The 60,948-nt window shown below is 41.2% G+C and overlaps 2 protein-coding genes across 4 annotated transcripts; one reads left to right on the plus strand and one right to left on the minus strand.

The window, feature by feature from the left end:
• Window positions 1-42,610: 42,610 nt before the first annotated feature.
• LOC139381518 (cytosolic 5'-nucleotidase 1A) lies at window positions 42,611-45,246 on the minus strand. Of its 2 annotated transcripts, XM_071125142.1 has the most exons (7): window positions 44,910-45,226; window positions 44,671-44,793; window positions 44,265-44,394; window positions 44,050-44,172; window positions 43,707-43,876; window positions 43,156-43,455; window positions 42,611-42,887 (listed from the first exon to the last, which is right to left on the minus strand). In XM_071125142.1, exons 1-6 carry the CDS (start codon window positions 44,943-44,945, stop codon window positions 43,183-43,185), a joined length of 855 nt encoding a protein of 284 aa, XP_070981243.1. In that variant the 5' UTR covers window positions 44,946-45,226; the 3' UTR covers window positions 42,611-42,887; window positions 43,156-43,182. The 2 variants fall into 2 exon arrangements, with proteins under 2 accessions (XP_070981243.1, XP_070981236.1); XM_071125135.1 differs by lacking the exon at window positions 42,611-42,887 and having other exon boundaries at window positions 42,978-43,455; window positions 44,910-45,246.
• A 1,615-nt stretch (window positions 45,247-46,861) lies between these two features.
• On the plus strand, window positions 46,862-56,946 carry LOC139381531 (synaptotagmin VIII). Of its 2 annotated transcripts, XM_071125154.1 has the most exons (8): window positions 46,865-46,946; window positions 49,092-49,261; window positions 50,989-51,075; window positions 51,576-51,743; window positions 51,875-52,042; window positions 52,209-52,326; window positions 52,627-52,760; window positions 55,676-56,946. In XM_071125154.1, coding segments are annotated over exons 1-8 (1,086 nt in total). In that variant the 5' UTR covers window positions 46,865-46,945; the 3' UTR covers window positions 55,916-56,946. The 2 variants fall into 2 exon arrangements, with proteins under 2 accessions (XP_070981263.1, XP_070981255.1); XM_071125162.1 differs by lacking the exon at window positions 50,989-51,075 and having other exon boundaries at window positions 46,862-46,946.
• Window positions 56,947-60,948: the final 4,002 nt, after the last annotated feature.

Consider the following 60,948-nt stretch of genomic DNA (forward strand, 5'->3'; position numbering starts at 1 on the left):
TTCCTTTCTGGCAACTAAGTTAGGAAGGACGCCTGTGTCTTTGTAGTGACTGGGTGTATTGATACACCATCCAATGTGTAATTAATAACTTCACCATGCTCAAAGGGATAATCAATGCTTTTTTAACATTTTTATTAGCAATCTACCAATAGGTGCTCTTCTTTACAAGTCATTGGAAAACCTCCCTGGTCTTTGTAGTTGAATCTGAGTTTAAAGTTCACCGGCTGGACTAAGGGACTTTACAGATGTGTGGGGTACAAAGATGAGGATGTCATTCAAAAATCATGTTAAACACTATTATTGCACACAGAGTGAGTCCATGCAACTTACAGTATCTGACTTGTTTGGCACATTTTTACTCCTGAACATATTTAGGCTTGCCATAACAAAGGGGTTGAATACTTATTGACTTGACATTTTAGGCTTTTCATTTTGTATTAATTTGTAAACATCATGGGGTAATGTGTGTAGGCCAGTGACACAACATCTCAATGTAATCTATTTAAATCCAGGCTGTAACAGAAGAAAGTGTGGAAAAAGTCAGGGGGTGTGTATACTTCCTGAACACACTTTATGACCAGTGTAGAGTTTTCCCCGTTTTTCTTACAAGACTCATGATTTTTCCATTTTTAACACACTTTTAGCATTAACATTCTTTTTGGATGTATAGAGCGAGGTATCGCCCATTTTATTTTCAACACTTTGTTTCATAAGAGCTGTAAGATCTCTCAAAATAAAAAAATGTGGCTATTCTCTCTAACATGATACACAGACAGTTTCCCATTACTTTTATGAAGGGTTCTTATTGAGCTAAACTGGGGTTATTGAGCCAAAAAGACTCACAATCCACCAAGGCTTCCTTGATATTTATACCCTAACCCTCCAGGATGGAGAGCGCCTCCCTCAGTTCATATAGAAAAGCCTTTGTTACATCACCAAATCTTAAAGTGTGGCTGCGGTCTAAGGGGTTGGTGCTTAGTCCCCTCTTGTACTCCCTGTTCACCCACAACTGCGTGGCCAAGCACGACTCCAATACGATCATTAAGTTAGCTGACGACACAAAAGTGGTAGGCCTGATCACCGACAACGACGAGACAGCCTATAGGGAGGAGGTCAGAGACCTGTCAGTGTGGTGCCAGGACAACAACCTCTCCCTCAATGTGAGCAAGACAAAGCTGACCGTGGACTACAGGAAAAGGCGGGCCGAATAGGCCCCCATTAACATTTACAGACGGGGCTGAAGTAGAGCGGGTCGAGAGTTTCAAGTGCTTTGGTGTCCACATCACCAACGAACTATCATGGTCCAAACACACCAAGAGTTGTAAAGCGGGCATGACAACAGCTTTTCCCCATCAGGAGACTGAAAAGATTTGGCATGGGTCCCCAGATCCTCAAAAAGTTCTACAGCTGCACCATTGGCAACTGCTCAGCATCTGACCATAAGGAGCTACAGAGGGTAGTGCATACGGGCCAGTACATCACTGAAGCCAAGCTTCCTGACATCCAGGACCTATATACCAGGCGCTGTCATAGGAAGGACCAAAAAAATTGTCAGACTCCAGCCACCCAAGTCATAGACTCTTCTCTCTGCTACCGCACGGCAAGCAGCACCAAGTCTAGGACCAAAAGGCTCCTTAACAGTTTCTACCCCAAAGCCATAAGACTGCTGAACAATTAATCGAACGGCCACCCAGATTATTTACATTGACCCACCCTCCCATAATCACTTTACAAATTACCTTGACTAACCTGTAGCACCGCACTCAGTACTTGTAGCCCTGAATATAGCCTCGTTATTGTAATGTAATTTTCTAGTTATTTATTTTATTTCATTTTTTTTCTCACTTTAGTTAATTTAGCAAATATTTTCTTAACTCTATTTCTTGAACTGCATTGTTGGTTATGGGCTTGTAAGTAAGCATTTCACAACACCTGTTGTATTCAGCGCATTTGACAAATTAAATGTGATATGATTTGCGTCACAGTGCTAGAGGCATCACTACAGACCCGAGTTCGATCCTGGGCTGTATCACAACCGGCCGTATCACGAGTCCCGTAGGGCGGCGCACAATCGTCGTCCGGGTTAGGAGAGGGTTTGGCCAGGGGGCTTTACTTGGCTCATTGCGCTCTAACAACTCCTTTTGGCGGGCCAGGCGCCTGCAGGCTGACCCTAGGTCGTCAATTGAACGATGTTTCCTCCGTCACATTGGTGCGGCTGGCTTCCGGGTTAAGCAGGCGGGTGTTAAGAAGCGCGGTTTGGCGGGTCATGTTTCAGGGGATGGCACAAAGTGCACCTGTGTATTTATCTTTAATCAGCTTCTTGATATGCCACACCTGTCAGGATTATCTTGACAAAGGAGGAATGCTCACAAATGTTTGTTTGTGCCAAAAACTGAGAAATAAGCTTTTATCTTTTATTTCAGCTCATGAAACATGGAACCAACACTTTACATGTTAAGTTTATATTTTTGTTCAGTGTAAGTCTCCCACATAACCAAAGCTATTTTACTAAAGTTGGGGTCTAGAACATATGTTTATTACTTCTACCAAAGCCACATAGGCTGTTTTCAACCAGAAATTTTCAACCAGAAAATGTAAATTAAATAAATCATAGAAAATGTTAATGAAATAATAAATAATTCAATACTGATCAAAAATGTAAATGCAATAATACATAATTCAATAATGGTTTAAAAAAAACATGAAATAATACATAATTAAATAGTGTAAAACCATTCAAATATTTAATCATTCGTTTTAATAATTCGCCACCAATCAAAATGTCACTTTTTTCATAGGGCGGCAGACAACTTAATACATTTTCCTGGGTGGTGTTTTTCTTTCTCAAAACTAATGTGGGTGTTTTTGTGGATAGCATCAAGACCTCTGCTGCCACACTTTTAGTTGTGGTTATGTAACAGAGGCTTTTCTACATGAACTGATGAGGCAAGCTTCATCCTGGAAGGTTAGGGATTAAAAACAAGACAGCCTTGATGTTTGGTGTGGTGTCTTTTTGGCTCAATAAATCCTTTTTGGTTTAATAAGATCCCTTCATACAGTAGAAGTAATTGGGAACTGTCTGCATCAGTGGCGACCCGTCATTCAGGGCAGGTGGGGCAGAGCCGACTGGGAAAATACATTTTGAATGATCATCCAACTTGAAATTGCAAATCTGGCCTCTTTCTAGAGCTATGACCTGAAGATCAATGACATCATCAAGATTCAACAATGAGGCATGAACTGCTGATATGAGGTTGGTAGACAGCATCAGGGGAATCCATCCCAACCATCCGCCCTCCGATCAGATGTTGGAGTGATTCATCATATCTGTCTCTCCAGAGAAGGTCCTCATGTCTACCTGCTCAATGAGGTAATCTGTAGACAGATTGCTGGAGTTAGGAAGAGAGAGAGAGAGAGAGAGACAGTGATTAGAAAACATTGCAGCTTTGGGCGTGACGCCAGAGAACGGCTCACCTTGGCTTCCCTGTCCTAATTTTATATTTACATTGTAGCAATTTAAAAGAAGCTCTTATCCAGAGCAACCTGTTATGCTGTTTCATGCTGGCCCACCGTGGGGACATGTGATACATCCCATTATTGAATGAATGCTCTCTATATCTATCCTCTCTATATATTGCGTTCTATATAATGGAACACATTTTCTTCCGTGGGAATTGAACCCACAGCCCTGGCTTGGATGCACCACCAACTGAGCCACACTCTACCTCCTGCAGCCCTCGGATGGATTATGAGTGTTCCATTACAAGCACTATCAGAGGTATACAGGAAGAAAGTGGGCTTGAGTTTCTCTGCCGAACAAAATCTGTAAACATCATTAAACACCAACATTTCTCCAAGAGAATCTCGTCCCTCTCACCTTGATGGTAAAAGGTGAAAAAGATTGAGGTAAGCAGGTATGATAAATAAGTGCCAAAAGGACTAAGGTTCTGGGCATTGATACACAGAGAAATGCGAGTGTCTTCGGAGCGTTGTGGGACTCTGCATGGCAGGCCAGCACAGATGGCTCATTCCACAGGTTCAGATGCTCCATTTGGCCTGTGCTGCCATGCCTTCTATTACTGAGATTGGTTCTGCATGCTGAGGTCACGTCAATGCAACCTGCTCCCAGATCTGTTTGTACTCTTGCCAACTATAAGACAGCAGAAACCGACTCGCGCCCAGGCTAACATCAGTTCAGCCATCACCGCCTTCCAATGCAACGTAGTGTCTGCATATGGGTGCCAGGAGGATTTGGGAAGCGCCATATGGAGCTGGGCACCGGCTGCTGTGATGGGTCAACTTGTCACATGGATGGCACTGGCACCCTGCTAACTGTCAGTATAGTTAGTGCTATTCAGTGCCATCCTACTGCATGTAGTGTCAAGGACAGACAGTGCAGTAAAAAGGATTTGGTTAAATGGGTAGACAGAGCCCATTGGGCACAGACATCAGTTCAACGTCTATTCTACATTGGTTCAACACAATTTAGTTGAAGTGACATGAAAACAACGTTGATTCAATCAGTGTGGGCTCAGTGGGAGGTTAGAGGTGGGACCGTCAAATACAATTGGTTATCCATCCTCTATGGGTTCTGCCCCCACCTCCTCTTCCAGGTTTAGAAGAAGCATCTCATCATGAAAACAAAGTAATGTCATAGTTTACAGCTGATGTTTATCACGGTTGCTTTATATTAAGTATTTTTTAAATATAATTTTCAGTTTAGTTTATGACATGGAGGAGACCCTTTCATGGAACCCCAGCTGGGCTCTACTGTGTTGACATTCATATAGCTCATATACTAAAACAGAGAATACACATCTACACAGGGTTAGACATCAAGGGAGGATCCTGCATGTGATACAAACAAACGTTTGGGCTTGGGGGGGCCACAGGCCGAACAAATATACATTATGTATTTAGAAACATAGAAGGTAAACAATTGGTTTTTAGGGTCTTTAAACAATAGCTATTGAGAAAAGGTATTGAAAAAAAGGTATTGAAAAGTTCAGGAAAACATTAGGGAAGCACATCAGGTAGAAGCGCTTCTAACCTTTTTGGGGCCCGAAGCGAGATTTTTCTGCAATTCGACCCATTTTCACATGGAGTGTACAGAAACTTTAGCTAATTTCCATGATGCAACGTCCATGTTCATATGAGTGAGAGCAACTAACAAAATCAAAATGGGGGCCCCTTGGAGGTCAGAGCACCTGGGCACATCCCCTGCATGCCTGGTTGTTAATGTGGTGATGATTAGCCTACCAGAAGGTTTAGATTGCTAGGTAAGGTAGTCTAGACAGCTATCTAAAAACATTCAGCTGACATGGACTAATTGAGTGAAAGTCAGTGACTGACATATGAGAAAAACTGGTGATGCACTACCACATTTCGAAATTGCACCTTATGTATTCTAAATTTGTAACTTAACAGTAAATTGAGACCATGACTAAGTTCCTTCTGTAGGGCCAACAACAAAATAATGTTGTTGCGGGCCAAGTTTGGCCCATTTTTTGGGGGACCAAAGTAGTGGTTTTCAGACAACTGCAAACTTTAATGAGAAGGGCATTTAAGGATTTGGTCTGATGGGAATCCATGATGTCGTCGGCCTCCTCCTTGCTTGATAAACAATAGAGGATAAATCGAGAAACAAAGAGGTAAACCCACTCCATCGTCTGTGTTATTTCATGACTTACCTGGACCACCTATTGAGATGTGCCTTTTGTTATGTAAATCAGGTTTTAAATGAGGTGGAAAGGAGATTTGAGTGCCACTTTAAAGAAACGTTTATTTACCACAAGTTAAAAAGGCTTCCCAAATAGTGGTGAATCTGTTGCTATGGCAACTGAGGTTACTATCACCAACAGTATACTTTTCTTGTCCATTGAACTTTTTTGTCTCCAGTGCAATCTATTGTGTCTGCTTTGTTCTTGTGGTGTAACATTTGCATATAGAGTATATTATTAGCGTGATTTAGATGTTAGTGCTGACATTTAAACAAAATGTTATTTCTTTCCTTATTGGAACTCTTCCTTAAGGCTAATGCAGAAAACAACTTGTTTTTCAACCCCTCAACAAATTTATTGTTATTAACAAACTATAGTTTTTAGCAAGTCGGTTAGGACATCTACTTTGTGCATGACACAAGTAATTTTTCCAACAATTGTTTACAGACAGATTATTTCACTTATAATTCACTGTATCACAATTCCAGTGGGTCAGAAGTTTACATACATTAAGTTGACTGTGCCTTTAAACAGCTTGGAAAATTCCAGAAAATAATGTCATGGCTTTAGAAGCATCTGATAGGTTAATTGACATAATTCAATTGTACCTGTGGATGTATTTCAAGGCCTACCTTCAAACTCAGTGCCTCTTTGCTTGACATCATGGGAAAATCTAAAGAAATCAGCTAAGACCTTAGAAGAAACATTGTAGACCTCCACAAGTCTGGTCCATCCTTGGTAGCAATTTCCAAATGCCTGAAGGTACCACCTTCATCTGTACAAACAATATTACGCAAGTATAAACACCATGGGACCACGCAGCCGTCATAACGCTCAGGAAGGAGATGCGTTCTGTCTCCTAGAGATAAACGTACTTTGGTGCGAAAAGTGCAAATCAATCCCAGAACAACAACCAAGGACCTTGTGAAGATGCTAGAGGAAACAGGTACAAAATTATCTATATCCACAGTAAAACGAGTCCTTTATCGACGTAGCCTGAAAGGCCGCTCAACATGGAAGAAGCCACTACTCCAAAACCACCATAAAAAAGCCAGTCTACGGTTTGCAACTGCACATGGGGACAAAGATTATACTTTTTGGAGAAATGTCCTCTGGTCTGATGAAACAAAAATATAACTGTTTGGGTCTTCCATTTGCAAGGTTTGATAGTGTAGCTGAAAGACTACTCAATTTAACTGACTGATAAACCCCATACAGTACATACAGTACATTATGTAAAGAAGTCAAATCTTTCTTGTTTTATTTTTGGATTAATGCTTAAATGTACGCCCTTGACAACTGTGATTTAGAAAATGTTTTTTTTTTACTTCCAAAGTTGTGGAAAAATGGCTTATGGACAACAAAGTCAATGTATTGGAGTGTCCATCACAAGTCCCTGACCTCAATCCTATAAAAACTTTGTAGGCAGAACTGAGAAAGCCTGTGCGAGCAAGGAGGCCTACAAATCTGACTCAGTTACACAAGCTCTGTCAGGAGGAATGGTCCAAAATTCACCCAAATTATTGTGGGAAGCTTGTGGAAGACTACCCAAAACATTTGACCCAAGTTAAGCAATTTAAAGGCAATGCTACCAAATACTAATTGAGTGTATGTAAACTTCTGACCCACTGGGAATGTGATGAAAGAAATAAAAGCTGAAATAAGTAATTATCTCTACTATTATTCTGACATTTCACATTCTTAAAATAAAGTGGTGATCCTAACTGACCTAAGACCGGGAATTTTTACTGGATTAAATGTCAGGAATTGTGAAAAACTGAGTTTAAATGTATTTGGCTAAGGTGTATGTAAACTTTCGACTTCAGCTGTATGTTTAAAATGTTTTTTGGAGATGCGATGGATGATTGGGGATCATTCAATATTCCCATTCTTTTGTTGTTCAGTGAAATCAGCCCATGTGAAGAGTCAACTCATTTAGTTAAAGTTCAATTCGTAAGAATTGTTTTTTTTCTATTGGAAGGATTTAATCATTTGCAATTATGTCTACTTATAATAAGGTAAAAGGTTTATGTTTCTTCCTCAATATGATATGGTAAATATATCTAATGCAACTGGAAACTCGGGTATCTCAGACTTCATTGAGCTCAAGACGACTGGGAACTCTGAAAAAAGCTAGCTCCTACTGGGGAAAATACAGAAAATTATTTTGAAAGGTCATCCAACTCGGAATTCCAAGTCGGGAACTCTGACCTCTTTCTAGAGCGCACAAGATGGACCGCCGCACCACCTTCTTGTTCAAGTGAGCACAGCACAACAAGGTGAGTCCAAACATTTTTTGTATGCTGCTACATAAATTATGTAATATGCCAGGGAGATATGTGCAGTGTACAGTAGCCTAGAAAGTAATACTAAGCGTATGTTGTGTAGTAAGCTGTTAGTAGCCCATGTGCCTCAACCTAATAATTTGGTCCCTTTCCCCCTCAGAACATAGCCTACTGTTCTGACTTCGTGGTGCACATGTAGCCTATAGCCTGTTTTAAAGAAATGTAATCATTGAACATTGTAAGAGCTTTCATTGTCTGCTTATATGCCCCCTTTATTTATCCTATGGCTATGACTTGGTGTACAGGGAGAACACTAAGTATGGCAGTGTTCTGAATTCTGTCGCTGTACATTTCAAAAGTGCTGAACACATTGTTATATTGACTACGTCCGTCCTAGCTCGGATTGCCTCTTATCCGCTCATCGTTCCCTTATGCCATTGTTTGTACATCTCAGAAGAAACCAAATTTGTTTAAGCAAGTCACCCATATCCGCAGTTTTTTTAAAGACAGTAAATGAGGCTGAATTAACTGTTTCGCTGCCAAACAAGGCTCCGCTCAGAGCCAGGTGTAGCGGTGATAAGGATTCACTCCATGGTGCTGAAAGCTCTGCTGTTGGAAGTAAGGGGCCTAGCCCAAATCATGAAAAACAGCCACAGATCATTTTTCCTCCTCCACCAAACTTTACAGTTGCCACTTTGCATTCAGCAGGTTGCATTCTCCTGGCATCCTCCAAACCCAGATTGGTCCGTCGGACTGCCAGAATATGAAGCGTGATTCATCACTCCAGAGAATGCGTTTCCACTTTTCCAGAGTCCAGTGGTGGCAAGCTTTACACCGCTCCAGCTGACGCTTGGCATTGTCCATGGTGATCTTAGGCTTGAGTGCTCGGCCATGGAAACCCGTTTCATGAAGCTCACGACTAACAGTTATTGTGCTGATATTGCTTCCAGAGGCAGTTTGGAACAAGGTAGTGAGTGCTGCAACTAAGAACAGACAAGTTTTACACGCTGTGCGCTTCAGCACTCAGTGATCCCATTCTATGAGCTTGTGTGGCCTACCATTTTGAGGCTGAGCCGTTGTTGCTCCTAGATGTTTCCACTTCAGAATAATAGCACTTACACTTGACCGGAGCAACTCTAGCAGGGCAGAAATGTGACGAACTGACTTGTTGGAAAGGTGGCATCCTATGGCAGTACCAGATTGAAAGTCACTGAGCTCTTTAGTAAGGCCATTCTACTGCCAACATTTGTCTATGGAGATTGCATGGCAGTGTGCTCGATTTTATACACCTGTCAGAAATGGTTGTGACTGAAATAGCCGAATCCACTAATTTTAAGGGGTTTCCACATAGTTATGTTAAAATAGCATATGTTTTGAATTAAGTATTTGCTCTTCGCTACCTTTTAAAGCCATCCTACTCATACATCCTACCTATCCTTATCCTACTCCTCCTCTGTTCCTCTGGTAATGTAGAGGTGAATCCAGGCCCTGCAGTGCCTAGCTCCACTCCTATTCCACAGGCGCTCTTTTGATGACTTCTGTAACCGTAAAAGCCTTGGTTTCATGCATGTTAACATTAGAAGCCTCCTCCCTAACTTTTTATTCACTGCTTTAGCACTCTGCCTACCCGGATGTCTTAGCCGGGTCTGGATCCTGGCTTAGGAAGACCACCAATAACTCTGAAATCTCCATCCCTAACTACACCATTTTTAGACAAGATAGAATGGCCAAAGGGGGAGGTGTTGCATCCTTCATTCATGCAAGCCTGCAGAGTTCTGTGCTACTATCCAGGTCTGCACCCAAACAATTTGACCTTCTACTTTTAAAAATTCACCTCTCTAAAAACAAGTCTCTGTTGCCGCCTGCTATAGACCACCCTCTGCCCCCAGCTGTGCTCTGGATAACATATGTGAACTGATTGCCCCCTATCTATCTTCAGAGCTCGTGCTGCTAGGTGACCTAAACTGTGACATGCTTTACACCCCGGCCATCCTGCAATCTAAGCTTGATGCCCTCAATCTCACACAAATGATCAATGAACCTACCAGGTACAACCCAATGCCATAAACACGGGCACCTTCATAGATATCATCCTAACCAACTTGCCCTCTAAATACACCTCTGCTGTTTTCAACCAAGATCTCAGCGATCACTGACTCATTGCCTGCATCCGTAATGGGTCAGCGATCAAACGACCTCCACTCATCACTATCAAACGCTCCCTGAAACACTTCAGCGAGCAGGCCTTTCTAATCGACCTGGCCCGGGAATCCTGGAAGGATATCGACCTCATCCCGTCAGTAGAGGATGCCTGGTTATTTAAAAGAAAATGCCTTCCTCACCATCTTAAATAAGCATGCCCCATTCAAGAAATGTAGAACCAGGAACAGATAAACCCCTTGGTTCTCTCCAGACCTGACTGCCCTTAACCAACACAAAAACATCCTGTGGGGTTCTGCATTAGCATCGAACAGCCCCCGTGAAATGCAACTTTTTAGGGAAGTTAGAAACCACACAGGCAGTTAGAAAAGCCAAGGCTAGTTTTTTCAAGCAGAAATTTGCTTCCTGCAACACAAACTCAAAAATGTTCTGGGACATTGTAAAGTCCATGGAGAATAAGAGCACCTCCTCCCAGCTGCCCACTACACTGAGGATAGGAAATTCTGTCACCACCGATAAATCCACTATAATTGAGAATTTCAATAAGCATTTTTCTACGGCTGGCCATGCTTTCCACCTGACCACGCCTACCCCGGTCACCCCCCACAGCAACTCAAATCCAGTCAGCTGATGTTCTGAAAGAGCTGCAAAATCTGGACCCCCACAAATCAGCCAGGCTAGACAATCTGGACCCTTTCTTTCTATAATTATCTGCTGAAATTGTTGCAACCCCTATTACTAGCTTGTTCAACCTCTCTTTTGTGTCGTCTGAGATTCCCAAAGATTGGAAAGCAGCTGCGGTCATCTCCCTCTTCAAAGGGGGGACACTCTTGACCCAAACTGCTTACAGACCTATATCTATCCTACCCTGCCTTTCTAAGGTCTTGGAAAGCCAAGCTAAAAAACAGATCACCGACCAGACCATTTCGAATCCCACCGTACCTTCTCCGCTATGCAATCTGGTTTCAGAGCTGGTCATGGGTGCACCTCAGCCACGCTCAAGGTTCTAAATGATATCTTAACCGCCATCGATAAGAAAAAAATACTGTGCAGCAGTATTCATTGACATGGCCAAGGCTTTCGACTCTGTCAATCACCACATCCTCATCGGCAGACTCAACAGCCTTGGTTTCTCAAATGATTGCCTCGCCTGGTTCACCAACTACTTCTCTGATAGAGTTCAGTGTGTCATTTCTGATGGCCTGTTGTCCGGGCCTCTGGCAGTCTCTATGGGGGTGCCACATGGTTAAATTCTTGGGCTGACTCTATTCTCTGTATATATCAATGATGTCGCTCTTGCTGCTGGTGAGTCTCTGATCCACCTCTACGCAGACGACACCATTCTGTATACTTCTGGCACTTCTTTGGACACTGTGTTAACAACCATCCAGACGAGCTTCATTGCCATACAACTCTCCTCCCGTGGCCTCCAACTGCTCTTAAATACAAGTAAAACTAAATGCATGCTCTTCAACCAATCGCTGCCTGCACCTGCCCACCCGTCCAGCATCACTACTCTGGACGGTTCTGACTTAGAATATGTTGACAACTACAAATACCTAGGTGTCTGGTTAGACTGCAAACTCTCCTTCCAGACTCAATCTCCAATCCAAAACTAAATCTAGAATTGGCTTCCTATTTCTCAACAAAGCATCCTTCACTCATGCTGCCAAACATACCCTTGTAAAACTGAATATCCTACCGATCGTTGACTTCGGCGATGTCATTTACAAAATAGTCTCCGACACCCTACTCAACAAATTGGATGCAGTCTATCACAGTGCCATCCGTTTTGTCACCAAAGCCCCATATACTAACCACCACTGCGACCTGTACGCTCTCGTTGGCTGGCCCTCGCTTCATACTCGTCGCCAAACCCACTGGCTCCAGGTCATCTACAAGACCCTGCTAGGTAAAGTCCCGCCTTATCTCTGCTCCCTGGTCACCATAGCTGCACCCACCCGTAGCATGCGTTCCAGCAGGTATATCTCACTTGTCACCCCCAAAGCCAATTCCTCCTTTGGCCGCCTTTCCTTCCAGTTCTCTGCTGCCAATGACTGGAACGAACTACAAAAATCTCTGAAACTGGAAACACTCATCTCCCTCACTAGCTTTAAGCACCAGCTGTCAGAGCAGCTCACATCACTGCACCTATACATAGCCCATCTATAAATATCCCAAACAACCACCTCTTCCCCTACTGTATTTATTTATATTTTGCCTCTTTGCACCCCAGTATTTCTACTTGGCACACTCATCTACTGTCAAATCTACCATTCCAGTGTTTTAATTGCTATATTGTATTTACGTCGCCACCATGGCCTATTTATTGCCTTTACCTCATTTGCTCACATTGTATATAGACTTGTTTTTCTACTGTATTATTGACTGTATGTTTGTTTTACTCCATGTGTAACTGTGTTGTTACATGTGTCAAACTGCAATGCTTTATCTTGGCCAGGTCACAGTTGTAAATGAGAACTTGTTCTCAACCTGCCTACCTGGTTAAATAAATGTAAAATAAAAAAATTAAAAAATCCATTACACAGTTCAAATTTGTATCATCTAATACATAATAGTAGATCATGATGGCATGGAACGTTTTCGGTCGTAGCCAGCAAAAACTGCCCATTGACAGTATGGCTGAAGCGACAGAGACCACAGTGGATTAGCACATACGTTGTTTTTTTATTAAAATTTTTACCCCCTTTTTCTCCCCAATTTCATGGTATCCAATTGTTAGTAGCTACTATCTTGTCTCATTGCTACAACTCCCGTACAGGCTCGGGAGAGACGAAGGTTGAAAGTCATGCGTCCTCTGATACACAACCCAACCAAGGCGCACTGCTTCTTAACACAGCGTGTATCCAACCCGGAAGCCAGCTGCACCAATGTGTCAGAGGAAACACTGTGTACCTGGCAACCTTGGTTAGCGCGCACTGTGCCCGACCCGCCACAGGAGTCGCTGGTGCGCGATGAGACAAGGATATCCCTACCGGCCAAACCCTCCCTAACCCGGACAACGCTAGGCTAGTTGTGCTTTGCCCCACAGACCTCCTGGTCGCGGCAGGTTACAACAGAGCCTGGGCGTGAACCCAGAGTCTCTGGTGGCACAGCTGGCCACCCTTAGCCACCCGGGAGGCCTTAGCACATACGTTGTTATTGATTTCTACACTTAGGGATGGTACATTTCATGCTAATACCATGCTTTTATTTGTGTCTGGAGCTCATTATCAGTTTATAAATTAGAATATTAAAAAGCGACATCTCTCTTACCTTGGGCTAAGAGCTCATGGGGGAGCTAAGCCCTCATGGGGCATTTAAGTTCTGAACAAGCCTGACAGGCAGCCCTGTCTCCAAGGCTGTGTTCCACCCCCAAGACCAGAGCCAATCGCACGCAAGCAGCAATACAGATAACTTTGCTGATCTTGTTAGCTAGATAGCTAGCTAGTTATCTATGTTGATTGTTAGCTTGCACAACTGATATGTGTAAAATTGTAAGGGACAAATCTACAGAGTGCCGTGAGCTCCATTCCTGACAAGCTGATCAGATTCAATTTCAGCCTCAGAGGCTGATAAATCAGGATGCTGCCTTGTAGGCTGTCTGCAAGGAACCTTACATATGGAACAGCCTACAAGGCAGCATCCTGATTTATCAGCCTCTGAGGCTGCTATTGAATCTGATCAGCCGGTCCGAAATGGAGCTCACCAACTGTACATTTAAATAAAACAATTACAAATAAAAGTAACACATAATTAAAGAGCAGCAGTAAAATAACAGTAGTGAGGCTATATACAGGGGATACCGGTACAGAGTCAATCAATGTGCAGGGTCACCGGTTAGTCGAGGTAATATGTACATGTAGGTAGAGTTAAAGTGACTATGCATAGATAATAGAGTAGCAGCAGTGTAAAAGGGGGGGGGGGAATCATTGCAAATAGTCTGGGTAGCCATTTGATTAGCTATTTAGGAGTCTTATGGCTTGGAGCTAGAAGCTGTTAAGAAGCCTTTGACCTAGACTTGGCGCTCCGGTACCACTTGCCATGCGGTAGCAGAGAGAACACTATCACTAGGGTGGCTGGAGTCTGACTATTTTTAGGGCCTTCCTCTGACACCGCCTGGTATAAAGGTTCTGGATGGCAGGAAACTTGGCCCCAGTGATGTACTGCACTGTATGCACTACCCTCTGTAGTGCCTTGTGGTCAGAGGCCGAGGAGTTGCCATACAAGGCAGGCAAGGCCACGTTGTCTCCTAGCTCATAACTGTGTGCAGCAGTATGTAAATGTTTTTAATAAACTCCAACACATATGAAGATGCAACTGATTGAACCATCAAATTAGAAAGCGACAATCTCCTATTCTCCTTATTCACAGCCACAGTATCATGATGATGATGATACTTTATTTACGATTTGTAATCCGGTGCTTATTAGTCTGGTGATATTAAACGTGGGTCACGCCAGCCAGGCTAAGTGCTTAAAAGGCAGAGAGGGAAAATTAAAACTGCAGTGATGATCTACATTTCAGAGGATCCTTTGAGAGCGAAAAGAGAGGGATAGAGTAAAATCTCAGCTATGAATGTTATTTGTAAATTGAAAAAAAAATCTGAATACATCTCCCTGTTATTGTTTCTGAGATGTCCACCGGTCAAATCATAATAAGGAATTTGACTTTGTGGGATGGAGTGAGTTACACAACCAGAATATTATGAAAAGTATTCAATGGTATACTGCACTTCCCAAGAACCTGACTTGAGGGGAGAGTGTGAGTTGACTGAAACCATTATTTTTGGGGGGGAACTTCAAGCAGCTCACAGTACGCTTCTGTGTTTGAGAATTTATCAATATACTGCAAACACAAAGTCTCATCCATAAAACTTTAAGTTCAGCGCCCATTTTTTTTAAAGATTAGCTGAAGAATAAGCAACTCCACTTGAGACCAATGTGTATTCTTAGAAGCAGAAAACCACTGAACTGTGGCAGACGAGTCTCATTCTAAATGCTTGACGTTATCTCGTCTGTTCCTGTTGTCTCAATGCTGAAATAAATTGAGTATTTACCTTGGGGTCTTTCGTAGCCTTGCACCTGGGTTTGTTGTGTGCGTGCAATGAAGGGGGCGATGGAATATAGATGTACTTGAGGATAGAAAATATGGTCCCGTCCTACTTAATAACTTAATTGAAGTTGTCATAACTTAATCAAAGTTATTTAAATATTTGTACAAAGTTATTCAACACTGTAAAGGGGTTGCCGTCAATTTGACAGTCACTTACAGGCAGCTAGTGAGGTATTATATTTCATAATGCAGTACAGCTACTGTAATCTAAATACAGTATCAAAGCAAGTACTGTGTAATGACACACAGTACAGTATCATAAAATGTAATTTATTGTACTGTACAAAAAAAGTACTGTAAATGCTACTGTACTTGTAATGAATGGATTCATTAATTAATGGAATTCATTGAGGGGAAATGGTGTTTGTATTTCACAGTATTTTACTTTAATTACATGGGATTGGTGAATGCATGTTGACTGCGAGGTATTGTGCTTACACATCACAGTGTTTAATATCACTTGCACTTCTAGAGGCCTTAACAAAGGCTTCCAAACTGACAGTGTCCTACTTAGCAAAATGATCAACCATCAAAGGGTTAATAAGACTTGCTTCCACTCCAATCTGTCCCCTATACATTTAAAGTGGATGGGGCACTACTACCACATAACAGCTAAATTGGTATAGCACTCTCACCAACGGGGGCACCAAATATAACCTCCAACAAGGCGCACCTGATAATGATGCAGGAAAAACAATACCATGCCCACGGTAGTGATCCAAAGTTTTTGGCACTTCCAAAAATATGGCATGGCACTGTATTCTGAAGGATGGAATGACAGTACCATTCAAAATGTTACTGTCGATAATACCCCAAATTACTATATCGATGACAGGTTTCCGTTGCAGTGAAGTTCATTCAAGTTTATTCAAGTTCACAGAAGTTTATTTAAGGCTTTATTTTCCTGAGGAGATTTTTTTTTCTTATCCTTGAGGAGTAGACTTTGAATATGGCCTAATTAGAATAACATTTGAATTCCCATTGAAAATGATGGAGGCTGACATTTGCTAACTGTTTAGAACACACACACACACACACACACACACACACACACACACACGGAGAGAGGATGAAAAATGCTACTAGAAGAAGCTCTATATGCCTTATAATTACTCTCTCTGTCCTGAATGGTTATGGAGGCAATAACATCTAGATCGGCCACACGTTCAGCCCGCATTGATGATTCTGGCTATGCTGGCTCCGTGCTGCCATCTACAGTTGTTTTTGTCCCCAACTATATTTATTATTGTCAAATACTGTAGCAGATCCAGCATGGACAGATTGTGGACTGAAGGACATTTCCAGAAACATTTAACCAATCACACAATATCACACTCATAGAGACATTTGTTGTTGAACCTTACACGGTCAAAACTGACCTGACTGGTCAGAGAATCTTACAGTACTTGTAATTGATACATCTGCCACATTAACGTGTCTGTTTTCAGTGCCAATGAGGCAAACTACCCACTGGGTTAAAACTGGTTGAATCAACGTTGTTCCACATAATTTCAACCCCAAAAAACCTATGTGAAGACTTTAAATCAACATGGAAAACTGATTGGATTTGCTAAAAGTAATCAACGTCAGGGCATTTAGTCTTTTAACCTAAATCCAGTGAAATTGTTTTTGTTGATTTCATGTTGAATTCACGTTAATTGACAACTCAAACAAATGTAAATCAAAACTAGACATTGAACTGACATCTGTTCCCAGTGGGCAAGTACTTGATAATCTAGGATGAACTCCTACATTTTAATGTATGTCAAGCAATCAGTTCTCTGACATTTATTTTTTCTCAGATTTCATCATGTGAAAACACCCATATGACATGCCAAACAGTAGCAATCTGCAGCAGTTCAAACCAATTAAGGAAGTGAAGACCGGTAATGTGATTGATCTCTATTAAATAAAGTAAACACGAACATCGTGCCCTGATTAGAACACCAACTACACAGAGATTTAATGACTTTAGCAAATAGGAATGACAATAAAAGTATATGACAGAGGCAAAGAGGGTTCGTTTGATTGTGAAGGTTGCCGCTGACATCATAGCTCATCGGTTCCGTGAAGGGGGTCAATATTGTCCAGGGCTACATAAGGCGCCCGCTCAAAGGGACCCTGCATTCTCTCTGAGGTGAAGGTCACTCTTCTGCTCCACGCCGCTCCAGCCCAGGGTGAGTAGCTTACTGCCCTAATTCCTCTCTGTTAGATCTGGAGAGCCGCCACCACCACTTCAGCTGAATGGAGCAGCTCAAGGTACTTCTAAGGCATTGAGACTCTTAGTGCTAGTCTGGCGACTCTAGCCGCTAGGAACCGGGTGAATTGCATCTGGGATTGTTAGTGTTTCACTGTTGTGTTTCTGCTCAAATCTGGTGAAAAATGTCTCATGTAGGCCTACAGTATGATTCATTAGACTTTGGTCAGATTATGGGACTTGAAGACTAGATATACTGTAGGACACAGGTGATTCTCTTGTTAGTCCCAAACTATTGAAGGATTGTATTTTTCCAAGGTAAAACCATGGCCTTTCTCATCACCTTGGGACAGATGCTACTGCTCACAACAGTTATCTTCCACCACACAGGATCCCTTCCTCTGTGGGAGAGGTAAGATTCTCTTTTCCACTAATTTAGAGATCACCTTCACTCCATTTGGTCCTCTGCAACTACATAATTTCAACCAGTTTTGCCCGCTGGGATCATACATAGGTAATATAATAATTGATTTGATTTAGCAGACACTTAACTTGGTGGTTCCGGGAATCAAACCCACTATCCTGGCGATGCAAGTGCCATGTTCTAGCAACTAACCTATAGAGGACCATGTGTAGTGGGTGTACGTAGCTGGTGTATGTTATCCGACAACATAATATCATATCATCTCATCACCACAGTAACCAAGGGGATCTGGAGGGGATCATTGGGAGTGAGATCAGTCGTTTAAACACCCAGTCCCTGTTCGCCAGGAACTATGTGAATGCCCTGGTTGAAGCCAGACTGAGGTAAGTTACAGAGCACATGCTCCTCATATCAACCAGTATCTCTTACTATGGGGGCTTCATGTGTGACATAACGGCATTAGTTAAGTATCCTAATAAGACCATATTGGCAATATAAGCAAGAGTACTCACGTTTTCACCATTTCAATTATCCCCCTGTTGTTCCACTCAATCCAGATCGGGCCCACAGACGAGACAGTTGGGGGACATTGAGTTTTCCAACCGATACGCTGAGTACTTGAGGTCCAAAGCTAAGCACAGCTCAATCTGCGCGTTCCTCCGACGCATGCAGAGTGCTAAGAAAAGGTAACGTCAGTGTCACCCATAGAAATATAACTACTATCACAGAATGTTGACTGGAGTGTGGATGTCAGTTGTATAGGTTCTAGTTCTGATGACGTCGCCAGGGTCATCATAGTGTCTCTATCTCTCTGTAACAGAACATGAACTAAGTAACAGACATCTTCATGACCATGATGCGTTGGTGTTTCCTGCTGTACGTATCACAACTCATAATAGTTTAACACAGGGATGGGCAACATGCCCTTTTTGTAGGCCCGCTGATTCCCCCCCCCCCCCATGGGCCTACAAGTTGCCCATCCCTGTGTTAAACTGTTATGAGTTTTGATACGTACAGCAGGAAACACCAACGCATCATGGTTCTTAACCAATCTTTTGAATTGGTAGGGTAAGTCTAGTCAGCTATCTAAACTTGTAGAAATCATAGTCGAATTACTGACCGGGGGTTCATATTGAGTTTGTCACTCCCACTCAGATATCAAAATTTCACTTAGGGCCCCCAAATGGCTAGGTCTGGCTCTGACTGCATGTGTGGGTGCGGATGTGGGTAAGCAGACCGGGCAAGCAGACCAGGCCGTGAGCCACTGTGGCTCCTCATGATGAGTTGATTTATTTTTTTGTGGCCCCGACCCGCATCAAAAGTTCCCCATTCCTGATTTAATATATCATAATATATCACTCTGTATGCTTGTCCACAGTGGGTTAGGAGGAGATACAGAGAAGGTCAACCTGCTGTTGAAGCAGTACATGTGTCCCAATGTCTACCACTGGGCGGCTGAGTTATAACTGGAGGACAACAGGGCTGGAAATGTGGGAAACGACTGAAGTCTCCAACCTGGACTACTATGGAAGTCTGAACATTTTAAGATACTATTCTATTAGAACATTTTAAGATACTATTCTATTAGATTATGTTTAATCAGTCATGGAAGGTTATGACATTTGGAGGTCTCAGAGGGTAATAAATATGGTTTATTAATTCGACTAATCTGTAGTTATTTGAATGACTTTATTCTTCCAGAAGGAACTTCAGTTGTGGCAAGTTGGATAAGATAAATCTAACGATATATAGTGAACATATAAACAGCAACATTCACACATGACAGATATAAACGCTTACAAGGTATATGCAAGGTAAATGTAAGTTACACAACTCTATTTAATTAAAGAGCTGTGCTCTACAAGACAAACACAAGTCACACAAATAAAATGTTCACTTAAAAGATGTACTGATATCGGTACAAAACTGTAGTGGCTCTCTTGGTTTAAAGTGGCTAAGAACCTGAGTCTGTGCCCTGATGGCAGTACCGTCCGTATATTGGCTGTTCAGTGGATGTGTAAGATCCAAAACTATTTCTTTACCCCTCTTACATGTGCACTCTTTGTAAATGTCTCAGAAAGCCATATCTATCTATCTCCTACCTGTACCACCAGTGTCAGTACCACTTTACAAATAATGACGTTCATGATTAAGCATTAACAAACTATTCATAAATATGTACTTCATTATCTGTAAACATTTATAAGCATGATTATTTATGAGTATTTATAACACTTTTAAAAGTAATGGCTAATTTATGAAAGTTATTAAAAAACTTTACCCAAGAATCTATAGACTGGGTAGGTAAAATGATACCTGAACCTGATACTACACTCTTAGAAAAAAGGGTTCCAAAAGGGTTCTTTGGCTATCCACATATGATAACCCTTTTTGGTTACAGGCAGAACTCTTTTGGGTTCCATGGAGAAAACCTCTGTGGAAATGGTTCTACATGGAACACAAAAGTGTTCTTCTACCTAGAACCAAAAAGGGTTCTTCAAAGGGTTCTCCTATGGGGACCTTTTCGGTTTTAGATGGCACCTTTTTTTCTAAGAGTGTATATAAAGACTGTCATGGACTTACCCTTTTCTTTGTAAATGTACCTGATAACAATTCTGAAATGTCACATGATGTTCCTTCCTTTATTGTCAATGTTGTGAATAAAGAGTACTTGACTAGTTGTATGTTGTTTATGTCCATGTGTTCGGTGACAACACTGAAAGCACAAACTAGTTTTCCTCAAGCCAAGAGACCCTTGTCAACTAATTTGCACCATTTTATTTTTATTTCACCTTTATTTAACCAGGTAGGCCAGTTGAGACAAGTTCTCATTTACAACTGCGACCTGGCCAAGATGAAGCAAAGCAGTGCGACAAAAACAACAGCACAGAGTTGTAAGTTACACAAACAAATGTACAGTCAATAACACAATATAAAAATCTATGTACAGTGTGTGCAAATGTAGAAGAGTAGGGAGGTAAAGGCAATAAATAGGCCATGGAGGCAAAAAAAATACAATTTAGCATTAACACTGGAGTGATAGATGTGCAGATGATGATGTGCAAGTAGAGATACTGGGGTGCAAAAAAGCAAAAGGTTAAGTAACAATATGGGGATGAGATAGTTGGGTATGCTATTTACAGATTGGCTGTGTACAGGTACAGTGATCGGTAAGGTGCTCTGACAGCTGATGCTTTAAATTAGAGAGGGAGATACACCTGCATTGCTTGCTGTTTGGGGTTTTAGGCTTGGTTTCTGTACAGCACTTTGTGACATCAGCTGATGTAAGAAGGGCTTTATAAATACATTTGATTGATTGAGATATAGGACTCCAGCTTCAGTGATTTTTGCAATTATTTCCAGTCATTGGCAGCAGAGAACTGGAAGGAAAGGCAGCCAAAGGAAGTGTTGGCTTTGGGGGTGACCAGTAAAATACACCTGCTGGAGCGAGTGCTATGGGTGGATGTTGCTATGGTGACCAGTGAGCTGAGATAAGGCAGGGATTTACCTAGCATAGACTTATAGATTACCTGGAGCCAGTGAGTTTGGCGACGAATATGTATTGAGGGCAAGCCAACGAGAGCATACAGGTCGCAGTGGTGGGTAGTATATGGGGCTTTGGTGACAAAACGGATGGCACTGTGATAGACTACATCCAATTTGCTGAGTAGAGTGTTGGAGGCTATTTTGTAAATGACATCGCCGAAGTCAACGATTGGTAGGATATTCAGTTTTACAAGGGTGTTTGGCAGCATGAGTGAAGGAGGCTTTGTAGCGAAATAGGAAGCCAATTCTAGTCTAACCAGACACCTAGGTATTTGTAGTTGTCCACATATTCTAAGTCAGAACCGTCCAGAGAAGTGATGCTAGTTGTGCGGGAGGGTGCAGGCAGCAATCAGTTAAAGACCATGCACTTAGTTTTACTTGCATTTAAATCCATTTATGGATGTTATATGGATGTAATTTATCCCAAATCATTTGTAGTGTCTGCTATACACTGTATAAAAAAATATTTTAAAAGTTGTATAATGCTGTAAAAACGAACACTAAAGTACTGTATGCATTATTTACAGCAAGATGTTGTAAATGGCTATGCATTCTGGGTGGTTTTAGGCATAAAAGGTAAATATTGGATCAGGTCTCTCTTAGAAAAGAGATGTTATCTCAATGAGGAAAACCTGTATAAATAAAGGTCAAATAAAAATGTTTAATAATAATAATAATAATAATAATAATAATATTGTTATTTCCAAAGAACTGTTGGTTTAACAGCACATTACCGTAACCGCACAGTATTGTTGGATTGGTAACTAGCAACTTTTTCAAACAACTCTGACTGGATTGAGAGACATCAAGGTCTGAAGTGAACCAACCAAACAAAGTGCATACAACATACGAAAAAAAAAAATATCATACCGAATATTACACTGTAATGGAACACTGATTTATATGATAAATGTTTACATTCATCACCAGTAAAATACTGTGAAGCATTATACAGCAGTATACTGCAAATTATGGTGCATTGTGGGATATTGTTGAGGGCGGGGAGAGAATTGCTGTGTTTAAAATGGTACTGTAATTCCACTCCACAGAATACAGTTCCGTACCGTATTTTTGGAGCCCCCAAAACCTTCTGACCACTAGTGGGTAAATGGTATTGTTGTTTCTGAGGCATGCCTTGAAAGAGGCTAAATTTGTGGTATCCGTTAATGTGAGTGCTGTACCAATTTAACAGATATGTGGTAGTACAATGTCTTGCAAAAGTATTCATCCCCCTTGACATTTTTCCTGTTTTGTTGCATTACAACCTGTAATTTAAAATTGATTTTTATTTGGTTTTCATGTAATGGACATACACAATATAGTCCAAATTGGTGAAGATGAAATGAAAAAAAAAATGAAAAAAATTAATAACGGAAAAGTGGTGCGTGCATATGCTATGAAGCCCCTAAATAAGATCTGGTGCAACAAATTACCTTCACAAGTCACATAATTAGTTAAAGAAAGTCCAAAGGTGTGCAATCTAAGTGTCATATGATCTGTCACATGATCTCAGTATATATACACCTGTTCTGAAAGGCCCCAGAGTCAGCACCATCAAGCAAGCAGCAACATTAAGACCAAGGAGCTCTCCAAACAGGTCAGGGACAAAGTTGTGGAGAAGTACAGATCAGGGTTGGGTTATAAAAAATATCCGGAACTCTGAACATCCCACGGAGCACCATTAAATCCATTACAAAAAAATGAAAGAATGTGGCACCACAACAAACCTGCCAAGAGAGGGCTGCCCACCAAAACTCACAGACCAGGCAACAAAGAGACCACAGATAACCCTGAAGGAGCTGCGAAGCTCCACAGTGGAGATTGGAGTATCTGTCCATAGGACCACTTTAAGCCGTACACTCCACAGAGCTGGGCTTTACCTAAGAGTGCCCAGAAAAAAATAATTTTGTCTCTACAAAGTATTGACTTTGGGGTGGTGAATAGTTTTGCATGCTCTAGTTAATTTTGTTTTGTCTTATTTCTTGTTTGTTTCACAATAAAAAAAAAAAGAAATAATCTTCAAAGTGGTAGACATTGTGTAAATCAAATGATACAAACCCCTCAAAAATATATTTTAATTCCAGGTTGTAAGGCAACAAAAGAGGAAAAATGCCAAGGGGGGGGGGGGGGGGGGGGGGTGAATACTTTCGCAAGCCACTGTAATACTCAAAAAATTTGTATTGAAGACAGATTGGAGTAGCAGCCAGTTGACACCTTTGTTAAAACCTAGTCTACCCCTTCCTTTTTCGAACATTCTGTTAAAAATCGCGCAACTTTTCAGCGTCCTGCTACTCATGCCAGGAATATAGTATATGCATATGATTAGTATGTGTAGATAGAAAACACTCTGAAGTTTCTAAAACTGGTTAAATCACGACTGTGACTATAACAGATCGTGTGTTTCATCGAAAAGCGCAAGAAAAACTGCTCTCTGAAAGCTAAAAATTATTTCCATGCGTCACTTTCATGGGTTGTTAAAAGGGCACAAAATTGATTATGGACCTGCATGCAATTCCTACAGATTCCACACGATGTCGCCATTGTCGTCATTTTCCAGGGACTTTTTTCTTGGTAAATCCAACTAACTGGATTCAATTTCTTCCGGTCTCCACCAGGATGTTTGGAATGTGCACATTGGCAGCCATTGATTTGAAGACGAGGAGCTATTGAATATACATTGCCCTGTAATCATTTTGATAGATTATAAACGTTTACTAATACCTAAAGTTGGATTACAAAAGTATTTCGAAGTGTTTTGTGAAAGTTTATCGTCGACTTTTTTAATTTAAAAAAATGACGCAGCGTTTTAAAACAATGTTTTTTTCTGAATCACACAGCTTCCATAGAAAGCTATTTTGGGTATATATGGACCGATTTAAACGAAAAAAAGACCCAATAGTGATGTTTATGGGGCATATAGGAGTGCCAAGAAAGAAGCTCGTCAAAGGTAATGAATGTTTTATATTTTATTTCTGCGTTTTGTGTAGCGCCGGCTAAGCTAAATCTTTGTTTACGTCGCATTCAGGCATTTTGGGGTGTTGCATGCTATCAGATAATAGCTTCTCATGCTTTCGCCGAAAAGCATTTTAAAAATCTGACTTGTTGGCTAGGTTCACAACGAGTGTAGCTTTAATTCAATACCCTGCATGTGAATTTTGATGAACGTTTGAGTTTTAACGAGTACATTTAGCATTTAGCGTAGTGCATTTGCATTTCCAGGGGGATACTTGAGACATCTGCGTCTCAAGTAGGAGCAAGAAGTTTTTAAGGCCTCTAGAAGTGCTACTGATCTTAAAAAATATATATACATATTATATATATTGACATTTTGTAATTTCAACACATTACTTAGCAGCCAACCTGCTTGCACCAATCTCATGCAATTATGGTAAAATACTGTAAAATACAAATCCCATTTCCCCTCAATTAATTTAATTAATTACAATTATTGTAAAAAGATTACAGTAACGCACTGTACTGTTTTATGGTAAATTACAAGCAGCCAGATAATGTAAAAGCAACGGTAAAACATAATACAGTAACAGTATGGTAACATACTGTACCTTTTTTTTACTGTAACTTACAGACAACATACTGCATGTACAGTAAGTTACCATAAAAACAACAGGAAATGTGTTACAGTGTAGTTAACAGTGATGCTTACATAGTCAGTAATATAGGCCTGTCTGTCTCCTGCTTTGTTCCCTCCTTATACGAGGCAGACTCCCACTGGCCAACGGTTTCCTGTTCTCTGTGTGCTTGGTTTGTGTGCGGTGCCACAGTAAAATCATATTGCGCAATCATTCGTCATGCTGTCCCTTTTCACAAAGTTAAAGCAACAAAAAAAAAACGGACGATTTCTTGTAACTTCTGTTATTTGTTGTCTGGCTCATGGGGATGGTTGTTGTAGATTTACAGCACACAGGCATGACATCTATAGCCACTGACTAAAAGTGCCTCCACACATTCCTGTTTTCATTATCCTTCAGAACTTGTGTCCTAGTCGTTCCATAATAGAACCATATATGGCCTTATTCCTCGTATTTTAGGAAGGTCATGCCTTACATCATTTCTTCATACAGGTTATTCACTCTACTTTAACACATTTTGGTTCAATTCTCTGTATGCTATAGCCTATTGGACTGGATACAGTATGCTCCCATACTGCCCTCAAAACGTGCACATTTCTCATATAATGATCAGACAAATAGATCTCATCTCAATTTCAAAAACAGATCTGCTTTCATTAACTTCTTTGCAAAGGAAACGGGAGTCATGCGGCTCGCATTATTGTCTGACGTCTCCAGAACAAATGTGGGTGTTTTATGAGTGGAAAAGTCCACCATAGACATGCTCCTCTCCTCTGATCGTAAAAGAACAGATAAGCCCTATAGTTACAAAGATTGGGACTGAAGTCAGTTCTCTCTCCTCAGGCCAGACTGACACTGCAGACAAGTACAAAGGCCACACTAGTCCTACCCATTTTCATTAGGATTGATAGTACAGTTGAACAGGGCAACAGAGCAGGGTATGTTTTAATCTAGGATGTAGTATTACTCAGTTTAGTAATACTTACTCTGTTGAGCTTTGAGTTGATCTGTGAAGCAAAAACACAAGCAGAAAGCTCAACATGGTCCTCAAAGAGAAGTGTGGATTTTTGACCAAAAGTACAGTATGTGTACACCTGCTCGTCAAACATCTCATTCCAAAACCATGGGCATTAATATGGAGTTGGTCCCCCCTTTGCTGCTGTAACAGACTCCACTCTTCTGAGAAGGCTTTCCACTAGATGTTGGAACATTACTGTGGGGACATTACTGCCACAAGAGCATTAGTGAGGTCGGGCACTGATGTTGGCCGACTAGGTCTGGCTCCAGTCTGCGTCCCAATTCATCCCAAAGGTGTTTGATGGGGTGGAGATCAGGGCTCTGTGCAGGCCAGTCAAGTTGTTCCACACCGATCTCGACAAACTATTTCTGTATGGACCTTGCTTTGTGCATGGAGGCATTGTCATGCTGTAACAGGAAAGGGCCTTTCCCAAACTGTTGCCACAAAGTTGGATGCACAGAATCGTCTAGATTGTCATTGTACGCTGTAGCATTAAGATTTCCCTTCACTGGAACTAAGGGGCCTAGCCCGAACCATGAAAAACAGCCCCAGACCATTATTCCTCATCCACCAAACTTTACAGTGGCCACTATGCAATCGGGCAGGTAGCGTTCTCCTGGCATCCGCCAAACCCAGATTCGTCCATCAGACCGCCAGATGGCGAAGTGTGATTCATCACTCAGGAGAACACGTTGCCACTGCTCCAGAGTCCAATGGTGGCATCTTTAACCACTCCAGCTGACGCTTGACATTGCGCATGGTGATCTTAGGCTTGTGTGAAACTGCTCAGCCATGGAAACCCATTTAATGAAGCTCCCAACGAGCAGCTCTTGTGCTGACGTTGCTTCCAGATTCAGTTTGGAACTCTGTAGTGAGTTTTGCAACCAAAGACAGACAATTTTTACGTGCTTCAGCGGGCCCACTAGACATTTTCACTTCACAATAACAGCCCTTACAGTTGACCGGGGCAGCTGTAGCAGGACAGAAATTTGACAAACTGACTTGTTGTAAAGGTGGCATCCTATGACAGTGCCACATTGAAAGTCACTGAGCTCTTCAGTAAGGCCATTCTACTGACAATGTTTGTCTATGGAGATTTCATGGCGGTGTGCTCAATTTTATACACCCGTCAGCAACACGTGGCTGAAATAGCAGAATCCACTGATTTGAACGGGTGTCCACATACTTTTGTGTATATAGTGTATCTTTGAGGACCGTGTTGAGTTTTCTGCTTGTATTTTTGCATCACAGATCAACTCAAGCTCAACAGGGTAAGTATTACGAAACAGATTATTATTGGACATTGACAGGGACACAGCTTCAGGGTCTACAGCTTTTGAAATATGTTTCAGGTTGGTTGTCCAATTACTTTTGTTACTCATGGATGTCATGGGCATATATTAATATGTTATGTTTTTTTGTTGTGTGATGTATATATACACACACAAAACTGTGATTTTACCCATAGAAACCCCATATTCATGGAAAAATACAGCATTTTTCATCAATCCTTTCATTACCAATTAAAGAAAGGCTATAGCCCACATGTATTTTCTCTCTATAATGTGTTACTTTATATCACTTTATACTAATTTCAGAAACACTTAGGGATCTGTGTTTTAGGCTCTATTTTCTGCTGGCATTATGCCAGCGCAATTGACAAACTCACGCTCATTTGCAATTTACGAACTGTTAAAGCCAGCTCTCTTCTGTTTTCAAATCCTAGTGCCAGGATGGGTCAATTACTTGTCATTTACTTGTCACTGAGATCCACCTGCAACATCCCCTGTTCACTCAACTCCTGAAACAAACCCCATTCTGCTTTCCCAGATATCCATCTCCCGCTGTATCTTCCACCCTTCTTCCTACCATACACATGACTGGATAGTGATCGCTATCCACTGTAGGTTCCTCCCATACTTGCCAACTACATGTTCCTGCCGTTGAACTTGAGATCAGAGTAAGATCCAGAGCAGATTGGATCGTGTATATATACTGTCGTTCTGCCCCTGAACAGGCAGTTAACCCACTGTTCCTAGGCCGTCATTGAAAATAAGAATTTGTTCTTAACTGACTTGCCTAGTTAAATAAAGGTAAAAAGAAGGAGAAAAAAAAAGATTCATTTCCGGTTACTGGGTGAACCCTGTTTCCCCGGGGCCGTCATTAAGACTCACAAGCCCTTTCTCATCCGGGAGTTCCTCCAACATTTGTCCATATACATCATCAGTCTGTGACCCTCCCCAGAGCATATTGTGGGCATTAAAATCCCCGCACCAATTTACCCGTCTCCTATCTTGACCTTCTACATTCCCAAGGGCCACCAACTATAGTCTTAAAACGGGATGTAGAAGTTCACCATTACCAGATTCCCCCCTCCCAACCACACTTCTACCACTACAAACTCCTGCACAACTCCCTTTACCACAAGCCTATATGGGATCCTCTGCTTTATAAAGGTATGCAGACCACTTCTCCACATTCCACGTATGCCTGTTCTCCCCCACACTTCACACACACACACACATCTCCTTTTGCCTTTACACACTGCCGCCACATGCCCAAACGTTTGACGGTTATAGCAACGCAATGGTTTTCGGGAACATAAGCTCGCACATAGTAAATCATATACCCAATCCTAACTTTTTCTGGCAGTACCAGATCCTCAAAGTTTAGTAGTACTGAAAGGTTATCCACTTTCTTCCTATATCGTGTCATCTGGAGGCTCTTATCCTCAATAAGAGAGCCTCCCTTCAAGTGTTCCTTTATTTATTTTCCCTGTTAACACTTTCTGGAACTCCTGTAATAACCCACTGCCACGCGGTTTTATCCGGCACTCTATCAACCACACCTTTACTTACCTGCTTGAGTTTGAGCGCCTTCTCACGCTGTTTGGCATCGGCACACAATGCCACCAAACTTCCATTACGAAAAATGTACTCTTCAAATCACTAGTCAAATCGATCGGACTCACTGCCGTGACTCCACCCTTCACCAACACCTTGAATTCAAGTTCTCTCCGTACAACACTGCAAACCAAACCTCTGTCAACCCTACTCTCCCCTGACGCGACCTGCAGCCACAATGATGTCCAATTTCTTCGATTTCCATGCTACGTGAGCCATGGAGTTTATCACAGTTGCAATGAACGCCACAGAATCCACTTTCTTCACGTACAGTATGTCTGGTTATCTTGGTTGACAAATAGGCCTATCACTATGGGCTGTGCCCCATCCACTACTATTTCTTCAACTTCACTTGCTCTCTCAATTTCTTTGATTGTTTCCCGATTGGAGATCCGATGGACCACCTTAACTTTTGCCACCTCAACCTCCTTCACTCTTACAGGGCACTCGACAAACTCTGAGTCATGATCCCCACCACAATTGCAACATGGCCGTTCTTCATTCCAATCTTGTGTATACTCCACCTGTCAGCACACCCTTGAAACATGGCCAAATACTTTACAATTTCCTTTACAAACCACACCTGGGATTTTCGTCAGGAGGTTTTCTTCCTTAACTTCCACCGACACCCTTGTGAGGCCCACTGCCATCTTCCTTTGTTCCTCAGACACACCATTTATCAGGATAAGCCCACTGCTGGACTTTCCCAACATACGATTCACCATCTTTGAGACCCCAAACGGATCTCCCAGATAAACATCCTCAGCGAAAAAATAATTACAATAAATAAAACAATTATAATAATCGCACCCCATCAAGAAACAAATCCTTGTTAGAAATACACTTGACATCCCCTTCAATTAAAGACAATTCTATTTCATTCCATTCTTCGACACTACTGTTGTCTGTTCATCTTCTCCAACTCCACTCGACACGCTTCTCGTTTCAAACTTGGCATTCACTTCCGCCAAGATTGGAGGCCCATGGTTCCACTAGGACTTCTTTCAGCTGTCTTCTTTTCACAAGCATATCTACAGCCTCACATGAGTCTCTCTGAGCCAATGAACATTTAGCAGGGACTGTTACAAAAATAGGTCATGTAGTACCACTTACATCCACTGTATGGCAGTATGATGCACACCATTGGGAGCACAGCGGAGAGCTGAAACATGTCATGTTTATGTTTGACTTTTCAGTTTTACTCAATACATTTTATTTTATTTATTTAAACAGCCTAGAACCTGTTTTTGAGGACTAGGATTTTTTGTCAGCTCAAGAGGTACCCATGACCAGTGGTGTAAAGTACTTAAGTAAAAATATTTTAAAGTTTTTTGAGTATCTGTACTTTACGGTTTCCCTGACACCAAAAAAGTACTCATTACATTTTGAACGCTTAACAGCACAGAGAAACGGTCCAATTAGCACACTTATCAAGAGAACATCCCTGGTCATCCCCACTGCCTCTGATCTGGCTGACTCACTAAAGACAAATGTTTTATTTATAAGTGTGCCCCTGGCAATCCATAAATGAAAAAACAAACAAGAAAATCATGCCGTCTGGTTGGCTTGAGATAAGGAATAAGAAATGATTTATACTTTTAATGCTTAAGTATATTTAAAACCAAATACTTTTAATCAAGTAGTATTTTACTGGGTGACTTTTACTTGAGTCATTTTCTAGTCAGGTATTTTTACTTTCACTCAAGTATGACAATTTTAGTGCTTATTCCACCACTGCCCATGACATACCATGGGGTCAAAAAGTCTACTTCTCGAGCCAGTCAATAGCACAGACTTAATTACATTTGTTGCTGTTATTTATCACTACAGTGTTTGTGTCAAATTGTCATCGAATTGTAATTGCAGGTAGCCTAGCGATTAAGGTTGCTGGTTCGAATACCCGAGCTGACAAGGTGAAAAATCTTAGCAAGGCACTTAACCCTAATTTGCCCCAGGGGCCTGTGAAACATCACACATCTGGTTTATGTGACAATAAAACATATTTTGTACATTTGTGTACTCGGTCTTGGACAGTGAGGACTCAATTTTCAGCTTCCATTCAGTCAGGGCAAATATATAAAGTATTTTCTTTAAACACTAAGGTCTTAAAAGGCTTTATATCTATTATAGACATGTGTGCGCAATGGAAAACCTATAGGACTTGAGTGTGTGACAGGTTTGTGATACTGAAAGGACAGCAACCATAATACCAGCACACTCATGTAGGAGAGCGCACTTTCTGTAAAACCAAAGGGCTAGTGGTGTAGTGAAGGGTATGCCTATGCAGGTATAAGCCCCATACCCACTTTTTTTTCAGTGGGCATTGCGTATACTCACTTCTTAATCCCTACTGATGGGTATCAATGTTGTGTAGTGGAGGTATTATGCAGTACAATAGAGAAATCATGCACAAAGTAGTTCACACGATTTCAAAGCACGTGAAATATATTCACATGCGTGCCACACACAACGGAATATCATCTGCAGGTAGCAAGAGTGTGCAGCTGTCAACTGGTTTTGGCATGGAGCAGCTCACAGAAAAATGACATCGTTAGCCGGTAGGGTAGGCAAGAGGTTTCAATTTAAGATATCTACCAGTAAATGCTAACTAAGACAACAATGGGTATGCAAACTAGGTTTCAACTCAAAGTTCCATGACGTACACTAAGGTATTGTTGGCAGATTAGATGGATGCAGTTCAATGCATGATTAATATAATTCACCAATACATTTCTTGGTAGTCCCAAAAAATATTGCTATCAGGTTGTAAATCACAGCCGGCCTGGTACATTGTTTTCTGCCTCCATTCGGGATGCACTGTTTCAGTTTCAATGACTCAATATTCTGGGCACAAACAGACAAATGTAACTAAGGCTGGGATTGTCAATACAATCAAACTAGCTAGGGCAATGATCACAAGTCAGTCAAAACTTGGCTAATAGGCTAGAATATCTAATTATGTAGCATGCTAAAAAAATTGAGCCTGATGTTAGCTAGATAGATGAATGTCATGTCATGCCATATGAGGAGTGGGTGAGTGACTGACTTTTCCCCCTCATATCGTTTTTCGGGGCTACACAGCTAGAGATGCAGGTGTTATTTGGTTAGCTCGCAAGAACTTGAATGACTGTTATGCAGTTAGCATATCTCTTGCGGTAGCAAATTCACTCTGGCTATCTACTCCGATTTCAAAGCACTCTTGTCTGAGTGTGCCAGAGAACAGAACAACTGATGAATTTATTAACGCACAACACCTTATGAATATGACTGGCGTCAGTAAACTTAGGCAAAAAAATGAATAGTTAGTGAAGAACACTCTAGATAACATGTAAACAGCCTAACCAGCTTTGCTATGGTGAGTAAAATGGTCCAAGTGAGGTGTTCTCTCATTTGTGTCTGGAAGTACCTAGCTAGCAAGCTAGCCAACTTTAGCCAGTTAGCTCAGGTGCTTGGTTGGGACAAGCATGCATTGGCAATGAGGCTATAATTCTCCATTGTTTATCAGTGCAATTTTGACAGCCAACTAGCTGAAAAAGTTGGAGAGGGTTTATCTAATGTTCCTTCGTTAGATTTTAGCTCATTTCGCTCTGGCTAGCATTAGTTGTTGATCTTGTTGTTGATGTGCATAACTGAAGGAGAGAGAGCCTACCTTTTCAATAGGACTGTAAAGTTCCCAAATGTGAGAGGACACCTATGGTGTTGACATATTTGCAGAAATTCATCCAGGTGCATTTTGTGGCTTTTGGTGAGCGCATTCTAATGATCTAAAGGTGCGCTGTTGCAACTGCCTGTAAACACACAGTCCAGTTCAAAGTGAATAATGGCAGGCCCTTGTGGCATATGGCTTGTTTGTATAAAGGCCTACTGTAGCTCTGATTGGCTATAGTTCACATGTCTGTGTAGACTCCGGTCCTGGACAAGACAGATGTTTTTATTCCATTTTATTTATTGCAGTGTCTATTAATTGTCCAAACGCACAAACGCTTTCCCACTCTATATTACTATAGCGGTGTCACAAATGCCTTAGTATACCTAATTCCCAAACATTCTAAGAATTTAAGAATAAAAAAAATGTAAAAGTGTAATTCTTCCTGGGGCTGTATATAAACAGATTTTTAATAAGATTTCATGTTGCTAAAATGCTTTCAGTTCCACTTTAAATGCAGCAATGTTTCACACACATATTTCAAAGAGATGGCTAACAACAGCAAGCAAGCTGCAATAAAAAACACAGTTCCACTCACCAGATGATGATGACCTTCTTGTTGAAAGTTATTCTTGAAAAGGGAGACGCTAACAAATTAGCAACAACATCCTCTTTGATAACACCTGCTGAAGCCGCTGCAAACTAGCCAACAACAAAAGCTAGCTAGCTAGACCATGGGAAAACTATTGCTCTCTATTGCTATTGTGACCTGTTGCCTTTAAGAAGGCAGAAGTTTCCATACGTTTTTGTAAAAATGGTCCCACCCATTAAGTCAAAATGTGATTGGTTGATTCCACTGTCACTCCAAAAAATTGTCCAAATACAGTTGAATGGCAGATACCTTTATCTAGCCTTTATCTAGCTTCTGATGTAGCTAGCTAGATGTATCTCCCCGGAGAACAGCAAAGAAAAATCCTGATTGGATCTTTTTTTCTCTTCAGTTTTAAAACCCTTTCCTTTCCAACAAAAACTGAAGAGATCAGTAGGTCATTGAAAATAATAATATAATTATTGTTCTTGTTATATTACTGTAATCATTATTTTTTATAAATCCTTAGGCCTTTTCTGAAGGTGTAGAAGGCTCATTGTTCCCCACTGTGTTTTGGTTATTAATCATTTGAAGAGTGGCTCTATTTTCCCTCAGTATGCTTTTTTCACTATTCTGAATGTCTAAAGCAGGGCTGCCCAACCCTCTTCCTGGAGATCTTCCGTTCTGTGGGTTCAGTCCAACCCTAGTTTAACACACCTGATTCTACTAATTAGCTGCTCAACAAGACCTTCACTAGCTGAATCAGATACGCTAAATTAGGGTTGGACTGAAAACCTACAGGACAGTAGATCGCCAGGAAGAGGGTTGAGCAGACCTGGTCTAAAGAATCCATGTGTTGTTCTGAAATATGAACACAGAAATACGGGACATTTTGAACTCTTATTATGGTGGTGATTTGACAAAATTGCAATCATCGTCTTGAATTGACCTCGCATTTTTCTGATCTCGGTCTTGACTTGGTCTCAATTTGCTCCGGTCCTGGTCTTAAATCCGTCTCGCTTTAGGTAGTCTTGAACATAACACTGGTAATATCACTGTTACCTAATGTCAAATTCCTTGTTCAAATCGGAACATAAAGTAGCCTATTATCCTCATAACATTGAATAATGCACATGTACAGTATGCATGTACCCAGGAAGAAAAGCATGTAGAGGGCATCTGGGCTAATGACAGTCCATATACTGTAGATGGGACTGAAGTGGAAGGGTCAAAGGAAATCACATTCATTTCCTCATGGCAACAGCCAACCATAACACATCCTGATAAACATTGCTGTTGGTGCAACATCGCAGCTACACCCAATCAGCTGCAACTACTCTAAAAGAACACAATGTACACAGGAAAGGCCAAATAACTGGGTGTTACGTCTTTATTTGATTCATTCATATCTTCACATACAAAAACGTAAAAAATAGGTAATGTTTAAATAGGGAGATTCACCAGGGCAATGAACACAAAAAAATGCACTAAACTAGTCATAGATTCAACTGACACACAATTTAAAAAACTAAACTTTGAATACTGTGATAAAATCATTTATAATAAATTATACCAGCATGAGAGAAGTTCATTGTCTCCTTGCCTCATTTTCAGGCCAAATATAATTGTACATAGTTTGTTATTATAAAATAATACTTCTAAACCTATGAAAGCACAGTGCAATTAATCTCAGCAGATAATTTACAGTATAATGAGATGTGTACAGGCACGCACACACACTCACAGTTAAGAAGGTAAGAAAGAGCATCAGTGACATCTACAGATAAACCAAAAAATGAAAGTCATTGTCCACAAAGCGGCACTGCGGGCTGCCTATCCTTTCTTTGGATTGGTGGATACATCTCATTATTGTAATCTTTTTTTGAATATTCGATGAGGTTGCTAACGTCAACCGCCTGTAGTCAATGGAGAGAGCTGCTACGCTTCTAGCCTCATACCATGAATATGCATAGCCTTCTCGAGACAATTTCAATAGAAAGTGTTTGTTCTCAAAGCTGCTGGGATGTCACATGCCCTACTTATATCAGTACACTTGTAACAAATTAAGCATTACAAAACTTCTACTCAATCAAATAAACCTCATGTAGCAAATAAACCATACATTTTTTCGTTGAACAAATTCGACACTCTCTCATTGACCTCCATACAAAAACTCATTGACTGGTGGGCAAAACAATGAAAAAACGCCACCTGCTGGAGGGAGACAGATTTTCTGCTGAGTTGGGACTCTCTCTTCCCCTTCCTCTCTTGATCTACTAACAAGGTTGTATAGTGATGGAAGGCTGCGCTCAACTGGTCAAAGTGAGTAGTTCATTGAGTTTATTCTACAAATTGCCTGTTCATGAAGGGACTTGTAATCTACTGTTGTTCTCCAGTCAGAGGTTAGACCCTTCAACTGATCTTGAAAGAGACAGTGGGGAGGCAGTTTCTCACAGTCAACCGTGTACTGTGAAACAACAGGGAAATGACAGCTAGCGTTTAACAACAGTAACCAGCTAACTCCCTCTCACAGTTTACATGCTTGAATGGCATTAGAATCTCTAGAGGGTTGTGAAATGGGTATTCAAGGACCTCTTTAAGGATCTACCTAAACGCAAAATCATTTTTACCTTCTTGAATTTGGGAGATACAAGGATGTGGACATCAGAATGTAAAAAAATAAAGGATTATTGGGTGATTCTAGAAATGTAATATGTCATCTGTTCTGTCCTACTTTTTCCATGGTTCCAGGACACAGATCCAACAGCCTTCTGCAGAGTGTTGATCTCAACATAGCGGCTGAGGATCAGGGAGGTGCCAGTGCCCACCACGACCTCACAGCCACCTTTACACAGTGTGCGTCCCCAACACTAATTCTGCCAATGACACTCAACTATTTAGTTAGGGAAACAGAATATAGTAGAGCAGTTGTTTTTAAGAAGTTTGATCATGCACATAAAGTTGATCTCTCAAGTGGGTGTGGGATGGGGGTAAAAACAGAAGCCTTTAGTCTTTATATAAAGGAAACTAGAGAGACAAATTGCACTTTGTGGGCCACAGATACTGAGGTCTCCATTGGGAAAGAGGTATTCTGATGTCAATGGAACAGAAGAGAGATCATATTGTTATATAGGGTAGAGCAAAAGGGATCAGCAAGGAAGATGTTTTAAAACTATATCATCTGTCAGTGGCAAAAATGAATTTCTCCTCCATTTCAAACTTACTGTGTATGTATCCTGGCTGAGATACCTAGTTACACTTCCAGTCCATAATACATTGAATAGTCTCTTCCATCCTTGACATATGTGCTGGACTTGGTTTCATTGTATTTCCGATGAATCCCTGCAATACAACATTAAACGTCTCATCCGTTTGATATGGTGTTTTCTGAACAAACTAGCTAAGACATGAAGCTACAATTCCCATGTTTATTCACATCTTAGAAAAATAGGTGCAAAGTAGAACTATATAGGATTCTTTGGTTTGTCCCCATAGGGCAGGGGTGTCATAGGGGAACCCATTTTGGTGGTATGTAGAACCCTTTGCAGAGGGTTCTACCGAGAATCCTCAATTTTGGTTTCTTCATAGAACCCCCTGTAAATTATTCTATATAGAACCCTCTATGAATGGTTCTGCCTAGAACCCCCTATAAATGGTTCCCCTGAGAACATTTTTATCTTTGAAGGGTTCTTCGTAGAACCCTCTATGAACGGTTCCACAAGCCTTATTAGCCTTTATAATTAGACTTTTTATGACAATACATTACAAATATCATAATACATATATTTGAGGTCCTAGTTATACCCTAACACAGTGATGTTAGGAAACTCCAGGTTTCCAGGCTACATCAGATCTGAATGTCACATTATGCTGGCTTGCAAAGTGATGTGTAATTCCTATTGGAATCCAGCCAGAGTGAGGACATCCAACAATTGGAATTAATCACCCTCAAACTGCATTCAGAATGACTACCAGTGAAAGGAAGATTGAGTAAGGACACTACCTAAATCATCTAAACATCTCAGTAACGGGTGCAATAAATCCAACTACTAACAGATTGGATTATTTTAGAAAAATGTATGTTATTTATCTTTGTGTGTAGATTCATATTAAACAATAAATGAATGTACATGCAATAAGAAAGATATTGAAACAAACAATTCTGAAAATCAACCAGCACTAGAGTATGCTGGGAAATATAATAATGACGGGTGTGGTTCTGTGTTTTACTTTACACAGAGTAAATATGACAAAAGCACACTCAACTCTGGTTATGAACACTAACACTGTGGTTCTTTTACACCTGTGAGTGTCAAGTTAATTTAACTCCTGAATCAACACTATACATGTTACAGTGAAAAATCAACACTTGGTAAAACTGGCCAATTCGCTGTGTAACATAAAATACACAGCTGGTTCACTTATTCCCTTTTGTTCTCCTACTCTCAGCTGAATAAAATCACAGAAAATAATCATTTGAAAGACAGAAATCCTGTCAAAAATATCCACTATGTCTACTGTTTATGTAAAATGATCAATGGAATACCAGATACATGCACACATATTCCCATACAGGTAGAGTTTAAAACATTCTCAAACCTATATTTTTTACACTATCAGATTACTCACTCCTGATGTTAAAGTTCAAACACTGAGGTAAACACTAATGCTCGGTCACTATTTCAAATAAAGGAAAGAAATATGATAAAAAAGCTTATTCAGATTCAGAAGGGTTCTATGTAGAACCCTTCCTACCTTCCAAATGATCTTTCTTGCATTCCAAAGAATCATCAAATAATCCTTTCTTCAAAAAACGGTTCTTAGGATGATACAAGTTGAAATGATAAAAGGGTTCTTCAGATAAAAACTGTTCTTGGTTGAACCCTATCCCTCTGCAAAGAACCCTTTTGGAATCATTTTTTTTCTAATAGTGAAGTATTGGCATGAATTATGTCACTCAGACAAGAAATCGGCCTTGAGTTTCAACTCTTTTAACTCTCTCTTTCTCTGAACCTTATATCAATTTACTCCAAATATCATGGCTATGTAAGATTTCTATAGTCTGAGAAAATGCTACACGTGTACAGTATATGAAGAGAGACAGCACATGACATCAACGATGGAGGGTTTGATCCAGTATCAAAGGTCACCCTGAACATTTGAGGTGGGTTTTCCAGACTCTCCATAAAACTGAGCCTGGAAACACAATCATATTCAGGATGAACAAGAGATATCAAAACCAATGCATAATGGGTCAAGTATGACTTGAGTTACTGTGCATGAGGCAGTTACTGTGACCTTAACTGTCCATAAGCTCAAAAATCATACTTCTCTCAAATTTTGTACACACATTTGTTTAAATACCTGTTAGTGACCATTTCTCCTTTGTCAACAGCATGATCCCCAAAAAATAATTACATGTAATTTGTCAAATGCGCAGTGAAATGCTTACTTACAAGCCCTTAACCAACAATGCGGATTTAAGAGAATTCCCCCCAAAAAATAAGAGATAAGAATAACAAATAATTAAAGAGCAGCAGTAAATAACAATAGCAGGGCTATATACAGGGGGTACCGATACAGAGTCAATGTGTCAATGTGCGGATGGCACCGGTGTCGAGGTAATTACTAATTAATTAATTTTTCAGTTTTTGATTTGTTAAAAAAGTTTGAAATATCCAATAAATGTCGTTCCACTTCATGATTGTGTCCCACTTGTTGTTGATTCTTCACAAAAAAATACAGTTTTATATCTTTATGTTTGAAGCCTGAAATGTGGCAAACGGTCGCAAAGTTCAAGGGGGCCGAATACTTTCGCAAGGCACTGTATGTGCATGCAGGTAGAGTTATTAAAGTGGCTATGCGCAGACAACAACAGAGAGTAGCAGCAGCATCGAGGGTGGGGGGGTGCAAATAGTCTGAGTAACCATTTGATTAGCTGTTCAGGAGTCTTATGGCTTGGGGCTAGAAGTTGTTTAGAAGCCTCTTGGACCTAGACTTGGCGCTCCGGTACCGATTCCCCTATGGTAGCAGAGAGAACAATCTATGACTAGGGTGGCTGGAGTCTTTGACAATTTTTAGGGCCATCATCTGACACTGCCTGGTATAGAGGTCCTGGATAGCTGGAAGCTAGGCCACGGTGATGTACTGGGCCGTACGCACTACCCTCTGTAATGCATTGCAGTCGGAGTTCGAGAGGTTGCCATACCAGGCAGTCATGCAATCCGTCAGGATGCTCTCGATGGTGCAGCTGTAAAACCTTATGAGGATCAGTCTCCTGAGGGGGAATAGGTTTTGTTGTGTGCTTGGACCATGTTAGTTTTTTGGTGATGTGGATGCCAAGGAACTTGAAGCTCTCAACCTGCTCCACTACAGCCCCATCGATGAGAATGGGGGAGTTCTCGGTCCTCCTTTTCCTGTAGTCCACAATCATCTCCTTTGTCTTGATCACGTTGAGGGGGAGGTTATTGTCCTGTCACCACGTGGTCAGGTCTCTGAACTCTTCCCTATAGGCTATCTCATCGTTGTCGGTGATCAGGCCTACCACTATTGTATCATCTGCAAACTTAATGATGGTGTTGGAGTCGTGCCTGGTCGTGCAGTCATGAGTGAACAGGGAGTGCAGCAGGAGACTGAGCACGCACCCCTTACCACCTGGGGGTGGCCCGTCAGGAAGTCCAGGATCCAGTTGCAGAGGGAGGTGTTTAGTCCCAGGGTCCTGAGAGTAGTGATGAGCTTTGAGGTCACTATGGTGTTGAACGCTGAACTGTAGTCAATGAATAGCATTCTCACAGAGGTGTTCCTTTTGTCCAGGTGGGAAAGGGCAGTTTGGAGTGCATTAGAGATTGCATCATTTGTGGATCTGTTGGGGTGTTATGCAAATTGGAGTGGGTCTAGGGTTTCTGGGTTAATGGTGTTGATGTGAGCCATGACCAGCTTTTCAAAACATTTCATGGTAACAGCTCGTCTGGTAGCCTCGTGTCACTATGCAGCTCTTGGCTGTGCTTCCCTTTGTAGTCTGTAATAGTTTGCAAGCCGTGCTACATCCGACGAGCATCGGAGCTGGTGTAGTACGATTCGATCTTCGTCTTGTATTGACGCTTTGCCTGTTTGATGGTTTGTCGGATTTCTTATAAGCTTCCGAGTCCCCTCTCCTTGAAAGCGGCAGCTCTACCCTTTAGCTCAGTGCGCATGTTGCCTGTAGTCCATGGCTTCTGGTTGGCGTATGTACGACCACTTTTTTATAGACCGAGTCACTGGTGCTGGAATCAGGAGGATAGAGTTATGGTCAGATTTGCCAAATGGAGGTCGAGGGAGAGCTTTGTACGAGTCTCTGTGTGTGGATTCAAGGTGGTCTAGAATTATTTTCCTTCTGGTTGCACATTTAACATGCTGATAGAAATGAGATAAAACTGATTTAAGTTTCCCTGCATTAAAGTTCCTGACCACTAGGAGCGCCGCCTCTGGATGAGCGTTTTCCTGTTTGCTTTTGTCAGAATACAGCTCACTGAGTGCGTTTTTAGTGCCAGCCTCGGTCTGTGGTGGTATGTAGACAGCTATGAAAAATACAGATGGATGAAAACAGATGAATGAAAACTCTCTATAGATAAACTCTCTAGGTAGATAGTGTGGTCTACAGCTTATCATGAGATACTCTACCTCAGGCGAGCTAATTCCTGAGACTTCCTTAGATATCTTGCACCAGCTATTGTTTACACATATGCATAGGCCCCCGCCTCGTGTCTTACCAGAGGCTGCTGCTCTGTCCTGCCGATAGAGTGTATAACCCACCAGCTGAAAGATAAGATATTTCAATTTTTAATGTCCCGTTGGTAGGATATACCTGCTTTCAGTTCATCCCATTTATTTTCCAGCGATTGAACGGTAGCTAGCAGAACGGAAGGCAAGGGCAGATTAGCCACTCGTCACCTGATCCTCACAAGGCATCCTGATCTTTTTCCACAAAACGTTTCTTTTTCCAGCAAATCACGTGGATCCGGGCCTGGTTGGGTTTCCATAGTATATCCCTCGCGTCCGACTCCTCGTCAAATTTGAGGTCAGTAATCCCAGTTCTGATGACCAGAAGCTCATTTTGGTCATAAGAGATGGTAGCAGCAACATTATGTAACAAAACAAGTAACGAACAATGCGAAAAAACAAACAAAATTGTATGGTTGGTTAAGAGCCGATAAGACGGCAGCCCTACCTTCCGGCGCCATCTTTTACTTATCATTACACAGCTGCACCTTGTGCTGGGGACAATAAAATGCCCCTCTAAAATGTGCAGTTTTGTCACACAACACAATGCCAGAGATGTCTCAAGTTTTGAGGAAGGGTGTAATTGACATGCTGGCTGCTGGAATGTCCAACAGAGTCGTTGCCAGAGAACGTAATGTTAATTTCTTTACTATAAGCCGCCTCCAATATCGACCTCCACATCCGGCTTCTTCACCTGCGGGATCGTCTAAGCCAAGCCACCCGGACAGCTGATGAAACTGAGGAATATTTCCGCCTGTAATAAAGCTCTTGTGGGGAAAAACTCATTCTGATTGGCTATGCCTGGCTCCCAAGTGGGTTGGCATATGCCCTCCCAAGCCCATCCATGGCTGTGCCCCTGGCCAGTCATGTGAAATCCATAGATTAGGGCCTAATGAATTTATTTAAATTGACTGATATGAACTGTAACTCAGAAAAATCTATGAAACTGTTGCATTTATATTTTGGTTCAGGATAGTTCCTTTGCTGGGCTCACCTTCATCGTCGTCAAAGGTGTTGCTGTAGGAATCAAGGAATAGATGACAGAAATCCCTTTCTGAGTCAAACATAGATTGCCTCAAGGTCTTGAACTTTGTGAAGGGAAAACTGGATAGCAAAACAAACAGAAATGGTACACAGGATGCTATAAGGATCTCCTCAGTGCCCCTAGGACCTGTCAAGCCTTACGAACAAAAAAGGTCCTTAGACTACTAATAATGGTTCAAGCAGTATCATTTTACCATTATCTGCAGAAATCTTATCTTTGTCACTACATAATTCATATATAATTCCTGCATAATATTGGCACTGTCCAGTTGCTAACCACACATGACTAATGCAGTTTAATAGTACACTCCACTGATGTTTTATGAATTAACTAGTATTTTATTTTGAACCTTTATTTAACTACACAAGTCAGTTAAGAACAAATTCTTATTTACAATGACAGCCTACACCGGCATAACAAGGGCCAATTGTGTGCCGCCCTATGGGGCTCCCAATCACGGCCGGATGTGATACAGCCTGGATTCGAACCAGGGACTGTAGTGACACCTCTTGCACTAAGATGCAGTGCCCTACAACAGCTGCGCCACTCGGGAGCAGCAAGTGTTAAAAACACATCTACTGTATATGAGTGACTCAGACATCAAGCTGCTAATACACAGAGATTTCAAATCTTTATTTTTAATTTATTTATTTGTTTGTTGTTTATGCAAGTTCTGATGGCTTCTCTACCACTTCTGTGGTGTTCGACTGTAAAGGATCCATACACTGGACACAGTCTCTCCTGAGAGGTGTTCATGCACATCATTGGTTACTTGTTGCTATTTACCTGTCATTCCTGTCACGCATCACGACTTACCTGAGGCTAATTCACAGGCTCAAATATTGGAGTTATGGTCATTCTTATTTACGAAGGCTATATGCACCGCACCACCTGAGGAAAATTGTCAGAATGCATTATGTGCTGCTCTTGGAGTTTATTCAATTTTTGTAGTTTGTAAAAATTAAATAATCAAGATTAAAGGAATATTTAAATATTTATTTACACAACAATCTGTTCAAGCAGTTGGTTCATTGACATACTGAAGGTGGCAGCTGTTGTATGAATGATACAAATGCTGGTGAGGTAAAATAAAACTCGAGACAAAAAGCGTACAAGAAAGCTTGAACCAAAAATGTAACAGAAAAATACCCAAACATACATCTTCTTCCCATCGGTCTGCCATCCATCATGACATTGCAGTGAACCCCTCCATGTGATACAGGCCATCGAGGCAGACGATGTGCGGCCGTACCAAGTTAAGGATGGGGCTACGAGGGGCTCCGGCCAGGCAAAAGGCCTCATCCACAAGCAGTCCCCAGCCTCGTAGAGTCTTCAGGGCGCTGGCACACACATCCCTGGAGCTCCATACTGTCATCAGGCCGGTGCAGAGGGGGCTGCCCTCCAACCCAAACCTCCTCCTCATCTCTCCCATCAATACGGCAAACTCTTTCACGGAACCCTTGAGTACAAACAGCAATACTTTAATTTAGTGAAAGCGAGTAATTAATCCAACTCACATATAGTAAGTGCATTATCAATGGAAACCCATACAGTATTATGTACACTGCTAAAAATAAAAGTGCTTCGCAGTTCTAAATAGAACCTTTTTGAAGGCCATATGAAGTAAGCCATTGAACCCGTTTTGGTTCTACATAGTCATGTCTTCTAGAAGGATAGGACAGGTATGTTGTTATAGGACAACTACTGTACCTTTGCAGTTTTGAAGGCCTGCAGCTGGGTCTCGGTGAAGCCCTGTTCTCTTAAGCCATGTAGCATCTCCTCTGAGGATCCAATCACGTCTCCCGAGAACACCACTTTGAGCTGATCCTCTGTCTGATGATGTGGGTCTGTCTGACGGTACAGTAGGGCTGCTGGAACACCTGACGCAATGTCCAAAGAAACAGGGGAATTTAACAGTTGGTTTGAGGGAAAGATTGTGTGTGTGTGAGAGTGAGTGAGTGAGGGCGGTATTTAATTAAAACCTTTACGATAACAAATGCTCACCAAATGAAGGTTCGTTTCTGAGTTAATGTAAGACTTCGAAACACCATACCTTTTTGTAAGGCCTTGCACACATCATTAGTATCCGTTGACAGGAACAGTTTCACGTTGTTTGATTGCAGGCTCTCAATGGAATCCTCCTTGTTGCAGAAGCAAAATCTGCCAATATCAATACCTTTTGGGGAGTACAAGAAATACAAAATAGTGATTAATCTTACACACAGTACATACCCCTATTGTAGGCCTAATTCGGAGTGTATGCCGTACCATAATGTTTTGCACTGGCAATGATCCGTGAGTGTTTTTCTTCGCTGTCATTGGACAGCAGAATCACATCGAACAGCAATGTCTCTTCAGAGTTCAAGGTCAGCAGTCTTTCATTCACTACCTGGATGGCCTGATGAGGATGAAAGCATGCAAAACCACAAAAATATAGTAAGGCCAACTATATTTCTGTAAAGACTGTAATTCCATTTCTATGTGCATAACACTTTTAAATGACACTTCATAATACTGAGGATGAAAGCATGCAAAACCATAAAAATATAGTAAGGCCAACTATATTTCTGTAAGACTGTAATTCCAGTTCTATGTGCATAACACTTTTAAACGACACTTCGTAATACTGCTACCTGTGCATACATTATGGGTGCTTAAAACAATGAATATTCACCTTCATGAAAGAAAAAGCATCTCCCTTTCTCAAAGGTTCTGTTGCTCCATGGACTTGCTCAAATTCTGGGTCAAAAATTGCGTCTGATGACACTGCAACAACCACAGCCTGAGCTGCGTCTCGCTAGAGACAGACATAAACATTCAACAGCAGTGCTCAAACATAGACGTATACAAGTCGTTTTTCTGTTGACGATTATGAAAATACAGTTTTGCCGCAGGATATCTGACATGTCTCACCTGCTTGACATCCGGGTTGCGCACCATTGAATCCATCTTGCTTGATAAAGCAGTTTGAAAGATAATAGTTTGAAAAATAATAACGCAAACAATCTCCAAACTCTAAAGTTTCTTCACCATGAAAACGAAAGTACAAAGCCAATTGACTTTCAGGAATACTTTAGAATGCATTTGGTCTTGCAAAATGGTCTATTTGAATAGGCTATAATGACAAACTTCCACATATGTTGAACAGATTATGCAGAATAAAGAACCATTTGAAACCAGTAGCCTAAGAGTGCCTGCGAGTGCCTAAGCGAGTACCGTAAAATTGCCCTCCCTTTCTACAGTGTTTTTCCGTAAAAAAAAACATATCAGATATTTATCCAATACTGCCACCCGCTGTACAGGAGTAGTAGGACTAGCAGAACTCCACAAATTGAGATTATGTTGTTTATTTGTCATGGCAACCATATTTATAAATTGCATATTTATAAAACCAAGAGGACTCAAAAACTTGCAGCATAAATACAAAGTAGTCAGATGTGTGTAATTTGAATACAGGAACGTAATGGGATAAATATAAATAGTTAATGAGATGATAGGAGAGGTGACTATTCACTCATGGAGGGACGGACGGTTGTCACTTTGCACAGTGGTGTAACAGAACCGTCGTTTATGCTAATTCATATGTAAATGAAAATGCTTCTGTTTACTCTTGCTTTCCCTCCAAGATGTTATTTGATACTATACTATTACCCCATGTGTATAAAACATTTCCAGACTATTGTACTATATCTTAGTCAATCGAATGTCTCTCCTCTTCTAATCCTGAGATGGAGCAAAGCATTCCAATGTTGTGTGACACACAAACACCCGCATGCGTGCCCGTACGCACACACACACACACACACACACACACACACACACACACACACACACACACACACACAAGCACACTGTGTGGTGTCACTGTGTGTCCATGAGTTGTTGTAGTCACTGCCTCTGTTACATGTGTTAGGGTATACATCAAAGTGTCCCACAGTGGAGGCTGGTGGGAGGAGCTACAGGAGGACCGGCTCATTGTAATGGCTGGAGTAGAATAAATCGAACGGAATGGAACACAGGTTTTGATGTGTTTGACGTGTTTGATACCCTTCCGTCGATTCCATTCCAGTCATTACTATGAGCCCGTCCTCCTATAGCTCATCCCATCAGCCTCCACTGGTTTCCTACCGTACCTATCTACAAGTTGTAACAAAATAGAGGGAAGGGATGATTGGGATCAGTACACATCATTGGAATAACAAGTTCTGGAAACAAACTTATCTGTTAATATTGCACAAAAGTTAAGTCAAGCAATATACCAGTGTAATATTTACACATTTAAAAGAAACCCACTCAAGCCTCTCCAAAATGTGCTTATCACGTGACTGTCTAACAGACATGATTTTTTGAGTAATATAGTCAAAACCATGGGTGGTTCATTCTGGAAACGTCTTTGTTGTGTTACTCATTAGGTATACTGACACATGCATCAACTCTGTCAATAGATTACCTAAATGTGTGTTTGTAATGTGCAAACACTGTATGGCTGAAGATTGAGTACTTAAACACTACAGAAAGATGTGTTTAAACCAGAATACACAGCTTATTGTGTTGTTTAATACTAGTAATACGCACACCTGTAACTTTGGTTACTCAAAAATTATATTCTAAATGAAACTGTGATACTGTAGTTGGAACAATATTAAAGGCTACAGCCTAATTAAGTTGGCCTTTATCTACTTAGCAATGAACTATGCAAAATGCATAATGGTATAATATTTATCTTCCCCATGTGATCACGTCTTCTTCTCACTGATCAACACTTCATACAGAACGTTTATGGGCTGGTCCAGCCACTTTCAGACTTTCAGGGCAAAGTGACTTCCTTCCCCTCATTTGTTGTTATCCTGTAACTCCCTTTTGCTGGAGAACTGCATGGATGAAGGATAGAGTAATACAGTCTACAAGTAGGCTACGGTAATAAGGATACAAACTGCACTGGTCCTGAAAGTGAGTGTTAACTCTGTGCTTACATATTCCTTTTCCTATATTGTAAAACTTGATTCTGTCAGAATATAGGTATCTATTGATAATGTGTTTTTTGGGATATTGTATGGTTGTTGGTTGTCTTCATGGGAACAAAGACTCAATCTCTTGTGAGACAAGCTCTTGTGGTAGTTTGTCTTTCCACTTTTGTTCTAACGCTCAAATAATGTGAACTGTATTTACTGCACGGCAAATTCTCCAGGGTTAAATAAACACAGAGTTTTACATTTAACACTGTTCCAGTGTCTCTACGGGTCCACACTTTTCAGTGTTAAATTAACACACTGCTTAGTTTAAAGCCTTATTTGCATATTTCCCAAAGTGCTTTTCAATGAATTGTAGAGTTACCACCCATGACTGTATTGCTTACTGAAGAAGACATGTTTGCTGCATTCATTCAGTTTCAGTTGGGTGGACTTCACCAAGTGAGATCCTAAGTGAATATGTTATCATTAAAATGTAATTCCTTAAAACAATATAATATGTATTTCATAAGGTCTTATTTTGAGGGCCTAATTTTAACCTAGTTTTAACCTCAAACTCATGGTTTACAGGCCACATCAGGTCTGCAAGTCACATTATGCTGGCCGGTGTGGGGTATCCAACATTTAGAATTTTTATTCACCCGCAACCTGCATTCAGAATGATTGCCAGGGTCAGGAAGACTAAGATATGAGACTACCTAAAGCATCTAAACTGGAACAACCATTTTAGTAATGGTGCAATAAATTAAGTAGCACATTGGTTTATCAATCAATCTATGTCCCTGCAAAAACATAGATATTGAAACAAACAATTCGAAAGAAAAATAAACCTACAAAAGAGCATTCTGGGATATATGATACTGATGGGTGTGGTTTTGGTTCAAGACTGGTTGTTAACACCAACACGGGGGTTAACACCAATGAGTGTTAATTTAAAACTTACATAGTTAATTTAACTCCTGAATCAAATCTAGAAATGTTACACTGAAAAATCAACACTAGGTAATACTGGCCAAAAGTAATTCCCTGTGCTATGGCCATTTTGTCTCACATAATGTTATCAGGGTGTGCAGCACACCCTCTTTTGATGGGCTACTGCCTGTGTGGAGCTGTCAGCACTCAACTCTGCAGTTGTTTAACAATGGTTATGGCTAAGTATCCGCTCTCTGTCACGGCAACCAAGTTTTTGCAAGCAGAGGCACAATGTTTTTAAAGAATGGATGTTAAGAAAGAATGGGTGGGGGCTTAACTTGAGTTTGAAAATAGTTTCAACATCAAAGCTATGAAAATGATTAGTGCTTTATGTAACCAGAAGAGGCTGCTGTGGAGCAACAGTACAGTAGCTGTGTTAAAGTAGCAGTTGCTGTCAGCAGACACAGTAACAACCTGAGCTATGAATTACCCAAATTGCTTTTCCTCATAGCCTGTTTTTGCTGTTTCCTCTTGATTCTAGGTCTCAGCTATTCACCCTATACATATACCATGTTTCTTTAAACCCCATTAGCAAACAGCAAAATAACCCCTACCGCGACTTAATAACAAAGCTACTGCCAGCCCCACTAACGCCGCTGCTGCACAAGATTCACTGTAAGTAACCACCTAACTGCCCACACCTCTTCCACTACTCCCCCACCACATCTCTCCCTCCATCTATCTTTCCACCCCCTCTCTTCTTCTGACACTCCCCCTCCACACACACTCTGTCATGAGTGGGCACCCCTACGCTGCCCCCCATCTGTCCCACTTTCAACAGACATAGCCGAGTAGAGCAGTCTGCCTGCCTGGGCACCTGTTTCTATGTGACATATCTAATTCCAAATTCCACTTCAAGCGCACATTTTTTAGCTCTCAATTTTCACTTGTTATATACATTCATATCTCCTGCTGGCTGTGCTCTTTGCTGCATGATTCAGATGTGTGAGACTACTTGACTACACTGAGTCCCAGGACTTGGCAGCTAGGGGCTGCTGCTGTCAAATAAATGCAGGCAAATGTTTTCAAAAAGCTCTCCATTTCAACTTGTTACAAGTTGATCTCTCCTTAATCTTGCTGGCTGTGCTCTTGACTCATGCTTCAGAAGTGTGTCATAATGAGACAAACTGCTGTCTTTTTCTATCTCACGCAGTGCCAAGATGGGCCATTTACGCCATCTTTGCCGTCATCGTCTTGCTGTTTTTGGTGTGTATTATTTGGGTCTTTGTGAAATACTGCTGCAAGAGCAAGAAAAAGAGAAAGAACAACCCGGACCATCAGATCAATCTACAAGGGGTGACTGGTACCACGACTACATCGCTAGTAAGTAAAGGTAGTAGTAGTAGTACTAGCTTGGTCTTCGTGGGATAACTCAGAGCGTCTGCTCCATTCTATCCATTTCTACTTGCTTGGATTGGTCGCCGTTGTGGAGAAGTGAAGTGGAGGTGTAGCCTTAGCTCCTTATGTACAGCACCAGTCAAAAGTTCTACTCATTCAAGAGTTTCTCTTTATTCTTTTCACTATTTTCTACATTGTAGAATAATAGTGAAGACATCAAAACTATGAAATAACACATATGGAATCATGTAGTATCCAAAAAAAGTATAAAACAAATCAAAATACTGTATATTTTAGATTCTTCAAAGTATCCACCCTTTGCCTTGATGACAGCTTTGCACACTCTTGGCATTCTCTCAAACAACTTCATGAGGAATGCTTTTTCAACAGTCTTGAAGGAGTTCCCACATATGCTGAGCACTTCTTGGCTGCTTTTCCTTCACTTTGCGGTCCAACTCATCCTAAAGCAATTGGGTTGAGGTTGGGTGACTGTGGAGACCAGGTCATCTGATGCTACACCATCACTCTCCTTCTTGGTCAAATAGCCCTTACACAGCCTGGATGTGTGTTTTAGGTCATTGTCCTGTTGAAAACAAACGATAGTCCCACTAAGCGCAAACCAGATAGGATGGTGTATCACTGCAGAATGCTGTGGTAGCCATGCTGGTTAAGTGTGCCTTGAATTCTAAATAAATCACAGACAGTGTCACCAACAAAACACCCCCTACACCATCACACCTCCTCCTCCATGCTTCACGGTGGGAACCACACTTGCGGATATTATCCAAAAATCTCAAATTTAGATTTATCAGACCAAAGGACAGATTTCAACCTGTCTAATGTCCATTGTTCGTGCTTATTGGTCTAAGCAAGTCTCTTCTTCTTATTGGTTTCCTTTAGTAGTGGTTCCTTTGCAGCAATTCGATCATGAAGGCCTGATTCACTCAGTCTCCTTTGAACAGTTGATGTTGAGATGTGAATGTTACTTGAACTCTGTGAAGTAAGGGCTGCAATCTGAGGTGGAGTTAACTCTAATTAACTTATCCTCTGCAGCAGAGGTAACTCTGAGTCTTTCTTTCCTGTGGCGGTCCTCATGAGAGCCAGTTTCATCATAGTGCTTGACGGTCTTTGCGACTGACTTTCATGTCTTAAAGTAATGATAGACTGTTGTTTCTCTTTGCTTAGTTGAGCTGCTCTTTCCATAATATGGACTTGGTCTTTTACCAAATAGGGCAATCTTCTGTATACCACCCCTACCTTGTCACAACACAACTGATTGGCTCAAATGCATTAAGAAGGAAAGAAATTCCACAAATTCCCTTTAAAAAGGCACACCTGTTAATTGAAATGCATTCCAGGTAACTTCCTCATGAAGCTGGTTGAGAGAATGCCAATAGTGTGCTAAGCTGTCATCAAGGCAAAGGGTGGCTACTTTGAAGGTCAAATATAAAATGTATTTTGATTTGTTCAAGTCTTACTACATGATTTTGCTTACTACATTATTCCCTATGTGTTATTTCATAGTTTCATATGTCTTCACTTTTATTCTACAATGTAGGAAACAGGACAAATAAAGAAAAACCCTTGAATGCGTAGGTGTATCCAAACTTTTGACTGGCACTGTATGTTAGGATGGGCCACTGCTTGAGGGATTGTGTAGCAGATGAATGTGATTGCCTGGTTCGAGCTATGACAGTGTTCTTGATGGGTAGGTCCAACCTGACTCGGATGATGCAAACTACGGCTCAGCTAAAAACCGTGGAAGACTACTCTACTCTCTGGAATACAAGGCACAAGAGGTTAGTTAGTCTTTAGAACTTATCAAAACACCCTAGCCACCACAAGCCAACATCTCATTCCAAAATCATGGGCAATGATTTGGACTTAGTCCCTACTTTTCTGCTATAACAGCCTTTGCTCTTCTGGGAAGGCTTTCCACTAGATGTTGGAACATTGCTGCGGGAACTTGCTTCTGTTCAGCCACAAGCGCATTAGTGAGGTCAGTCACTGATGTTGGGAGATTAGGCCTGGCTTGCAGAGAATGCGTTCTCGCAGAGAATCGGCTGTCCCGTTGTTGCTCCTAGAGGTTTCCACTTTACAATAACAGTATTTACAATTGACCGGGGCAGCCTTAACAGGGCAGAAATTTGATGAACTGGCTTGTTGGAAAGGTAGACTTCAGTGTGTCTTTATGTTTATACCATACAGCAATTGGAATTACAGTGATCTTGCATGTGTGTGTGGCCCTCTATCTTCCCCTACTGTCTTTGACTCTCCTGCCATCACTCATCCCCTGCAGCTGACAGTGATGATTAAACAGGCTGCAGCACTGCCAGCTATGGACCTGGGAGGCACCTCTGACCCCTATGTTAAAGTCTACATCACCCCCAACAAGTCAAAGACATTCGAGACTAAGGTCTACAGGAAAACCCTTAACCCCATTTTCAATGAACACTTCACATTTGAGGTATTAGATTGATATTCCTATTGTATGTTTTATATGTTTAAGAGCTTTTTAGCCAGGCTATTCTTTCATACACAATGTTAGTGAGTCTGTGTCTCTGCCCCACTCTTCAATCTCATCTGTCTTGTGTCCAGATTGACAAAGCTGAGCTCAATGAGTCCACCCTAGTCATGAAGGTGTTCGACTTCGATAGGTTCTCCAAACATGACATCATCGGGGAGCTGAGGCTGCAGCTCGGAACAATCGACTGGAATCATGTGATCGAGGAGTGGAAAAACCTTAGTGAACCCTCCAAGTCTGAGGTTAGGATGTGACTTGATTTTTGGACCGGTCATAATGCTGATACAAGAACAGGAAGCAAGATGTGTAATTGTAGTCTACCTCTACCTAATTTTCCTTGAGATAATATTGGCTTACATACTGTATTTCCACCTGGTTGTTCATGTCGGTTACCTTTTGTGATTACAGGATATCATTCTGGGGGAGATCTGCTTCTCATTGCGTTACGTCCCGACCACCAGCAAACTGACTGTTGTCATCCTGGAAGCCAAGAACCTAAAGAGTATGGATTTAGGGGGCTCATCAGGTAGGTCCAAGCCCTGGCTCTCTGAGAGGAAGACTGAATGGTTGTTTTTGTGAAGAGTTATGATTAGCCTGGAATCCAGACCGGTTTTGTACTGAAATTCCACTCCTTGTACTAATCGTCACATGCCAAACATATAACAAGGAGTAACAAGGAGTGGATTGTTACAAAACAGGTCTGGATTCCAGGCTAAAATTATGAATATTACAAATAATACTACAGGATTATTGTGGCCAGTTTCGATTATTACAAATAATACTGGATGCTCAAACTACATTCTACTGTCATTCGTGTACACTGTAGATCCCTATGTAAAAGTACAGCTAGCTCTGGACAAGAAGAAGTGGAAGAGAAAGAAGACATCTGTTAAAAAGTGCACACAAAATCCCTACTTCAACGAATCTTTTACATTTGTGGTGTCATTTGAACAAATTCAAGTAAGTATGATCGTATCTCAGAATATGGCTAAGATGAGGCATTTTTGGCTCTCATTTATACGGTAATTTACGGTATTATCAACAGTTAAATACTCAGAAACGTTTTACCGAAGCATACTGTAAATGATGGTGCATTGTGGGAAAATGTTATAGGCTGGGACATAATTGCTGTATTTAGAATGGAATTCCATTCCACCCCATAGAATACAGTACTGTACTGGACCTTTGGAGGGTCAAAAACCTTTTGACCACTAGTGGGTGCATGGTATTGCTGTTTCTGTCTCATTATTCTATTTTGAGTTGTGCCTTGTAAGAGGCTAACCTCTTGCACCCATGAGAATGCTGTACCAATTAAACTCATATGTGGTTATGGTGCCCCATCAATTTAAAATGTATAGGGGTCAGATTGGAGTTTCAGCACGTCTTGAACCTTAAAAGGGGGCTGAACTTCCTGTTTGAGCCTCGGAACGAGATGTGTGTCATGGAGGAGTGCTTTGATATGTGTATCTCTGATGTGCATATCTCGTGAGAAGCGTCTGTTCTTTCACTCTGCAAAACAGTGCACAGTTACAGTAACTCACATTTCCAGATAACTTGAAACAGTTTAACCAGGTCTTGTGTTTGGAAGTAGCCTAGACTAGCTAGCAAACTAGCCAACTTCTTTAGCCGGCTGGTGTGCGACCTGTGGAAAAATTGGTTTGACTTTGGATTTCCTATCTGTGGGGATAGTTGACTGATCGTCCCTAACACAGGAGGTTGGTGGTACCTTAAATGGGGAGGACGGGCTCATAGTAATGGCTGGAATGGAGTCAATGGAATGGTATCGAATTCATCAAACACATGGTTTCCATGTGTTTGATACCATTCCCTTCACTACATTCCAGCCATTATTATGAGCAGTCCTCCCATCAACAGCCTCCTGTGGTCCCTAACTTACCCATAGGGATATTGAATGTCAAACCAAATTGACCATGGGCATTCATGTTCGGGACTGGTGCAGCTGCGCTCCGAATTGACGATTACTTAGGTGCTGCCAGCTGTGGGCATGATTGAAATAAATTAAACCCAAGGAAAACACCACTGAATAACGTAAGGTGACATTTAGTTTTTCCTGTCGTAACACATCGTGGTTTGACAGGTACCCCTCATTCCGTGACATACACTTTTTTTCTAATTATCTAAAAAATCTGTATTTTAGACGATGCTGACTTTATGACCAAAATGATCCTATTTACACTTTGTGGTCTATTGTGACAGTAGAATAAATGTTTCGGACTAATATCGATGCCACATAGGCCGTTATTGCCTTCAGTTGCTCTTTAAGTGTTTGAGCATTTTGCCATTTCCTTTTGGTCCGTTTTGTAGTAACTGCCATTTTGGAAGCCTATAAAGGTCCAATCCATCTGTTTTTATGTCAATATCAAATCATTTCTGGGTAAGAATTGTGTACCTTACTGTGATTGTTAACAATTAAAATGGTAAAAAAAGACACAACAACAGCTTCTTAGCAAATAGCAATTTCTCAAGCAAGAATTTTGCGAGAACTGTCTGGGAGTGGGGAGTGGAAAACTGAAAACCAGCTGTTATTGGGGTTTGAGTGGGGAGGGGTTTGGAACTTTGTTTCTTATTGGTCTATTAACTAATTTACCACCTGGTGATGTCACTATGCAAGACAAAACTCCCTCCCACCAAAACAAGCGGACATTTTCAGGTGGTCTTTTCAAACAGCTTTTACACTAAAAGGGCATCATCATAATTTTCACGATTTCACAGTATTATTCCAACCTAGTTAGGAAATATATACAAAACACAGAAAACGTGTTTGACTGCACTGGACCTTTAAGGCCTGGACCTTTAAGGAAGTACAAGTGATATAAAACACAAAAATGCATTAATATGCTGTAATGTTTAACACTTTACCTAGCAGCCAACCTGCTTGTACCAATCCCTTACAATTACAGTAAAATACTGTGAAATACAAACCCCTCCCTTCAATGAATTTCATTCATCCATTCATTCCTTCAGATTATGGTAACATGTACTTTTTTCTACAGTAAAGTACAGTCAACTTTGCAGTATTGTACCGTATGTCTATCACAGTACTTGGTTTGATTATTTATTTATAGTAGAGTAGGTGTACTGTAATATGAAATATAGAATTTTACTTGCCACTGAGCTGCCTGTAAATTACTGTCAAGTTAGCAGCAACCCCTTTACAATGCGATATAAACAAATACATTTTTAAAGAATATAACTTGAAAATGCCTCGAGCTGAGTTCAACTGTTGTACCCCATCAGAACCCAAAATACACTTAGTAAACAGAATATGAGTATTGAGTTTCACCCCCTTTTTCCCTCAGAACAGCCTCAATTAATCGGGGCATGGACTCTATAAGGTGTCGAAAGCGTTCCATAGGGATGCTGTCCCATGTTTACTCCAATGCTTCCCACACTTTTGTTAAGTTGGCTAGATGTCCTTTGGGTAGTGGACCATTCGTGATACACACGTGAAACTGTTTTTAAAAAACCTAGCAGCATTTTACTTCTTTACACGCTTAAACCTGGATTCACCTGGTCAGTATATGTCACGGAAAGACCAGGTGTTGGTAACGTTTTGTACACAGTGTATAAGCTTGTTTTACGCCACAATTTGTAAACGATTTAATTGTAAACAAACACTAGATAGCATCAAAGCATGGTTAAACTATCATTTTGGTATAATGGAGGGTCAGTCCTTGCATCCATAGCTCTGTCTATAAATTTGAGAGTGGTTATATATTTTCAACCCCATTCCTCAGCTGTTAACCAAAACCAATATTGTTTGTACTGCAGACTGCCCCTTTAAACACAAAGGTGATGGGACCTCCTCTGTAGTACAGTTTACAGTGACTGTTGTCTGCTATTGCTCCCTCCAGAGGCTTCAGCTGGTGATTTCCGTGTGGGACCATGACAAGTTTACCAGGAACGATGCTATTGGGAAGATCTTTCTGGGTTGTGATGCTACAGGGAACCAGCAGAGGCACTGGGCAGACATGCTGTCCAACCCCCGTAAACCTGTGGCCCAGTGGCACAACCTGTTTTCCAGTGAACAGGTGGACTCCATTCTCGAACTCAAACACTCAGTCAGGATCCCCTTCATTAATAAGAACTTTTGAGAAAACTTAGACTTGCTTGCCAGACTCATGGCACTCCAGTGACTGTGGGAAGAGGCTAGAAATATCCAACTTCCGTCCTCTACTTCACTTAGCTAATAGCAGCTTGGAGGCTCGAGCACTTTTAAACGCTGATAAAATATTCCAATATGCATGCTGGACATCCGGATTTAAATAGTTGCAATTTTTATAGACATGTTATGAAATAGATACGTGATAGGTCCAGTTAAGAATAGGAACATAATCTATTTTCTATGTAGCCCATTGTTTATTGGTTTTATACTCAAGTTGAATATAGCATTACAGTCAAACCTAAATGCTGCACAGACAGTATGACTAGCATACAAAAAGACTCCATGGCCTGGGAGAGCATACTGTAGGCCCGCCCACTTGGGAGCGAGGCACACACACTGGGAAGTCAGGCCCAGCCAATCAGATTTGTTTTTCCCAACAAAAGGGCTTTATTATTCATCAGCTGTCCTGGTGGCTGGTCTCCGATGATCCCGCAGGTAAAGAAGCCGAATGTATGGAGGTCCTGGGCTGGCGCGTTACACGTGGTCTGCGGTTGTGAGGCCAGTTGAATGTACCGCCAAATCTTTGAAAACAACGTTGGAGGCGACTTATGGTAGAGAAATTTACATAAAATTCTGGTGGACATTCCTGCAGTCAGCATGCCAATTGCACGCTCCCTCAAATGTTGTGGCATTGTGTTGTGTGACAAAACTGCACATTCTAGAATGGCCTTTTCTTGTCCCCAGCACAAGGTGCAGCTGTTTAATCAGCTTCTTGATATGCCACACTTGTCAGGTAGATGGATTATCTTGGCAAAGGAGAAATTATCACCAACAGGGATGTAAACACATGTGTGCACAAAATTTGAGAGAAATAAGCTTTTTGTGCATATGGAACATTTCTGGGATCTTTTATTTCAGCTCATGAAACAACAGACAAATACTTTACATGTTGTATGTATACTCTTAATTGATGGAAATATGCAATAAATCCATGTATGCCTTCTCATTTCCACAACCGTCTAATTGACTGTGTCTGATTGAATTTCAGGTGATAATATCATGTGCCTTACCGTGGCTCAATTAACCTGAGTTCAGCAGCCTCCTCTCTCCCAAGTGACACAGGGTTGGGGCAGTGGGAAATCAGGGAGCCACAGCAGTGTCAGCCTATAGGACCTTATGATACCTCATTAGCAGGGATGAAAACAACAGATCAAGGGCTTGGAGTCTCAGCCAGAGATGGTTTATAATGTTTCTACCGGCTTTGTCTCAGTGTCATCACTGGGATATTGCTTACAGCTCTCACCGGTGGTCTGGTGTAAACACATTAAATGGTATGACAGAAGTGAATACATTTATTTTATCATTTGAGGGCATGTTGTCAGACATATCCTCAATGCAAATAATATTGCAACACATTTTGCAATATTGCAACAAATATGAAAGCTTGGGTGTAACTCAGAAAGGTTTTTGACTTTGAATGACGGTACTTTATTTGACCCTGATTGTAGTCATGCTAGGTTTCACAGAGTCGGTCGGACAGTCGAAGACAAAGAAGAAGCTATGACTTTAAGAGGAAATATAACTCAATAAGGATTTAAAGAAAATGTCCTCAATTTCCAAACGTTTTTTTTTTATTGGAAATCAAATGGAGTTTCTCCCGTTTCCATTTCAAATGTTTCGTTGGAAATCAAATAGATTTTTTTTCTGAATCCTCTGAATGATTCTGGTGAATTGTTGCTACTTTCTGGAAAGAGATGAATGGATGACAAGTGTGTGTGAGTGCAGAACTGCAGATGTGTTCCCAGAACCTGAGTATCTAAGTGATCCAGCATCAGAGCCAAAACCAAAGGTTTTGCTGTCTATTCAGTCAGCTCTGATCCTTTTTCTGATCCGCTCTGGCCCATCCATGTTCACGGTCCTTTGACACATGGCCTCCCGCTGGGTGACCTGGCCTGTGGTAAGCCTCCCAAGCCTGGGCACAGTTACATCAAAGAACCATGAAACCTCTGTTTTCTGATCGTGACTACGGGCCTAATCAATAAACCATGGATGGCATACTCCCTGGTAAAGTATCAGATACATCGCATGACACCAAGAGCCATTTGACATGAGGCCAATGGACAGAAAACAAGCAGATTATCTGTCAATGGGGCTCCATCTAATTCATAATGTTGGTGTTAGCTGCCCAAGCCACGCTGCACGCTCAAAGTCTTTGAAGTCTGTTTGTTGTCAATGTTTTCGTAACTGGCGTTGAATAATAGGCAGGGTGGAGAGAGAAAGGCCTTTGGGGGGCAGGTGTCTTGACAACAGGCAGGTGGGGCCTTCCCTGTTCGTCTGGCGATGTTCTTATCGACGCACATCATGCACCTGAAAATGAAGAGCCGAGGAGATTAAGGAGGCTCTTTGAAATGTCAAATATGCCCACCCATCCTGTGGATGTTGTGTGTCTGTCTCCATGCAATCATAAGCGTCCAACACTGCACCAACACTTCGTTCACACCGACACCGCAAATGCCCTGGACGTTTCACAACGACACCTCAGTCATGATCTTTGTCAGTAAATGTGCAGTATGACACAATGCTCACGGACTCTTCTGTCGTCAATACTATAAATACCTTTTGAGTTGACCTATTGGTATGAAATACATCAAACACATGGTTTCCATTCCATTCACTCCGTTCCAGCCATTATTATGAGCCGTCCTCCCCTTAGCAGCCTCCACTGGTTTCAAGGACGTAATTACAACATCTGGCCTGTACTCTCTCCCTATCCCACACCCTATCGCTTGAGTTCCCTCTGTCCTCCATAGGCTATTATATCTATTATGTTTCTACGGGCTGTGTGCTCAGCTCCTCGGTATACAGCAGGGTGACATCGTAGGACTAGCGTTTCCAGGATACCTGGAGTGCGGCTAAGCTGTCCAATTAAAGCATGCCTTGAAATCATTGCCTCCTAAGTGAGTGATTGCTCTTAGTGAGGGTTTGCTTCTTGCAGATTTCAACCAGTGCATGATAAGAAGGATCTGTTGTCATTTCAGAGACGACGAGAGCGAATCCAACTAATTCATAGGCTACCACTACACACAGTGAGTGTTTAAACTTTTTTGAATGCGAATTAGGCATGCAACTGATTAAAGGAGCAGATTTGTGATAATATGCTGTTCAATGGCCATTTAATGTAATGATATGCTCATCTGATTCTTGAATAATATAAACATACTATGAGCCTACTCTATCCTAACACAAAATATAAGGTTGTTTTATACCATGTTTTTGTTATCTGAGGTCTTTAAAAACACACACATAGCTTCAAAATATGTTTAAAACAAATATCATCAAATCAAAATCAAATCAAATCAAATGTATTTATATAGCCCTTCATACATCAGCTGATATCTCAAAGTGCTGTACAGAAACCCAGCCTTAAACCCCAAACAGCAAGCAATGCAGGTGTAGAAGCACGGTGGCTAGGAAAAACTCCCTAGAAAGGCCAAAACCTAGGAAGAAACCTAGAGAGGAACCAGTCTATGTGGGGTGGCCAGTCCTCTTCTGGCTGTGCCGGGTGGAGATTATAAAAGAACATGGTCAAGATGTTCAAATGTTCATAAATGACCAGCATGGTCGAATAATAATAAGGCAGAACAGTTGAAACTGGAGCAGCAGCACAATCAGGTGGACTGGGGACAGCAAGGAGTCATCATGTCAGGTATTCCTGGGGCATGGTCCTAGGGCTCAGGTCCTCCAAGAGAGAGAAAGAAAGAGAGAATTAGAGAGAGCATATGTGGGATGGCCAGTCCTCTTCTGGCTGTGCCGGGTGAAGATTATAACAGAACATGGCCAAGATGTTCAAATGTCATTGTCATTCTCATGGGCTGCCAGTCCCTTGCATCCATAGCCCCGTCTATGAAATTGAGTTTGCCTAATTTCCCCAGCCCAGCAGATTTATACCAAACCAACTGGTTAAGCTGGATTACTTTAGGCTGTTTAATGTTTTATGTTTGATTATTTTATCAAATAATCATTTATTACATTTGGACACGTCTAATTCAGCCAATATTGAGCTTTTTTTCTTTTTTTTTTAAGTTTCCTCTCACGAGCTCTACAAACCAGAATGTTGAATAAAATTATATTTTAATGAGCTTGACTGGTTGTCCATGTGTTTGGTCCTTTTGGCGGTAGGAATGTGAGACATTATATCCACAGGAATGTAGAATTACTTTTCAAAGCACTGGTAGTGCTACGTGTTCAGATTTTCAGCATTCACAAGATAAAAATAAAAACTCTGAGCTCGTGAACGTGTTTACATGTTTTATGCAAGCTTCAGGTGATTGAAATCTGAACGCACTAATTCCTGTGGATATAATGTCTCACATTTCTACCGGCAAAAAGGACCAACTGCGTGGACAACCAGTAAAGAACATTCAAATATAATTGTATTCAACACTTTGGCTTGTAGAGGTCGTGAGAGGAAACGTTTCCTGATTCAAATGCTAATTTCTGCCAGATGTAGAATTCAACATCGGGTATCCAGGCAACTGATGCTGCTGCTGCTCATCTTTCATTTTATCTTTATGCGGGGAGGTAAATTCTCTACAATGACAATGAATATATTTAGCTAGCTACCTAGACAATGTTGATTGATAGACACAGGGTTTCAGCTGCCATTATCAACACTGATATTGGATAGCTTTGGAAAATGTTGAGACCAATGTTGATCCTCAGCACCCTCTTTAGTTAATCTGTCTGTCTCTCTCACCAGGAGGCAGAAAATGGAAACCGTGGAAAAATGGAACAAAGGCCTAATGTCACCTAAGTTGTTTGACAGAAAAGTATTTTCCAAACAGAATGGAAAGACAGGTAGGTATTCTTCATGGATTGCACTAGGTCTCAAAAACCCTCCTCCATTTGTAGGATTTTCAGCCATTACATTCACCCACAATTGGCTACCTGTAAACTACAATTCCTATGCGGTTTTAACACTTAGAAACGTCAATAATCATTGCATATGCATATATATATCTT

Source organism: Oncorhynchus clarkii, chromosome 2 (assembly GCF_045791955.1).
Source record: "Oncorhynchus clarkii lewisi isolate Uvic-CL-2024 chromosome 2, UVic_Ocla_1.0, whole genome shotgun sequence".
Taxonomy (NCBI): domain Eukaryota; kingdom Metazoa; phylum Chordata; class Actinopteri; order Salmoniformes; family Salmonidae; genus Oncorhynchus; species Oncorhynchus clarkii.

Bases quoted from the DNA above. Each gene is read 5' to 3' on its own strand.
- LOC139381518 (XM_071125142.1), bottom strand. From the start codon at position 44,945: ATGGATTCAATGGTGCGCAACCCGGATGTCAAGCAG. The intron at 44,395-44,670 runs GTGAATATTCAT...CATCCTCATCAG, and splicing joins ATGCTTTTTCTTTCATGAAG to GCCATCCAGGTAGTGAATGA. The intron at 43,456-43,706 runs GTACAGTAGTTG...TTTGTACTCAAG, and splicing joins AGGCCTTCAAAACTGCAAAG to GGTTCCGTGAAAGAGTTTGC.
- LOC139381531 (XM_071125154.1), top strand. The intron at 51,076-51,575 runs GTTAGTTAGTCT...CATCCCCTGCAG, and splicing joins TGGAATACAAGGCACAAGAG to CTGACAGTGATGATTAAACA. The intron at 52,761-55,675 runs GTAAGTATGATC...TGCTCCCTCCAG, and splicing joins TGTCATTTGAACAAATTCAA to AGGCTTCAGCTGGTGATTTC.